The sequence below is a fragment of the Lissotriton vulgaris genome, chromosome 2_1 (assembly GCF_964263255.1).
Source record: "Lissotriton vulgaris chromosome 2_1, aLisVul1.2, whole genome shotgun sequence".
In the NCBI taxonomy this organism is placed as follows: Eukaryota; Metazoa; Chordata; class Amphibia; order Caudata; family Salamandridae; genus Lissotriton; species Lissotriton vulgaris.
In genome coordinates this window covers 1,222,064,106-1,222,136,194 of record NC_141687.1, presented here as the reverse complement: position 1 = coordinate 1,222,136,194, position 72,089 = coordinate 1,222,064,106, and positions in this window count along the sequence as shown.

Genomic DNA, 72,089 nt, shown 5'->3' with positions numbered 1-72,089 from the left:
GTTAGAATCAGTATACTGGTGGCCGGAAATGAGTGAAGGCATTCATGAGTTTGCAAAAAACTGTGAAGACTGCAACAGAGATTGCAGTGGTGAACCATGCTACCGGCTACCAATCAGAAAAAGCGTAACGCTGCCTACACCCCATCCTGCGTCCTATTAATCAGTTAAGACTAAACACACTTAAAAAATGAGGCCTCCAGCGCTCGGCTGACGCTAGAACGGTTATAAAAGATTTGCGAGTCTTTATCGGCACATACGCAATTACCACGTTCCATTCTGACCAGGGTCCTGCTTTTAGCTCTCGAGCTTATAAGGAGGCCATGGCCAGCATGGGAATTGGGTTGCGGTATTCTTGTCCGTCGCACCCCGAAGGGAATAGTGTGGTAGAAAGAAAAAACCGGGACATAAAGCGATCTATAACAGCGAAGGTATTAGGTTCAGGCGCTGGGTGGGTCAAACATCTAATAAGTGTCCAGACCAGTCTTAATAACTTGCCAAGAAATTCTCTAAAAGGTTTCAGCCCATACGAACTATTGTTCGGAATTAGAATGAACATTCAGGACCTCGATAGTCAGATGTCAGTGGTACAAGAAAAAACAACAGACTTTGACATCAAAGATCGTTTGGCTGTTTTACAGGAACTGAATGAAACAAGAAAATCCTTAAGCAACATAAAGTTAAAGCAACAACCATCTACCACTGACGAGGCACCACAAGCAACAGCCCCAGCAAGGCCTGTCTGGATTCCAAAGATTGGGGATCTAGTCAGAGAAAAAATCGCAGTGAAGAAGGAATTTGGGCCTTCTTACAGAAAAGCAGTACCTGTCTTGGCAGTCACCGGAACAAGATCAGTTGTACTACCGCCCCTTGCTGGTAAAAAGGAGAACAGAGTCGTGTCCATCGACCTGGTAAAACCACAAGCATGTGGCCTATAATCAACAGTAGGCCCAGTGGACTCCCAAGAAACAACAGAATACCCAAACAATCCAAGAGGTTCAAACTGAAAGACTCATCACATTCGATCAGCCTGCAGTGCACAGAGAAGGACTATGCAATAATGCCATGGAACTCGTGCCTCTTGAGACACAGATTGAAACAGTTCGTCAAGAAACTCCAGTCTACAATAATGTGGCATCAGAAAATGCTACAGAGAGACAGATCGAAAGAACAATCCCAACAATTGACAGAACTGCCTCTGGTTATTTCATCAACTTCGACAACTTCGCTGAAGATCAAAATGACCCCGAAGTGATGCCAGAAATAAAAAAGTATTCTAAAGAAAATACAACAGGACTCCTTCAACAAATCAAAGAATTATATCTGGATTCACCGTTGATTGAGCATTGGATTATTTCAGGGGTATTCATACTCCTACTATGCCTAATTTTAGTTTTAATTTTAGGAAAGTTTATTACAATTGAATGGACACAGCAAGTCAGAACATCAACCTAGTCCTGAAACCACACAGATCATCCCACGTGAAGAAAAGAGAACTGTCAACAGTAAATGTCACAGCAATTCCAATACCTGGTGGGGTAGTATGGGAGAAAACTGACTATGAGATCTATGGTCCGGTCGAAATCCTGAAGTATCCTCATCAACTGAAGGTTTCCTTAAGTGACTTTGTAAAACCTAGTACATTCTCTGATGATTGGGACTTTAACAGTATTAATGACATGATGTCTGATTTAGTAATGTCAGCTAGATTCACAGATCATGATTATTTACAAGGTTCATCTAGTTATGAGCAATTATTCTGCTACACACATTATGGAGATCATTACTTGCATAAATCTGCACAGCTTAGAAATGTTTTTATGTATAATCAATGGGAACATTGTGCTACACCACCTAAAAGCAGTTCTAAAACATTTTTTGAGAAATTCAAATACTTTTCAGGGTTTAACACCAGTGATGCAGAAACGTTTTATTACAAACTGTTAGATAAAACAGGAATGAAAACAATGCTAACAAATTCTAAATTGATATATTCAGAAGCATTTTATGACAAAATGATGACATTTGGTTTTGATTATTGGAAAAATAACATTGAAACGAAAACCATTTGGGGTACAAAAGATTGGCAGGTACAAGGTCTTGAAGCACTTTTCAGAACCTGCATGATACCAGAACAAATGATGTTTTTAAATGACACAATACACCAAACATCTTGTCTTGGCCTAGCTAAGATCAAAGACCTTAACAAACAGTCTATTCCAAAGCCAATACATGAAAATGCAACAACAGATTTTGAGTTAGACGTGTCACAAATTTTACATTTTAACAGAACACATCCTGATTGGAAAAGTGGTTAATCTGGCCTACTGACACAAACAGCTGTCAAGATAGATTCCTGAACAAAACACAGGGGTTAAAAATGACCAGACAAGACCCTAGATACTCCCAGAGACAACATCCAGGGATAGTAACAACATACAGTGTAGGGAAGCTCTGCCTTGAATGGCTAGGAACATCCACACTGGCTGAAATTAAGCAACACTTGTCTTTACTAAAAGATGGTGCTGATTTGCGCGATTTCATTCTTGGACCACGCAAACAGCGTCAAAAGCGTTTCATAGCGACCAGTATCTATGCTGCGTACAACGAGGCTTGGAAAGTCACACAAATTGAAACAGCTGAAAAAATACGAGAAATTGATCGTATTAATTTGGAAAAATCACTTTCTGTAGTGGACAATGGGTTAATGACTCTGTCTTCCAGAATATATTTGTTGGACAATATTGTATCCTCTGCCTTTGATGTAATAGACAGAGACTTGCTAATGTTACAACATGGCCAGTCACAATTACGTTCTATTACACAATTAGGCTGGACGCTGCAAAATCTTCGTTCAGGCTATGTGCCTTGGCGTTTAATCAACACAACGTCATTATTTTCCATTTTTAACCTTACTGATAAACAAATCAGTTTGGCACAGAAAGGAGCAGACTATACAATCCTGAGCATCGAAAAACTTGAGAGATTACCATTGACAATGTCAGAGAGTCCTGTCATTGAATGGATAATACACGGAATTATCACAATTCCGATAACAACTTTCCGATTTAAAAAGAGCCTTGAATACATACCTACTGGCCAGTATGAACGATTGGGTAAAGGATATGTAAAATCAGAATGGAAATTACCATACACACATTCATGCTATAGTGACATCGACAAAAATGTATTTCTTAGTGGTGAAAATTGTAAACATTCACTAAGAATTTACACAGAGCTTGTGATGGAAATTCTAACAACCTTTCATGCCACCAGCTAGTCACACCTGCAACTCAGATAGAGCTCTTCTTTATGCAACTTGCAAACGGGAGTTACATTCTTAGAACGGATCACAGATGTTGTGGCCTAGTGCCAGGGAAAAGTTATCTAGTAAGTGTAACATCCATGGTCAAATGTTGTATGCAGGCATTGTTTCCGAGCGGGCTTGCAGACACAGAGACTGCCATCTGGCCTCGTCTGAATCTCTATTCTATACGAATTGATACTTTAAGCAAAATGAAGTCTGTGCTTTTACAGACAACAGTGCCCATAAATTCATCAAAAGAGACGTACGATCTCCTAGTTGCAAGGACAGCTACGGAAGTTCATGAACTTTTATCAACAAATTGCCCTGTGCATTTCGTAGAAATGCTTAGCCAACTCCTTAACATGTCTAGTGCCACAGGCATCCCAGGCATATTTAAGACGATTTTTACGGGACTGCTAACACCTTTTCAAGCAATTTTGGGAATCGTTCCTAATTTTGTCCACTCTGTTTTTGGCGGCATACCCTTATTTTTGGGACTTGTAGCAGGGATTTTATTTTTGACCGTCCTGCTTCGTTATGGCAAGCCAAAGCTCAGACATGCTCCCATGGAAATGGAAGAGACAATCCTAGCACTGGCTACCGGGACAGGATAACTAACGTCCTTGGATTGGCCAGGCTGAGAGATCTAAACATGACCTGGTTCCTTTCATTCAGACCTATATGGCAGAACTCTATCTTACCGGTACTTCGATGTATGCTATACGGAGATGAGTGTGTGTTGGACATCTGTCTTTCACTTCCATCAGCAGTACCAATGGACCTCGATACTTTGCTCAGTCCGATAACGGCTCAAGCATTGTGTTGTCCCCAGCGGCTACCAATCCTGATGACGGCATTCGTTGAGACTCCTGTGCTACGTCTAGGTGGTAACAGTGGAGCGAGTGACAAAAGCAACATCACCCAGGTACGACCTTCTGTGAGCATTGCTGATCCCGACTATGATGACAGCAATCATTCTCACACCTGCCACGTTACAGCACTATCGAATTTGATTGAACTGTCACCTGATTTTGTAGACCAATTCTTTGAGAGCCTGTCTGATATGATGTTCTCACCCGAACAGAAACAATAACTTGGAGAAGCTTTCGGACACACAGCGTTCCCATGAACTCTGAATTCGGCCTTCAGTTTTGAACAACAAAAACTGCTAAAAGCGTTGGAACTCTATTTCCCCGTTCGAGCATTAATTCTTTTGAATTGAACACTTTTTAATATTAACCTTTTTCTGGCACGAAAAATTCTTTGCTTAAAGTAAAAACTATTCTTAGAGAACAGAAGCTTCAACTTCTATTTCTAAACACATCTAGAGACATAACAACTTACACCAGCCTCTAGCACGCATTTATTGCAATGCATTTATATGTGATGATTTATCTCGCCCTTCTTCTGTTTCAGAGATATTTCATGTGTAATTCTTTTTGCATAATCGTTCATTGATTTCATATGCTATAATTTTTGAATGATTTCTATGCTTCAAAAACGTACAGTACCTATAATTTTCACGTATTACAATATACGCCTATTTCAAATGCATTTATGTATTTTGGGGTGGGCAATGTTACACATGCATCTTATTGCTCTAGTTTTAGTAATTTGATGGACATGAACCCGTGGAGTGGGTGTTGCGTGCTTATCTAGGATCCTGATCGATACTGTGACCTTATGCCCCTATTCGGCTATAAATCCATTTATTCCCTATATTGGCATAACCGTTCAAGTACAATATTCAGAAAGTCATCTCTGGCCTCACACGAACAGAGCCACATTCCAGAATAGCTTTCTCTGCCACTTCCTTTGCAACCAATTAGTGCAATGACAGAGCAGAAGTCACTATCTGAGATTCCTAGATTAACACTCCGAGTTCTTCAACAAGATAAAAACTCAGCAAACCTGGAAATCCCCGCTTGCTGTGTTTTGATTAGTAATGGAACTCTAATGAGCAACTGATAGCGATCACTTCCTAGTGACATCTTTAATTGACGTCTTATGTCCAGCTAACTTACGTCAAACATGGCACCTTTCAGGTATAAATACTACCAACGTTGCCTTAAGCAATAGCCTATTGCCCGTCGCTTGATGAAGCTGCTGTATGCAAGCCGGTGATACCATTATCGCTGCTAAAGCGCGAACGATGGTGTGGTGAACTTAGGAGCTGAACAGCCGTCCCTCTGCGAAGAGCCCAGCAGATGCCAGCTGCCCGCGGACGCTGTCCCCCCTCCTCCTCCTCGACGCGCTGAAGAGAGACGCTGCCTTTCTCCTGCAGAGAAATCCAGCTCCAGCGTTTCTGGTCTATCCTCGCGGGTGACTGGGATACCGAGTTTCCCTGAAGGAGATACCAGACCTCCATCATTCTATTCAGAGGTATGGTGTTGACTAAACCCTTAGTGAGAATTCTTGAAGAAAACCTTGGCAAAACCAACTTAAACTAAAGCTACTTACTTACTCCCCTCCCACGTATTAGGCTTAGGTCAGGTACAATGGGGTAGGCGTAGTTAGAAGCACCAGTTGAGTATTTTAGCCTAATGTATATATGAATGTATATATGTTTTATTACTTTTAAACCATTGTATGGCTAAGAAACCATATCAATGCTTTTACAGTATTATCTCTCAATACTTATCTTACTGTACATACTTTTTATAATAACAAGTCTTGCAATTGTGGCAATACATTTCTCTTGTACAAGAAGAAAGACTGTTCAATAAATGTTAACCCTTTATTGACAAACGCCCGTATCTCTATTCTCTACATATTGTGAAAGTAAACTGCACCAACCTGACTGAGTAAAATAACTGTATATTGTTTCACACGACCCTAGAGATTGACTCTTGATCTGAGGAGCAAAGTTGTCATGTTGCACGGTTGTTGGAAAACTGAATCCCTTCTTGTCTGTGCCAGGTAAGCTGATCACTTCCTATTCAGTCAAGAAAGTTTCCAGTGATCTCTGAGCTAGTTGGTAACAAACCCAATTAAGTTTAGCATAGTCAGTAGAGGCCTGGAAGATCCGCACTTCTACGTCGATACTACTGTTTATGTTATTCCAATGCGCAGGGTCTAGTGGGAAACTAGGAACTACACTACAGAAAGAGCAGGCATGGAAATGACGGTACTAAACTGGTTCTCCTCCTTTCTACACAATTGCTTGCAAAGAGTAAATATTAAAAACTTTGAATCTGACCCTCTACCGGTCCCACAAGGGTCAGTACTCTCTCCCCAACACTTCAATATCTACATGGAACCCCTCACCACACTACTCAGGAATTCCAACATACCCTTCCACATCTAAGCTGATGACATGCAGCTTTATCTGGAAACCACCTCCATGGACAACATGCTCAAACTTAATGACAAGCTCAAAGAGGTTCAACAATGGCTCTCACAGAACCACCTGAAGCTTAATCAAGAGAAAACTGAAGTTCTTCTCATCTCCAACAGAGACGAAACCCCCCAAATCAAAGACTGGCTCAAAGCCGTCGATGCCCTCAATGGCACCCTCAAGCCGAAGGACTCGGTAAAGTCCCTAGGTATCGCCCTAGACCCCAAACTAGACATGAAAAAACACATCGCTAGTTCCGCCAAAAAGCGCGTTCCTCAATCTGAAACTTCTGTACAAAATAAAACTCTTCCTTCCTCCGAAAGACCTTCAACAGGCCACTCAAGCACTGGTGCTCTCCAGAATTGACTATGGAATTGCAGCCCTGACTGGATTAGCTAAATCGCACCTAGGCCCCTTGAAAACCACCCTCAATGCCGCAGCTAGAATGGTCACAGGAACCAAGAAATTTGATCACATTTCTCCCGCTCTCAAGGAACTGATATGGTTTCCAGTTGAACAACGAGCCAACTTCCGAACAGCATGTCTTACGCACAAAGCCCTTCACACAGGCAAACCAGAATACCTGGCCGCAAAACTCTAAAGGGCCGGTCAGTCCAGGAATCTCAGAAGCTCCAACACGTTCCTTCTCATTCCATTGAAATCTCGGAAACGCAAAACTACAAGTAAATCCTTTGCGGAAAATGCACCCAAGATCTGGAACTCCACCCCCCACATTAGAATGACCTCTTATTTCCCGAAATTCAAGGCTTCACTCAAAGCCCTCTTCCTTGAGTGCACCTGAACTTATCGGGAAGAACATAGTACCCCCTGTGGACCTAATGATCTGTATGGTAATGTTATTTGCAATGCTCATAAGTTGACCAGATGTGGATTCTGCCTTCACCGTTAAGGCACATTGTTGTACCTGATGTGAAGCGCTCTGATACCCTTGGGTCAAGCTAGCGCTTTAACCCTTTCGATGCTTATGACGAGCTCAGCTCGTCATGATGCACAGTTGAGCTGTGCTGATGACGAGCTGAGCTCGTCATGAATAAAGTAATAAAGCATTTTCCAGCACACAGCGGGAAAACGCCTAGCAGCCAAGGTGATAAAAAACGTATAATAAATAAATAAATAAATATTTAATCTGAGCCAATGGAACGTGAAAGTATCAGAGGCCTATGCACACAAGCACCATTGTGGGTGCCGAGATGCAGAACAACCGAGCAGTAGAAAGAGAACCAACTGCTTCAGAGAAGACGCTGCAATAGGAAGAGTAAGAAAATTAGGTCAACATGCAGTATTTTGGGATATACTGCAGACGCTATCATAATGTTGTTGACTCTTGTGATGTTAATAGAAAAATATAAAGAAGAGGCCATGGAACAGCATCTGCAAATTGAACACACATATTTGTGTAAAAATACAAAAGTAATACAAAAGTTTAAAAAGAAGTTTAATACAATATTTAAAAAAATGTACAAAAACAGTAGCTAAAAACTAAAACAATAAAAAGATGCAAACACATTTACAAATACAGTAGTTGAACACAGCAAAACAAAGAGAGAAATAAATACACAAAAACAAATCGTATCCACTCTCTTCTACACAAAGGGGTTGGACATCTGTGCTGAGTTGGGTGCAGGGCTGGCCACCCCCCACTGTTCATGGCCAAAGACCGTGCACTATAGGTGTTTCCTGTCCAAAGCCCCAGGCATGATCTCCTGAAAGTGTTGCACTGCAGGGTTTTAAATACATGTAGGGTGTTTGGTACAAGACCTGGCTGCATGCTAGGTCCTGTGGCCAACCCCCTACTATGCATATTCAAAAGTGGAAGAGTTGGATTAATATTATTAAAAGACAACAGAAATGTACTAAAAAAAACAAATGTTAAAGTGATTTTATAGGTAGGTATTGTATTACAATCTGACTATACGCTAAATAAACTTTAGAAATTCACTGAAAATCCAAAGATTAAAGTGACATTATATTTAGGTATGGTAATAAGATTTTAGCTTACATTTTAACCTAGAAATGACTGAAAGATCCAAAGGCTAAAGTCCCTTATTGACAGGATAACTTTTTGGGTGTCAATCACAAACAAATAAATACAGTTTACTACAGTTAAAAGAGTGAATGAGGAAATATTGCCTTAAATCAGACTCAGAAAAGAATGATACATTAACGGGTCTTATTTACAAGCTCCATGTGCCGCTAGTGTGTCACTTTTTGTGATGCACTGGCAGCGCATCTTGCTGCATCATATTTACAAGGACAAGTAAAGCCACCCTGCATGACTTTGCATGTCGTTGTAAATAAGGCCCCTTTACACGCAACACTTACGTGTAAGGGGCGTTCAATGGTTGTTGCTGTGGGTGTTCCCATGCAACACTCATGGCTTCTGCCGCATTTCCAGACTTACGAGAAATTGTAAACCTGGAAAAGCATCAGAATGCTACGCCTCCCCAGGAGAGCCGTATGAAGGTGCAATGAGGACAAATATTTTAATTTCTCCTCCTTTTTTTCTCTTGCTATGCGTGGTGCATGCAGCACACATAAAAAAGAGGAAATCACCTATTGTTTTTGTGCAACAAAGTTTCCCTTCCTGCACAAAAACGATCATCCCCGCAACGCAGGCACTCTTGCACTATGGTGCAAGGGTGCCTGCATCGGCGCATGGCAGCCCATTGTCCGCCAGAGCAGGGGAGATAAAACAGATCCATCATATAGTTATAGATATGATGCATTCCTTTGCTTCCAAAGTAACGCAGCGTGGCGCAGCCAAAAGGTTTGCGTCACTGTGCTACGTTACTTTGTTGTAAAGAAGCATGGGCGTAGGAACTGTGGGGGACGCGGGGGACGTATCCCCCCCAGATTTTCTGGTGGGGGGGACACGGGGGACAGGGGTGAGGGGATGAGGGGACGAAATAACTTGTCCTCTCTCTCCTATTAGTTGCTGGGCCATTGACACGTAAAAATCACTAGTGCTTTGACGTGCCAATGGCCCTGTACTTAACCTGTGTGACTTTACCTTTTGTGTGCTGCAAAGCTCCATTTCACACCTCGTTCTCGCTACCCCGACTGCCTGCAGTCTGCACTTCAGGACAAAGGGAGAGAAGTCGTTTGTTTATTGCTGTCTGCATCCTGCCCTTCCCCAGCACCGACTTGGCCTTATTCACACTACCTACGCAATTCAGTCACTCAAAGGCTACTGTTCTGCTTAAATGTTTATTTTAAGCAGTTGAAACTCACCTGACCCTGGAACATTAAAACAAATTAGCATTAGTCGTAGTCTAAGCACGCATCTGGGTTACGTTGTGACAAAGGATATTACCACTAATCAAATGGGGCATTACAAAGTATGCAGACACCAAGAAGGTAAGTTTTGAGAAGAAGCCTTTTGCTTATTACTATGATTAATATGAAAATGGAAGAAACGGAGTGCAAAGGAATAATGTTAAATTATTTATTTGTATGCACATCTATGGGATAGGTTGTTGAGTTGGAAAAATAGTTCACTTTGAGTATCCTGATAGCAAGCAATGTGATTTTGTCCAACGGAAAAAAAGCAGAAAGTCGAAGTCATCTCTTGTTTGAAAGTCGTCTTTAAGTTAACATTAATAAAATACCAATTCCACAAATGTAATAATTCATAGCAATAATTTCATGACTTCAAGGGTCCGACTGAAATATAAGGATACAAATCTATTTTTTGTACATACCTGCTGAGTTAAAGCATATCAGAGTGCATTGATGTGGCAAAATAAACTTTCCATATTGGTATTTCAAACTTCCTCAAGAAAACGAGTCCCATTAATGACCTTCCAGAGCCCACAATAAGCTACGCACCACATCTATATGAACAGGCCAAGCCAGCATTCACTTAGTGCAAGTATTTTCAGGTGCTACCCTAGTCGTCACTGCCATGATTACATAAAACTCTCTTAGCATACATTACCTATACATGTGAGGCATCACAACCTACCCAGATAGTTTTAATATCAATTTGCCAGGAACTAAAAACATGATCAAAATGTGAAAAATGTAAATTCCACATTCATAATTGTAGACAATCGAATGATTCCAGCCTTTTGAGTAGTTGATAGAGCATCAGAATTATCCTACAACTAATCAATGAGCCGCTTTTAGGAGGCGTTCCTGCGCCGGAACACCCCCCTCCTGAGCCAGAACGCCTCCTTCTGACGCAGGGCTTTACAACGTGACGCATCTCCCAGATGCATCACGTTGTAAATATCTCGCACCATGGCGCATCTTTTCCGCCGCCGCTGCGTCACAAAAGTGAAGCAAAAGCGGCGTAAAAGAGGCGCAAGGTGCTCGTAAATCTGCCCCTGAGTGTTTATATCACAGTTTTATAATATGTGGTATTTACCCTGATATTTGTTGCATGCTTTAGTGAAGGGACTGCAATAAAACACTGGGAATGTTTGCATGCATTATTGGAGGGACTGCAATATAAAGTTGGATTTTATACCTGGATAAACTTTTATACTTTTTAATATGTGGCATCTCCACTAGACTTTTTTTCATAGATAATAATAACAGCCTTTTCTGGCTGTATATGAATTCTAAAAGTAGGTTTTATAACTAAAATTAGGATTCATATTTAGTCGCTATATGTGGTTAAAACAACTAAAAGTAACAATATAGGTTTCAAAATTGGGCTTTTTACTCAATAGCAGGCCTTTAAGTAATTCCATATAGCAGTTATATGTGTGCTTATAATACCAATAAGTAACACCTAAAACCAGTCCAAAATGTTTAACACAGTTTTGGAAACATGAGCCCATTTGATTGGTCTATTTTTCTTTCGGCGCCCATAAGGAGTAAGGAAGTTCTCGATAGGCTGTCAGCAGGCCTTGCAAGGTAAACGCAGGTGTATTTAATTCGCCGGTGCAAGCCGAGACGCCACCCAGAGGTGCGGTAGCAGCATATTTCTTTGAGGAAAGGGAGGTAAGAGGCTAAGTTAGAGCGGGTGACTCTGTTTAAGGGTAATGAGACATAGATAACGAGTACGCTTGAGTACCATACGAGCGTTTAGCCAGGAGGTGCTCAGTATTACGGCAAGAAGCTTGTTGGTTCTGGCAAATACGAGGCAGTTTGCATAACTATACGCAAACATTGGTAACAATTACTTTTGGAGCTAGTTAGTCTCAGTATTTTTATTTGGGGGTTAATGACATATGCAGGTAAATGAGTTGTTTAGTACCACGACGGGAAGCCTGTTGGTTCTGGAAAGTATGATGCATCTTGCACAATTATACGAATATACTCACAACAATTGCTGTTGGAGTGAGTATGCCCAGCAAACTCTACTCTCAGACAGGCCATCTAACTCCAGGGGTCATTTATCATCTCTTCAAACAGCCAGTCCAATCCATTTACCTCTGACAAATCAAGGCAGGGCACTAGAGGGCTGAATTGTGGCTTGCAGACAAGAAGATCTTATAACTTCTTGTCTGTACATTTTAGAATAAATTCAACAATACCACATTGTTGCATTTATCATTAAAATTCTTCTGAGTCCTTTAATCCTAGTTGTATGGCTTTCCTTTCTCCAGTTATTAATTAATAACCTCTTGCAATGTTAATCTATGGGCCGGGGATCTGCAATGGAAAAATTAACTGGCCAATTTCTCCAATACCAGGGCCTGTATAAGGATCCGCCTTATACCTACAGGACCCCCACCCCTAGAATACATAGGAAAGACTTTAGGGGTTCTGATTATATCAAAATATTTCAGATCCTCACTTCACAGTGCTCCGAGCACAAAAGCCGTTTTTGGGAAGCACTATACTACAATGTAGGCAGTGAAATGTGCAATTTCACTAAACCCAGGGCATATAACACTCATTTTACAAGGGCCTTCCTTGTAGATACCTGATCTCTAACCCCTAGGACACATAGGGGAACCCCTGGGGATACCTAATATGCCCCAACATTGTAGTTCATCAATTTGTAAGTGCCCTAAACCCAAAAGTCAAGAATGGGCACAATTTGCTTTTTAAAAGCACTCCTCCAACACGGGTCTGCTTTTAAACTAACCTCAGGCTACAGCAGTGCACAATTGCAAGAGCAGGAAGGGGTGCTAGCCTCTAAATCACTATGCCCTAATATATACTAGGGACTTAAAGGTAGTTTCAATACCCATGCCCTATTATGTAATAGGAGAGGTCATGTCAATCATGGAGGTACCCTAACCCATAGTGCACCCTAGTGTATGTAGATGTTTTTACTGTATTTGTAAGTGTCTCTTTCAACATAGCACTAGCCCTGGGCCTGGTTAGTCAGAGGCCAGGGTCAGTCAGAGTCAGGTACCACCAGTACCAGTCAGCAGAAAGTTGGGGAATGCCCTGGGCACAGATGGCTTTGCAACACTAGAGAAGCACAAATCCATAATTTAAAACATAACACCATGGTTGGGGGTTCTCTTTAATAATCAGAATGGATTTCCATCCTAATGAACCCATTTTCAAACTTTAGGATAATGAAAGACTGGATAAAAATCATAACGTTCTAATCTATACCTTGCAGTTTTCATGCAGCTCTTTGATGAAGGGTAATAGCTCACTGTTCAGTGTTAGGATTTTAACTTATAAACTGCAAATAGCAAAAGAATCTCTCCGACAAAAGCAGTAACTCACTGACCTATTTACAATATATGTATTTTGTGATCTGCGTGGTACACGATCTTTGTAGCGGGCATATTACCCCACTGTGGCTACCTTACCATGAGTCAAAACTTCCAGTACTCAGACCTCTGATCTCTCTCAATAAAGATCATTAATTACCGAAGTTATCTTCACATTTTTATTGTTGCCTGAAAATTTCTCGAGACCAGGAATGCAGCAGCAGGTACTTTTCAAGCCATAATGCACTTGCAACCATGACGCCCTCACCCGAAGTCAGCATCCTTTTTTGCTTGGTGCATGAAGATGCAAGATTCATATACATTTTTTTAAACATTTGGTCTGATTACTATGTGAATGTAAACAACAATAAAGCATACATGCAAACTGTGACTACATGCCTGCTTTTCTCAATATTTCACTTCAAAACGATGCGAATGTATTTGTTTAACGGGTGGTGATTTGTATAGGGTCAATGGAAAATCCACAAGGTTGTCCCTGTCCCCCCCAGAATTTTAGTGTCTCCTACGCCCCTGTAAAGAAGGCCCTTAGAGCTTTAGGTATTGACCTTGATTGGTTCATGCCATAAAATTTAGTGTTTCACTGCATTTGAAGGAGCAAGCACAGCAGTGTAGTCAACTTGCTAATTTTAATAAAAACTCTACATAAGATTGTGCTGGGTCTATTTGAGAAAGAAGCCACAATGCCATAGTTCAATCATGTGTAGACTATAAAAATGGGGTACGTTTTTTCATATCAAATGTTTTTCATTATATCGACATTAAGATGTGCACACGCAAATGTATTAACTGTGTACTGTTCAAATTTAAATTAACCATTGCTAATGTAGGCCCACATTTTAAGATGACTAATGTCTGATTGCCATCTTATTTCATATCACATGCATTTCTTTAGTTCTAGGAGAAGATGAACTCATTAATAGCAAATGTGGTGTGTCTTTGTTTTCTTTCTCATGTTAAATGTTAAATGTCTTTCTTTACGTGATATCTGCAGAATGTTTTAAGAGCTGTTGCATTGCACCTGCAGAGTACAGGCTAGTCCAATGTATTGCGTTTGTTGCAGATAACTGTAAGATAGGGAAGCTTTATTGTGTAGAAGCCTGAGAAACTAATGAGCCTTGGGGCCCCATTAGGATGATGGGCGGATTGCCCCCGCCAGGCCAGCGATAGTCACCGCCGGCCCGGCAGGGGCAATCCACCCGCCATCCCTGTGGAAAAGACCACCCGCCATATTATTATGGCTGGGGGTCCGCGGCGGACAGAAAGACCGTCCACCGCTTTTCCGCCCGGTCGACATGTCGACCGGGTGGAAAAGGGTTCAATATGGTGGCGGTGTCTTTCAGACACCGCCAGCCATATTAGATTGTGCCATTGTGAATGCCTTTCGGAAAGGCATGCGGAGACTGCTTGGGGGCCCGTTGCGGGCCCCCCTGGACTCCGGGGGGGCGGGGGGTGTGCACATGGGGGTACTGCCTTACAAAGTATAACATGGCAGGCACCGGGCGGTGCCTGTCACATTGTGCTTTGAAAAGCACAACATGTATTTTTAGCATTTCGGCCGCCGGTGCTTTCAGCACCGCCCGCCGCAATTTTTAAAATACGGGATGCGCCCGCCAGTGTGGCGGGCGCATGCTAATTGCCCCCACAGGACCCCCGCCCTTATGGTGGGCAGTCCCTTGTACCGTGAGGATGGCGGGCGAACAAAGTCCGCCCGCCATCCTAATAATGCCCTTAGACTGTACCAGTATGCTTTAACCTGATTGGAGTATTTCATCATAGTAATGATGTGCAGGTGTAGCAAATATTAAAATTATGTGATTTAAGTTAGTGCATAATAAAATACAGCTCAAGCATATTGTAGATATGCTTTTGTCGAATTTGAGACAACTTAGAGCAAAGTAGGGGCTCTCCTCATGGGACTGCTGTTTTGCTTAACCTTTTCCTTTTCAGACGAATCACTGACAAATTATCGAAGGTCAAAAAATCGACCTAAAAAATATCGGAGCAACAATATCGATGTCAAAAATATCGACATCCTATCTACAACACGGTAAGTACAAAAATATCGAAAATATAATATTGATGTTAAAAATATCGTAATTAAAAATATTTTCTTTTTGTTAAAAAAATATGTAAAATAAACTAAATAATACTTATAAATAAAATAAACATAGTTACAAATATTTAATAATAATTAAGATTAATAAGTAATACATACATAATAAAAAAATATTTAAACATATACATATATTATATAATAAATATATACTTAATAATTAGTTTTAATAATTATTTTAATAACCTATAAATTATAAAAAAATATTATAAATTACAAATACATCTATACACATAAAACAATAACATAAATACAAAATAAATAATTATGTGCAATAAATTTACAAATTAAATTTACTTTGAATATTTTTACAATTAATTATATACTACATTAGCTAAAATAATACAAAACAAATTAAATAGTGGAGGGAATAAAACTACTATGCGGGATAGTGTCCCGAACGGCAGCGATCGAGCGAGTGCTTCAAGCGCCCAGAGATCTTCTGGCCAATTCGCGCATTGACGGCAACGTCCGTTTGCACACAAATTCAATTACTGTAACTAGCGAGTGCGCTAGTCTACATCGGGCTCAGAACCCTAAGTGATTTTGCTAAGCAGCGTCATTGTCCGTTTTTGATACAGAGATACGACAACTACCAAAGTGTCTATGACAGTGTGCCCGGCTGGGTTCACTGTAAGTAAATTTATTTTACTTCTACACGCATGGGTTTCCATCCATTAGCCCTTTCTAAGACGTCCCACACTCTTTTGTCCTGATGAGACCCTTACTCTAAGGGTCGAAACGCCGTCGACGTACTGGAGGCGAATGAGACTCACACAGTGCTTATGATTGTGTAGCAACTGTTCTATGATTGATTTAAATAATTTCTTGGCGTCATGTCTCTTTTCTTGTAAATAGTCACAATTGTAACCTGTATAGTTCACCTAAATGTACACACGTTGTTTCTTTGGTTACTTCACAAATCACTGGGGACACATTGCACCTTATATATTGTAGTATATGTTGTAGTCGAAAGCATTGTTAATTTTTTTCAATCAAAGAATTACATAAAAGAATGGTTTGATACGGACTTAATTGTGTCTCTTCTCTTTGCCACCCTGTTTTCAATAGTGGGATAGGCATTAAGTGTCCAATTTATTGTAGACTTAACTAGTGATATGCCACAGGAACCATTGTTTTTCTGGATAAACACTTTACCCTGGTTCCGTTGTAAGTAGGGTCTCCCTTGTTCTCCTTTTTCGCATAGTATCAATTAAGGCATCGAAAGCTCCTGGTCCCGACAATGTTCCGGGGGATCTTTTTAAACATGATCCAGATTTATGGGCACTGTACATGAATCTACTGTGCAAAGCAATAAGTAGTGGCCTGTCCATTCCTGCTTCATGGAAGAGGGCAGTGATTGTCCCTATATATAAAAAGAGTTGTAGGGACAATCCTGCCAATTATAGGCCGATTAGCCTGATAGATATTACCCAAAAAATATACTCAAAGCAGATCTTAGAAAGGTTAAACGACTGGTTAACAGATAACGACATACTGTCCCCTTACCAGGCTGGGTTCAGAAAAAAAACTAGCACCATAGATCAGGTGTTCAGGCTGCTAACCATCGCCTGGAAATATTCTAAAATAAGACCGGGTAGTTTGTACGTGGCCTTTATTGATTTTTTTAGGCCGCTTTTGACCTAGTTCCAAAAGATCTGCTGTGGGTAAATCTGTTAAAACAAGGTGTCCCCAAAAACATCCTGGTGCAATTGATAAGACTCCACGAAAATAACTTTGCAAAAGTTCGTAGGGTATTAGGTGGGGAACTAACTGAGGAGATCCCGGTGAGGAGAGGTGTGCGCCAGGGGTGCGTCCTGGCGCCAACCCTGTTCCACCTTTACATTAATGATATGGTAGACTCCTTATTGAATTCAAATCATGATTCCCCCAAGCTAGGTGGTTCCCAAATGTGCCCTCACTTTTGCGGATGATACTATTTTGCTTTCACAAACTCCAAGAGGGCTGCAGAACCTACTTAACAAGCTGGATGAGTATTGTATAGAAAGGGGTCTAGAAATAAATCCTTCAAAAACTAAATACATGTGTATCAGGCCCCATAAAAGTTTTAAAAATAATATCACAATAAACGGTGCAGCAATAGAGAGAGTCGATTATCTAGGAGTGACCATAGATTCTAAGCTTTCATGGCGTCCCCACATTAGAAAATCAGGGACGATTTTAACGCAAAACTCAGTGCCCATCCTGAAAAAACTCCATGCCACTTATACTAAATCTATTACTCCGGCATTGGAGGTATATAAATCAAAGGCTCAAACTGACGCCCTTTATGGTTCTGAGTTGTGGGGCGGGGATCAAATCTCCTTAATTACTACGGGAGAAAATAGGGTCTTAAGAGCATTGATCCCCTTGCCCCAAAAATACCCCGGTGATTCCATATGTATATGATCTGGGGTTAAAACGTATTGAGGACAGAGCAGTTTTGATGACCCTATTTTATTGGATCAGGTCATGGGCTACTGATGAACTTTTTATTTACAGGCAGGCACTAAAAGAGCTAATTGCATTAGACATACATGTAACCTTCTCTTGGTTGGTCAACATACGTAGATGGCTAATAGATCTGGGGCTCAGCGAGTTCTGGCTCCACCCAGAAAAATGGACTCTTAATTCAAGAAATGAACTTAAGAGGATTTATTGGAGCCAAGCTGTATTAAAAGTAGCACAGAATAGCAGTGCTGGCCCACTCACAAATGATTACCCGATGGTTAAACCTGTGCCTTGTTATGAGGTTTTTCTTGATCAAATAGAACCTCAACTTGCAAAAATACTGTATTTAAAATTCAGGTACGAAACTCTTCGTGTCAGATCCTTTACAGCCAAGTGGGGAATGCCTTGCCATGGGGAGGAAGATAACAAGTATACAATGTGTCAGCTGTCTACAAAGGAAAGTATAGCGCATGTTCTTCTATTTTGTCCTACCTACATGAAAGCTAGACAGAAATGGATTGCACCGCAGGGAAGGAAAATGGATGTGAGAAGATACGTGGATATGCTACGTATTTTAAAAACAGATAATACCCTGCTTGTTGTTTTTGGAGTTTCGAGATTTTTATTGTCTGCTAATTATATCATAATGAAGAAGGGTCTGAAATTTTAATAAGGATTTTTTAATAATAGATTTGAGAATATTAAGCATGTACCTTTTTCCAGCCGATACATTTTTATTGTATATAGTATTTATATTTTTCTATGAAATGTATTCCCAGTAACCCCGGGAAAATCATTTTGGAAAAAAGGCACTGTACTTTATATACTGATTTGAATTTTTTGTTTTAATGGCGATTGCACTTTAGTCCGGATTCTGCGTATTTGCACAAATGTTATGTCCCATGAAGTAGCCATCTACACTTGTGAATATTATTATAATGGATTTCATGAATGTGTTCTTTTTCTTACTGATTTGATTGCACCTCACATTCTTATTGTTTATTTGCACAAATGTATTAATGTACAAATTGGTAATCCATAATTGTGAACTTACTTTATGGTTTGGAAGTGTTTGGATATTGTATGATCTATTTTTCTTTTATGATTCCTCGAATCGAATAAAGATATGTTGATGATGATTTACTAATTAGAAATATCAATAAATAATATGTAATAATATTTAATTGCCAATAATGATTAATTACCAATAAATTAATGTTCATAATGAAAAAATTATAATGTAAAATAGTTACCAATTAATGATTAATGTGCAATAAATTAATTATCAACACCAAACAATACATTTAAATATTACTTAATTAGATTTCAATTACTTCCAACACTATTCCACTATAAATGCACAACACACTCCAATAATAAAATAATACAATACCATAATTATCAATTAATCAATTAATAACGGTTAATTACCAATAATAAAAAAATTCATTACCAATTAAAAATTAATTAACAATAATATAATGATCAATACCAATAAATAAAAACACACATTAATTAATTACAATTACATTATTTCCCACCTAATTCCCCTATAAACCCACGAACCCGCTACAGAACGTAAACGTAAACGCAAACATTAATTAAAAATAATTTATAATTCCTAAAAATGTATAATTAATTTAGTATAATTAAATTATTTCCCACCCTATTCTCCTATAAACCCACAACCCGCTCCGGTACTAAAACACAAAATTTACTTAAAAAAACATTATTAATATAAAAATAGTAGACATATAATTTAAATCCAGTAGATCACTTAACAAAAAACAAATAACACATACATATTAAACACATAATAAAATACCTAACAATAATATAAATATTGATATTAGTAACATTGAGATTAGTAACATCGATATCTTTGATATCAATATTACTGACCTCGATATTACTTACATCGATATAAAAATATTTGATATTACTTACCTTAGGGTCGATATTCTGTCCATCGATATTTTTGACCTCAATATTCTGTCCCTTCGATATTACCAACTAGATATTTCTGTAGGTCGATATTTAGGATTCGATATTTAGACTGTGCACCTTTTCGGACAACTTTACACTAACAGGCCCTCTCATTTATATGACTTTGATTTAAACTTCATAATTACATGTACTGATTATCAATTGACACTAAATCGATGATTTTGAATTTGTAAACCTATTAGCCTTTATAAACCTTTATGGATTGAAAGCTTAACCACTCTCTGTCTTCCTTGTAGAGCCTTATGTACTTCACGTTATTTAACTGTTTTGATTTGATGACTGACCTCAGTTGTAGATCCCGATTTGTTGGATAGGGATTAGTGGGCGCCAAGAGTCCATGAAGAAAAACACTTCAACAATGGCAATGCTCAATATCTGCACGTGAATAGTTCTATTGTGTTTTGATCTCAGACAGTTCAGGACCCTGCTCCTAGTGGAAGAGATATCAAGATATAGTTGAACCTGCCACAGATTGAGGAGATACATAGGCCTGCGAATGCAGCACTTTTAAAGTGACATTTGAGGAGTTGTTTTTGGTTCGTTTTATCAAGCACCCATCCTAAAAAACGTGGCTAAGTATATTCCTGCTAGATTCCTATGCTCGATTCAGAAAAGGGGGTGGTGATGAACAGAGTGTCTGAATTAAGCAGACCACTCTTACCCAGTCCAAAGATCAGTGCTTGATCCATCACCGTTATTTATCTCACTGCACCATCCCAGCTCAGAACCTGGCTATATGCAAATCAGTCTGTCCCTGGCCCAGTGCATCATGGGAACAGGGCAGACTAAACTACCAAGCCAATTCTTCACCAGATAGGAGACAAGCTACCGGGGACCGGTTTCTGGCATTTCAGCCGTCTTCGGCCCGGCTTGCTTGAATCCTGATGGTGCAGTGAGAAAGGGACTCATGTCTGAGTATACCCTGCCACACCTCTAGTGGCCAAAAATAATTCAGAAAAGAGGGTGGTGATTAACAGAGTGTCTGAATTAAGCAGACCACTCTTACCCAGTCCAAAGATCAGGGCTTGATCCATCACCGTTATTTATCTCACTGTACCATCCCAGCTCAGAACCTGGCTATATGCAAATCAGTCTGTCCCTGGCCCAGTGCATCATGGGAACAGGGCAGACTAAACTACCAAGCCAATTCTTCACCAGAAAGGAGACAAGCTACCGTGGACCGGTTTCTGGCATTTCAGCCATCTTCGGCCCGGCTTGCTTGAATCCTGATGGTGCAGTGAGAAAGGGACTCATGTCTGAGTATACCCTGCCACACCTATAGTGGCCAAAAACGATTCAGAAAAGGGGGTGGTGATGAACAGAGTGTCTGAATTAAGCAGACCACTCTTACCCAGTCCAAAGATCAGGGCTTGATCCATCACCGTTATTTATCTCACTGCACCATCCCAGCTCAGAACCTGGCTATATGCAAATCAGTCTGTCCCTGGCCCAGTGCATCATGGGAACAGGGCAGACTAAACTACCAAGCCAATTCTTCACCAGAAAGGAGACAAGCTACCGGGGACCGGTTTCTGGCATTTCAGCCGTCTTCGGCCCGGGTTGCTCGAATCCTGATGGTGCAGTGAGAAAGGGACTCATGTCTGAGTATACCCTGCCACACCTATAGTGGCCAAAAACGATTCGGAAAAGGGGTTGGTGATGAACAGAGTGTCTGAATTAAGTAGACCACTCTTACCCAGTCCAAAGATCAGGGCTTGATCCATCACCGTTATTTATCTCACTGCACCATCCCAGCTCAGAACCTGGCTATATGCAAATCAGTCTTTCCCTGGCCCAGTGCATCATGGGAACAGGGCAGACTAAACTACCAAGCCAATTCTTCACCAGAAAGGAGACAAGCTACCGGGGACCGGTTTCTGGCATTTCAGCCGTCTTCGGCCCGGCCTGCTTGAATCCTGATGGTGCAGTGAGAAAGGGACTCATGTCTGAGTATACCCTGCCACACCCATAGTGGCCAAAAACGATTCAGAAAATGGGGTGGTGATGAACAGAGTGTCTGAATTAAGCAGATCACTCTTACCCAGTCCAAAGATCAGGGCTTGATCAATCACCGTTATTTATCTCACTGCACCATCCCAGCTCAGAACCTGGCTATATGCAAATCAGTCTGTCCCTGGCCCAGTGCATCATGGGAACAGGGCAGACTAAACTACCAAGCCAATTCTTCACCAGAAAGGAGACAAGCTACCGGGGACCGGTTTCTGGCATTTCAGCCGTCTTCGGCCCGGCTTGCTTGAATCCTGATGGTGCAGTGAGAAAGGGACTCATGTCTGAGTATACCCTGCCACACCTATAGTGGCCAAAAACGATTCAGAAAAGGGGGTGGTGATGAACAGAGTGTCTGAATTAAGCAGACCACTCTTACCCAGTCCAAAGATCAGGGCTTGATCCATCACCGTTATTTATCTCACTGCACCATCCCAGCTCAGAACCTGGCTATATGCAAATCAGTCTGTCCCTGGCCCAGTGCATCATGGGAACAGGGCAGACTAAACTACCAAGCCAATTCTTCATCAGAAAGGAGACAAGCTACCGGGGACCGGTTTCTGGCATTTCAGCCGTCTTCGGCCCGGCTTGCTCGAATCCTGATGGTGCAGTGAGAAAGGGACTCATGTCTGAGTATACCCTGCCACACCTATAGTGGCCAAAAACGATCCAGAAAAGGGGTTGGTGATGAACAGAGTGTCTGAATTAAGCAGACCACTCTTACCCAGTCCAAAGATCAGGGCTTGATCCATCACCGTTATTTATCTCACTGCACCATCCCAGCTCAGAACCTGGCTATATGCAAATCAGTCTTTCCCTGGCCCAGTGCATCATGGGAACAGGGCAGACTAAACTACCAAGCCAATACTTCACCAGAAAGGAGACTAGCTACCGGGGACCGGTTTCTGGCATTTCAGCCGTCTTCGGCCCGGCTTGCTTGAATCCTGATGGTGCAGTGAGAAAGGGACTCATGTCTGAGTATACCCTGCCACACCTCTAGTGGCCAAAAATGATTCAGAAAAGAGGGTGGTGATTAACAGAGTGTCTGAATTAAGCAGACCACTCTTACCCAGTCCAAAGATCAGGGCTTGATCCATCACCGTAATTTATCTCACTGTACCATCCCAGCTCAGAACCTGGCTATATGCAAATCAGTCTGTCCCTGGCCCAGTGCATCATGGGAACAGGGCAGACTAAACTACCAAGCCAATTCTTCACCAGAAAGGAGACAAGCTACCGTGGACCGGTTTCTGGCATTTCAGCCGTCTTCGGCCCGGCTTGCTTGAATCCTGATGGTGCAGTGAGAAAGGGACTCATGTCTGAGTATACCCTGCCACACCTATAGTGGCCAAAAACGATTCAGAAAAGGGGGTGGTGATGAACAGAGTGTCTGAATTAAGCAGACCACTCTTACCCAGTCCAAAGATCAGGGCTTGATCCATCACCGTTATTTATCTCACTGCACCATCCCAGCTCAGAACCTGGCTATATGCAAATCAGTCTGTCCCTGGCCCAGTGCATCATGGGAACAGGGCAGACTAAACTACCAAGCCAATTCTTCACCAGAAAGGAGACAAGCTACCGGGGACCGGTTTCTGGCATTTCAGCCGTCTTCGGCCCGGCTTGTTCGAATCCTGATGGTGCAGTGAGAAAGGGACTCATGTCTGAGTATACCCTGCCACACCTATAGTGGCCAAAAACGATTCAGAAAAGGGGTTGGTGATGAACAGAGTGTCTGAATTAAGCAGACCACTCTTACCCAGTCCAAAGATCAGGGCTTGATCCATCACCGTTATTTATCTCACTGCACCATCCCAGCTCAGAACCTGGCTATATGCAAATCAGTCTGTCCCTGGCCCAGTGCATCATGGGAACAGGGCAGACTAAACTACCAAGCCAATTCTTCACCAGAAAGGAGACAAGCTACCGGGGACCGGTTTCTGGCATTTCAGCCGTCTTCAGCCAGGCCTGCTTGAATCCTGATGGTGCAGTGAGAAGGGGACTCATGTCTGAGTATACCCTGCCACACCTATAGTGGCCAAAAACGATTCAGAAAAGGGGGTGGTGATGAACAGAGTGTCTGAATTAAGCAGACCACTCTTACCCAGTCCAAAGATCAGGGCTTGATCCATCACCGTTATTTATCTCACTGCACCATCCCAGCTCAGAACCTGGCTATATGCAAATCAGTCTGTCCCTGGCCCAGTGCATCATGGGAACAGGGCAGACTAAACTACCTATGCTCGACTAATGTTGCTTCACTGAAAGTGCCTTGATTCTCTAAGACTAGCAGAGGTATTTCTATTTTGATAAACAGGCTTTTTCATACCATCTGTCCATCTGTAAGAAATTACACCAACTTATCTTTATTTAGAAGACCCTTAAAATGTTACTTTTTAGTCATTCAACTTCATAGTTCTGTAATGAGGTTGGTATTTTTCCTTCTTTTCTCTAGTGTTGACAAATGCTAAGGGTAAGGTTGTGTATTTAGAAAAAGAAGTTAACATACCCTACCACCATGCTATTCGCTGACTTTTACACCATGCAGGCTCCACCATTGGCGACCATCATACAATTTCTTTTTGCTTTAGTAGCATAACTCACTGGTATTCAGTCTATTGATCATCAGAAGTGAGGTAGCAGTAAACAGATGAAACAAATAAGCCAGGGGAAAGAGGAGGCACGATACACAGTTCTGTGCTTGGGGAGGAATAGAACTTGCTAGAAAGCAAACATGAGGATGGCATGGCTTTTTCTGTGTTTATATCCGTTATCGGAGCAGGTCTGAGATTTTGGTGGTTCTAGTAGGCGTTGTGGTTTGCCTGTTGGCAGTAGGTCTTGTGTTGGACCGGACTAGAGGATGGCGAGCAAACAAATTAACAAGGAGAGCTGATCTGGATGCAAGCCAGGAAGCTGATTTAGCTAGCTCCAAGAGCCAGTGAACGATGCTGGAATATATATGGCATTCAAATCGTGCAACAAACGTTATGTTATGTAAATTACGATAACGTTTCTTTCACATGCAGAAACCTTTCAACTTAGTACATCTGATTATGTCACTGCAGTGAGAGGTATTTATTAAAAGTGTTCGTTTTTAAACATGAATTTAGAAACCTTCCTGCCCTCCCACCCTGACGACAGTGTCATTAATAAACTAAGAGCCCAATCAGCTGCCATGTGTTCCCTATATGTGGCCTAGATTCTTCTTGTTGTAAGAGCAACATAATACCATATTAAATCAAACACAATGTGTTTTGTACAGCACACTAAGAGCTGGCAAGTGTTCAGATTGCTTATGGTTTGCATTTTCATGGTGTCAATGTACTTATGAGTGACATTCAGTGTCCTACTGTGAGACACAATGGGCCTGATTAACAAATGTAAATGTACAGGTTTGGGTATGTTTATTACTTTATTTGTATTCACAAGCTCAGAGTTAGTATTAAGTTTATGACTGCGGAGATTCCGCAGGCAAGGCAAAGAACTCCGCTCTTAAAAATATAGGACAGGCCTTTCTTTTTATGTGCTGAATTCTCCGCCCCAACTGTGGAGACTACGCAGTTGAAAACTTACTATTAAATAAAAGTTTGTGAATACGAAAGAAATAGTAAACTTACACAAACTTGTAAGCTTACCTTTGTGAATCAAGCCCTTAGAGTGTCAATATTTTGCGAGCAAAACTAAGCAATTAAGAACATGGAAACAGATAATCTGATTAAGATTATCTGAAATGACACCCATTTGAGCAACAAGAAGCTCTAAAATGATCTTGAAACTGCTGTAAAGCACCTGAAATGGCAGTCCACTTGCCTACTGTTAGACCTGTCATTTTTAGGGTGGTCTTCCCCCAAACATTTTGCCTTCTCCCATTTTTTGATGATCTAGTTATTTTTTTGGCCATAGGACTAGTGCTGAAGTGTGTGTGATCTCTCCTTTAAACATGGTGAAATTGGCTTACACTCAATTGGCACATTTAACTTACTTGTAAGGCCCTAGTAACGTTATTCTACATAAACTCAAGGCCTATAAATTAAATGCTACTAGTGGGCCTGCAATATGAAAACAACAATGGTTCAGGGAATAATTAAAACAAGGGAAAACAATTATAACCCATAACAACCCAATAGATGAAATGACAATTTTTCAAAAGAACAAATAAAACAGTACCCACAATCATTTATCAAAGGAAAGTTTGTTACTAAATGAAGACAAAATACACAAAAAATCTTAACCAAAAATTAACTGGTGCTCATAAGGTTACACAAGCATATACAATTAAGAGAATACAAACTTTTAGCTGTAAACAAAAGAACAATGGAAAAGAGAAAACAATACTGAAAGTAGGCTTGTAAAATGACAAAACCAAACACAACATATGCTTCCTAGTGATTTTGCCAAAGGAAGGCGTAGACGGCGTTTCAACGTTATTGCTTAACAGGTCATCATCAGGACAAAAACGTAGAGAGCAACCATCAATTTTAAATCGAGACATCTCCTCTCAGGAAACAAATTACTGAAGGTCTCACAAATAAACTTCGGTCCAGCAGCAGTTGACAAGAGACAAGTATGAAAAAGTGTGGCATGAGGAAGCTCACACAAAGAATATATTAAAGCATCCTACCACCAAAAAAATCCTTTTTGATCCTAAAAGTAATGCCTGCTCCTCTCCCTTTAAGGGAAATGGGCTGCTTTACAGCAACAAAAATTGCTTTATTTAAAAGCAATCATGGACATGGTGGTCTTCTGACCCCAGCAAGCCACCATCCCTGTGATTTTTGCGATTCCTATGGGGTCGCAAGTTGCAACCTACCTCATTGATATTCATGAGGTAGGTCATTCGTAATCCCTTAGGAATTGCAGAAAGGGTTCAACACACTTTCATGCATGCCGTTTTACGATTTCCTAATTGCGAATCACAATGATTCGCAATTAGGGAATCGCAAAACGGGTTATTCATTCATCTGGCCCATAGTTGGTAAAAAAATACAAAACAACAGTGGACATTTTTAATGTTTTTTTGTCAGAATATAGTACAGGAAACCTACAATTTCACAGTGTTCTCAGCTCTAGGAGCTCAATGAAGATTCTGTAGGCTCCAACAAGGGTGTAAGAACAGTCCAGTTCTCTTTGTAGCACAAGTGAAGTCAATATTACAAGAAATGAACTCAGAAGCATTGTCTCACGTTGATGACATATACATCACTGACAATGATTTAAGCGCACTTTTGGCCAGAGTGGATTGTATTGATTTGGGATTCGCTGAATACGACTATTAATTTAATTTTCCAAAACCTTCAACTGCCTTTCTCAGCTTCCTGTACTTAGAATATGAATTAACAATTGAAGGAAAAAGTTTGCCACCACATTTCTTAAAGAAGTGTGCTATATTACAACCATCAAATACCTTTAAAAAGCTTCAATCGCTTTGGGGATTTTTCTTTACTTTGGTAGAATATACATACTAGACTATGCGCAATAGGGTAAACCGTTGTACGATTTAATACGTCCAGATTTTTCAAATAAACATTGAGCAGGCTACTATTCTCCGGAGTTTACAAGCAGACATACTCTTGTTAACTCTACTAATTTAGTAATCCAAATAATTGCGAGTTCTAGTAGTTACACATGTTTTATTTACTGAAGAAGAAACAGGGCAGATTGCTTATAAATCGCATTTATGGTCCAAATCGGAAATGCATTTTGCGTCGACAGAAATTTTGTTGACTGCAGTTCAAACATCTGTCTTGAAGGAACATCCATTGGCACAAGGGAAACATATAATTGTTGGATCCAGTGGGCCACTTCCTTAACTGTACTCCTTTTCAGTATTCACAGTGGTAACGTACTACTAGTAACTTTACTACTAGTACTTTTACTAGCAGTAACTTAATTAGTAGTATATTTACTAGCAGTTAGTCTACTAGTAGTAAAGTTAGTTGTAGTAACTTTACTTTGTGAATACGAAAAAGTAGCAAAATTGGAATTATGTAGTAAATTTAGACCTAAGTCTAATTTTGCTACTTTTTGGTATTCACAAAGGTTAGTTGCTACTAGTTACTTACTTTAAAGAGGCGAAGGAGGCAGGAATTAACACCATCAGAGCACTTATTTACAAAGTATTAACTGCACCCAGGGAAAGGGCATTTCTCTCAAAAAGGCTACTAGAATATAATCTACCCTCAACGACACTAGCATCTAAGTCTCGAACTGCTCATAAGAAAGTGCATGAAGGGAGAATGGCTGGTCCATTTGGCTCATGGCCACTCTAGGACTTGATTGTTTCCCCGATAGGAGCAGTGCCCCTGAAGGAAAAAACGGCAATTCAAATTCATTCCACACCTGTCCTGGCAGAAGGTCAATCTATAAATGATTTCATTAGGGAGGACTTGGCATCAGTGTCTTATTCCTCGGTGGATGAGTCTATGGCCATTGTTGAACAAGCAGGACCAGGATCTTAAATGGCCAAAAGTGACATAAAATCAGCATTTCACTTAATACCTGTGCACTCAGATGATTTTCAATTACTAGTCATTCAATTTGATGGGTACTAGTACGTTGACATGCCCTCCCAGAATGGGATGCTCTATGTTTGTGCTCAATTTGAGCATTTCAGCTCTTTCCGAAGTGGCTTTTCATGCAATGTACAGGTCATGCGAAGGTTAGACACTATCTTAATGACTTTTTCATAGTCACAGACTCCTGTTCCGCTGAATGCCAGCAGTTGCTGATAAGCTTTCAGGAGCTCATGGAGAAGTGGTTAACAGGCAATCAGCAAGAGTCATTCAGGTTCGCAAGTTTCTGAGGATGTTTGTGAATAAATGTTTGTAGCAGGATATTTTGTTTAAAGGCAGAACTGTACCAGGCGCGGAAAATGACATTGCAGATGCTTTGTCTTGATCATAGGTGGGGAGGTTTTATGGACTGGCGAAGGAGGTGGACAGGGATAATACTTGCATGCCACCGAAGTTATGAACAGTGGGAGAGGATGTTTCAGCTGGTAGTAGGGTTCCTGGCTGCTTCCACCCGTAAGCCATATTACCAGGCTTGGGGTGAGTTTCTGAGCTCAGGAGCTTGAGGAATGGGAGAGGGTGTTGTGCAGTTCTTATTATGGTTGACAGAAAAAGATTTATCTAGAGTCACGGTTGCAGGAAAACTTGTGACCATTGTTTTTATGGGGAAACTGTTATGGGGGTATGCACTATCGGCAGGGGAGTTGGGTAAGAGAATGTTAGAAAGTTGGGTTTGGGAACAAGGTAGGGTGGGACAGAGGAAGAGGCACCTTACTTGGTAGATTTTTTTGTAGAGTGATTAATAGTTTTCCCAGAGGTTTGTTCTTCACAAGGCGAAACTGTTCTGTTTTCTACATTGATGATCTGGATGTTTTTTAAGGATTTTTGGATTCAAAACTGTTGGCGGAGTCAGGGTGACAAGGGCCTGATATGGGAGAATGTTAACTTTAGGCACAATGGTTTGGAGATCCGCTTGCTTTGGTCGAAAACTGACTAGAGGTCGAAAGTACAGTGGTACTCTTGCAGGTACAAGAGGATGCTGTCTGCCCAGTAGCATGGGGCTGAAAACTCTGAACGCAGGTGGGGGGACATACTGGGGTGTTTTTCACGCATGAACAAGGGGATTGGGTAACTTCTTTTCAGTTATTAGCAGTCCTGAGAAAGTGGTAGCGAGGCTGGGTATGGTGGCTATAGATTTTGGTACTCATTCTTTTCGTATTGGGACAGCGACAGAGGCAGGAAGCAGAGGGTGGTTTCGGGAGCAAACAATGGATCTGGGTAGATGGCCACCCGATTTTTTCCAGAGGTATGTTACGACCAATGAAGGGGAAAGGTTTGATTGTTAGTTTGTCTGCTTTCAAAGAACGTCCTTTAACTGCTACAATTACTAGTTTTCTCACCACAGCTATGGGGCCAATCAACAGTGAAATTGAGTATGTGGAAGAAAGGCTAAGGGCCACGAAGATGGCCTTGCTAGCCAGCCATTCTAGTGGGAGAGCTAAAGTTTCACAATTACCTTGCCTGGCTGTAAATATTATTAGCCTCCCAGAAGGCCTAGATCCTTGTGTGTTTAGGGGCGATTTGGAGGTTTTTCCCAATGATGATTCAGGTGTCCAGATTGATTGATACTTCATGTTCACCGCCCACAAAAAAGGCAAACTGCTCCATTAAACCTTCTCTGTGTTGGAAGTTGCAGCCAGTTGTTAAATCTATTTCTACACTGGGGAGTGATCCGACACCATCTGCTGCAGAAGTAAAGAAAGAGGTCAAGTGAGAGGTTCTAACCTCAGCTGTGTTTGCTGATATACTTGGGAAAACCTTAAAATCTTACTTTGATCCCCTATTGGCACCTCTAAACAGTATTGACCCATCATTGAAGGACCTTGTCGGGTCAAATTTAAGTAGTGGCTACACAATAGCTACAAAGCAGGACAACAGCCCAGCCATCAATTCTTCTATTTTAGATTGAGCTACAAGGGACTTGGGGAGGGATCCAAGTAAAGGACTTTCCCGGAACAAACATGGGTTTAATACCTTAGGGAACAATAAGATCACTTGTTCTGAGCATATCAAGAGAGTCCTAGCCCTAAAAGAGTACTTCAGCTCCCACCAAAATCGACCCCCCTGGTAATACTTTTGAAGAATATTCCACCTATATACCATCAGAGGGGTGAGGATACTCAGCAAATAAAACATAAAGTGGTACACTGGTTAGTGAGGGCATCAAACTGGAACAACTGTGAGGGCTTATTTAAGACCATAAACAACGTACAGGGAGCATAGTGAGTTGGCTTGCAACCAAAGATAGCTATGAAGATTGTGTTGTTGTTAATTTTAAAAATATGTACATGGTGGGCTCTCTATTGGAAAGGCTCTCTGTGCATAGACTATCAAAAGATAACATTATGGCAGTACCTTTGTGTTATTTCTATAAACCAGGCCTTCACACCACCTCATTGCTCACTCCTGCTGCACGCAGTCTCCCTCACTCTCATACCATTCTGACCTCTAATTGCTTTTCCCCCCAAACAAACTGACCGCCTGCGAATGCAGAGATCATCATCTACTGTGGTAAAACTGCATAAGGAGATGGCAACAGCCACTAGGGTAAGTGTGTTCATAACATTGGCGCATACTGATGTGGGAAATGAGAACTCATTGGAACTCGGGAAGAAATGGGGGCCCATAATGTTACGGTAAACATAATCTCTGACTTTGACACTGACACTAATTGTGGCATAATGGGGTTGTGAGCTCTCCTGCTTAGATTCCTAACAATGAGCAAAATGTACTTGGGTGTCTATTTTGGAACGTGGCAGGTCTTTTACGTAAGGTGAAAAATTTAGACAGGCTCGACTTCATCAAGAGCTGTAACATTGTTTGCCTCCAAAAAACTTGGACGTGTAATACAGTGCATATCAATGGGTTTGTATCAATTCATACCCTGCCTGGCAAATCCTTGAGGGGCATCATTCTAAGGTTGTTTGCTCACCTTAATAGCAACAACTTTAGGTGACAAGGTTTGCAGCACATATCTGGACTCCTCACATTTCGAAGTTATTAACATTATATATGACCCAACATCACATTGTCCACTGTCAACTTTTTCATAACAGTTTTCTTTTATCTGACATTGACAAAGGAGCACAACTTGAATACTCCCTTAGCAAACCTCTAGCAGATCTTAACACAGACTATATTGTACTGTAGGCAGGGAATTTTAATTGCAGATTTTGCCCGCTATCTAAAACGTCAGCCTGTGTAGTTTCATGGGAGAGGATATTGAAGTGGAACGCCATTTCACCCACAACACCTTTGGAGGCATCTTTAATTCCATTCTATCTAAATTTTCCCTTTATCTGACAATGGAGCTTATTATGCAACTGGTGCAGGACTAGGTTACGTTTACAGGTAGAACCCAAGGTAGTCTTGTAGATTTGATTGCCCTATTGGAACACTAAAAACCAAAAGAAGTAGGATTCTCTATTTTAAAAGTATGTCTCAGTGATCATTTTTCTTTAACTTTATCTTTTAAAACACAGATTGATAAATGCTGTCCAAATGCAAACTTGCACACAATAATCTATCATAAAAACAAGGGACTCATGCGTAAATGGGCTTCTGTAAACCCCAAAACTATATTAGAGAAGTTAATGGAAAAAAGTAAACGTACACATTTTAGCATGTTTAGAGAGTGAAATAAATCCCATCAGTATGCTGGAAGCTTATGAGGACTTAGCTCAAATAATAAATAAACTATTACAGGATGATAAAAAGCCAAAAGTCCACATAGGTGGTTTAATAGAGACTGTTCGCAGACGGACACAGAAACCTAGGGATAAAGAGCTGGTGAGCCTATGTAGGAATGAACATAAGCAGGCACTAGTCAACTATTAGACAGGAGGCTTGGGATAAACTATATGAAGCCACCGTCAACATGAACTCTAGCCTCTTTTGGAAGACTGTCAACACCATAATACCTGTGTTGATGTCACTATCTCTCCAAATAGATGGGTAGATCATTTCTCTGGGTTATATGGGAGCCATAGGGAGCACATTTCTCTCTCTTACCCTCAGAGCTAAATGTCAACTGTACAGGCAAGAGTGCTCCAAAGTTGGCACCTCAGACTTATCACGAAGATGAAAAATCCTTAAATCAGTCTATTAGGAACACATTCTCTGCTCAGGATGGGGTCCCCACCGCTCTCTTCCTGGCAAACCCAGACCTGTCACTCCCAGTGCTTACTAATATTTTAAGCTGTGTCACAATGATGGGCCTGTTCAAATCTTGGTCCAGTGTGACCATAGTACCTATTTTTAAAAAGAGTGACAGGTAAAACCCTAAATGTCATCACCCAATCTCACTACTTGATTTTACATGTAAACTAATGGGAAGGGTTACTGCATAACTTCACAATGAAACAAGCTTTGCAAATTTTCACAAAGGTCTGAAGACATGGCTGTTCAACCAATAATACTGCTAGTTTTTTTCCGTTCTTCAGGCGGGCGCTGGGAAACCCTTTTTGGGTAGCTGTGCGCCTTATAAAACTAATTTAACATAACATAACATAACAAGGGCTCTACTTGACCGTCTTGAAGCCTGGGTAACTGACAGGGGGAAATTCTCAGAAATTCAATACGGTTTTAGGAGAGGCTTGGGCACTGTTGAGCAGTGTCTTAATCTCCACCTGATCATAAGCAAGTACACTCTGGTAAAGAACAGACCCCTTTACTTAGGATTCATGGATTTAACATCTGCATTTGACTGGGTGGAGAGAGGGAAACTATGGCAAAACATGTTGGACATGGGTATTGATATTACTCTGGTCCATTTTCTAGCACTGATGCACCAAGATTTTAATGGGAGAGTTAGATATGGGGCAGAGGTAGAACTTACCGCACCTATCAAAATGAGAAGGGGAGTAAGACAAGGATGAGTCCTGGCCCCTTTTAGTTTTGTTTATATATTAATGATTTGGAGATATATCTTAATCAGGAGGGTGCTGATGTCCCGAGGGTGGATTCTAGAAGCCTACCTGCCCTGCTCTATTCAGATGATTGTGTCTTGTTATCCAGAACTGGCATTGGACTGCAAATCATTTTGAACAGATTTAATGATTTTTGGAGTGACTTGGGTTTAAAAACAAATACAGCTAAGTCACATGTCATGGTGGCTGGAAAAACTTGCTTGTTTCTAAAACACTGTTCTGTTGATAACAATAAGCTGATTTATGTACCTAATTTCTCCTATCTGGTGTTCAATTTGACCAAAGAGGCTTTTCGAACCACCTCACACAGGTCAGAAAAAGGTGTTTTCACCAAACCCTTGAGACCCTATTCAGGTTTGTAAAGAAATTGAGCTCCAAACCTATTGACATACTCATTAACATCTATGTTGCGTGATGCTGCTCTGTCATCATGTTTGGGGCAGGAGTATGGGGTATGTGCAATGCCTCAGCCCTGTAGACAATAGAAAACATTTTTTCTTAGAAGGCACCATGTAGTTCCTTCTAGTTTACTGATTATATTATGCCATATGGAATTGGGTTAGGTGCCCCATTTATGCTCTGGCGTTCCTTCTGGTCAAAAGAGGAACCTGCACGTAACCAAGCAATAATACAGGATTGTTTAGGCCTTGATCACATGCACAAAATACCCTGGCTAAGCAATGTTCGAAAGCAGCTTAAACTAATGGGGAGAGCAGACTGCTTTTTAAATCTGCAACTTATTGCAGCCATCTCAAAAACTCAGTTAAAAAAGGACTCTCTATCTTACGGGATCAAATTGACCGTATGGAGTGGTTCAAGAAGAAAGTGGTAGAATATTTAACTATTGTCACCACTGAAGTAGTATAGCCTTAACTTTTGTTTCCTTATAGTCACTATAAAAGTTTTTAGCTTGTCAGATTTGGATTCAGCATTGCACATTTTTTGGTTTCTTACCCGAGCAAAGTATATTCCGACTCACTTCTTATCCTTGTCCATGTGATTGCAAATCAGCTCAGAATATGTTGCACTTTTTTTATTTTGCCAGATATATTCCAAACCATGGAAAGATTGTATTAGCCCTTTATTGAGGGTACTGAATATTAGGAAATGTAGGCCGGCTCTTTACAACTTCCAGATCCTTCAAACTGAATATATAGGTGAAATGATATATAAATTTATCGCTACTGATGTGAGAACAGGGTGTCATGTCCTTTAGGTTAATCCCATCATGTACATACCAATTGTGTCCCATCCATACGACATAACGGTTTTTAGAAGGTGACCTTTTACCTAGTAGCTTACTTCTGTCTCTCCGATATCAGGCTAATGGTACCATATTTTAATCCCTGTACCTGAAGTATACAAACATGTCCCCAGGCACAGCAGATTTATTCTGTATAAGCATCACCACTTTTTTCATTCATGGCCAACAGCCAGCTGTGCACAATCATGTTTGTTTAGAAAAGGATTAGTAGGGAATTGACAAATGTTTTCAAAACATATTGATCCTAGAAAAACCCAGGATTTATCACTTTAGTAGTAAAGACTCTCAGTCCCGCTCACTAGACAGAGGAGAATGCCTGCCAAGCGGAGATGAGGCTCTGCCATCTGCTCCTTTGACAAGCAGAGATCTGACATCCCTTGCGGGGTGCCATCTTCGATGCAGAGACAGGGTCCTTCATTATGAACCATCAGGTGAGGGGTTAGCACTTCACTGGGGAATTCTTGGCTCCATTTGGTTTCATTAGATTCCATTAGGACATATCATAGCATTTACACGCTTCACCCACACCTCTAGGCTATGCATGGTTAGGTAGGCTATGCTTAGTAGCAGTACGCAAACGCTATTGTTTTATGTAATATGCTTTTATTCATTTTATTAGCACTGTGGTAGAAATGTATCTACTTTTTATGATATTGGAACCAGCGATTACATTTGTCTGCTCCTGTCGTCGCATCTAAGATGTTTCATATTAGACTGGTGCTTGGCCAATAAATAATTATTTAAACCATTTTGATAGTCATTTTATGTATTCTGAGAAAAGTAAGCACGAGTGACTGAGCGAAAGATACCGTATTGTTTCCACAATACCTGAGAAATCAGGGTTGTCATGCATACACAACAAAGGAATATTGTAGGTAAATAATTACACGGTATGGCAATTTGAACATGGAATACTGGAGGGAAATGATGATCATATTGCATGGCATCTTTTGTAGAAGCCCTTTTTAAACCTAAATAGATGCTAGTTATAACTGGCAAAATGAAACTCTGGGTGGAGGGCATTTTAATTGTTTTTATTTTCCTACGGATTTTTGGCATTTATATATTTTGTACTGATTGGCCAAGGCTGTTATTACCCACAATTTATATGAATTTACTTTTTGTATATTTTAACTGAGACCTTTGTATATGTGAGGATGTTATTAAGATTGGATTTTGGTTTACATAATGGAATGTACTATCATTTATAATATTTTTAATGCGATTTGCTTTTATGGTTGTATAAACCGCATATAGGATTTTGACTGACTGACTGGTTGTTAGTTTGTACAATGTTGTGTCCACCATTTTCTCTTTTAAGGTTTGGTTCCAGGTCTGTTGGTTTTTCTGCCTGGATTGTTGGTCATTCCTTTATAATGTGGGCAGATCGGGCTGCAGGGAAGAGTGCCTGGGGAAGGAATCTCGCTTTCCACAACAGCTCTTTGTCAGTTGAGTGGTACGGTAAAGGATGCATGAGTTGGAGGGAGCTTTTACCCAAACGTGGCACTATTATGAACAATTAAAGAAGATTTGAGAGACATTAAATTCCAATGGTCAGGATGCTTTGTATCCTGGACGGAGTTTATCCACAGGAGGTGTTGGAGAGATGAAGCCAAGCCATTGGCCATAGACAAAGCCAGGAGGCATGTCAATAGAAAAATTAGGCATTTTGTAGGAATGAGTGTCTAGGCAGAGTGGAGCATGTTGACTTGCGATATGAGGAAGTTGAGTTGTTCAGGGACAATGGAGTATTCTTTCTAAGTACGAGATGGAATTGTACCTGCTGAAGTTGGGGGGGGTTTTGGTTAGGACTTTGAGGAGACCGGTATGAATTGTTTTGGATGGGGGCAGAAAAAGTAAATTTGGTGCCTTTTTCTGGTGGCGGTTGGCTCACAATTTTGCAGTTTATTTAGGTTTATCAGGCAGAAATGGAGGGTGTGAACAAGCCCACACTGGAAGTCCTGGAGTTAAAGGTTACGCCATAGGAGTATCAACTTGAGCACAACCTCTGCTGCCACTCCAGTAAAAAGAATCATCAACGATTCCTTAATTACTGTAATATTTCTAGAAGAACTCAAAAAGTCATACACATGCCCCTTTACTGATGAAAACTGTTATAAAAGGAAGACAGGCGGCACACCAGCGTCGTGTAGGTCAGGGTCTTTTATTAAGCAAAGACGTAGAAAACCCAACCATCAAGATCAGGACCAAACGGGCAACTAACCGCCGTTGGACCGAACACTGGACATGTCACAAAGTCAGGAAGCACGAGCTCAGCGCGCGACATAGGCTGAGACACAGAGCGAGCAGGGTGAATATAACACATCTCTTTTTCTTAAACAGAGAATGAAAAGAATGCAACAAAACAAATTGGACAAAAGCTTATAGCAACCTTTTGCAAGGAAACAGGTGAGACACAAAGAAAAACAATGCAGCATTGAATACACTTCTTTCTCTTGAGAATGCAGGGCCAGGTAAAACAGGCCATTCAACCCCACACCCTCCCTTAAACAAACAAAATTACACGTAGTCTTTTAAATAGGCAGGAGCAACCCTACGGCGAAGAGGTCTGCAAACCCCATCAGCAACAATATTCTTAGTGATTGGCACTGAAGAAGCAGGCTTAACCTTTTTCTGGTAAAGTGCCACCCGGCGGAGGTTCCACGTTTGTCCATTCTGCAACTTAATGTAGTTGCCAACTACCGACTTCACTTGGTAGGGCCCTCTAAATTTGTTGAACATCCTCTGATTACCGCCAGGTTTCACTTTTACCAGGTCCCCTTCAGCTATCTTTGTAGAGACACATTTTCCCGGGATGTTGCATCCCACCTTGTTTACTCTCTCATGTAGCCAGGTAGGAATTAGTTTCGTACCCGCCGCCCTCCCCCTCATGAGCTCAAAGGGTGTCACGGACATGTTGCTATGAACCGTTGTGCGGTATGCCCACAACATTTCTTTAATTTCCTTCTGTACTGAGCGGCCTGATGCTAAGGCAAGTTGCATAGTGCCCTTAACAAGTCTATTTATCCTCTCACAAAGTCCATTCCCTTGTGGGTTGTAGAGCGAAGTACGCAAATGCTTCAAGCCCAGAAATCCAAAATAATCCTCCATAATGGCAGAGGTAAGCTGCGTGCCATTATCAGTTAAAACCATGGAGGGAATCCCCTCACGTCTAAATATCTCATCAAGTACCTTGACAGTGGACTCGCCAGTGATACTCTTCATGAAGGCAACCTCCACCCACCTGGAAGTTGAATCCACCAATACCAAAGCGAATTTCTCAGAATCTAATAGGTCATGAAAAGGACCTATGAAGTCAATGCAGACCTTCTGCCACACACCATCGTCAGAAACAATCTTTCCCATGCCATCCTTACTTGCACAAACCTGTAACCTCTTTTCAGACTCCTTGCATAACTGGCATTGTTCAACCCAACTATTCACCTGTGCATCTACCCCCGGCCACCAGAAGTCAGCTTTGATGCGTTTACCAGTAAGGGTTTGGCCTAGATGGCCCTCATGCGCCAAGGCAATGATACGGGGTCTAAGAGATACCGGAGGTATATATTTTTCGCCCCGCACAAGAATAAACTCGCCCTGTAAGGAAATCTCATCCTGTAACTGAACATAAGGCCTAAGAGCAGGTGAGACCGTACTTTGCCTTGACACCCCTTCCTTGCACATCTTAATTAAACCATCCATGACAAGATCTTTCCTCATTTCCTCCATCCATTCCCTCCTAGATATAGAACTGGGTAAATCACTTTCTAAGTCATCTAAAAACGCGACCACATTCTCGGTCACCAACTCTTTAGGCAGCTCTTTAGTGTCGGGTAATCTAGATAAACAGTCCGCAACACTGTTGCACCAACCAGGTAAGTATTCTACATTACACGTGAACTCTTGGACACTAACAGCAAGTCTCGCTAACCTCCCTGAGCAATTTCTAATTCCCCCAGGGGCTAAAACCTTCAACAGAGGCTTGTGGTCCGTTCTGAGTGTGAATGTGATTCCCCATAAATACACTCTGAAATACCGGGTTGCCCATGCAGCCGCCAATGCTTCACGCTCTATGACCGAGTAATTCCTTTCTGTCTCAGTCAGAGAACGCGAAGCAAATGCAACAGTGTTTTGTTTACCACCCCCTTTTTGTGTTAGGACCGCTCCAATCCCAACAGAGCTGGCGTCAACAGTGAGGATGGTGTGATATGACTGCACAAAACTTGAGAGAATGTTAGCATCTAAGATGTTTTGTTTGATCAATAAAAAGGCATTCCTCTGATCTGCACCCCAAGTGAAACCTTTCCCTTTTCGCATGATGATTCGCAAGGGTTCTACCTTTTCTGCAAAGTTTTTTACAAACTTCGCATAGTACTCAACCATGCCCATAAAAGACCTTAGTTTGACTTTGTCATCAGGTTCAGACACATTACAAATTGCGCTTACAAGGTCTTTTTTGGGTTGTATACCAAGGCCAGACACGTGGTACCCCAGGTAATCTACATCCTCAACAGCAAATACACATTTTTCCCTTCGCAATGTCAAACCAGCCCTTGAAAGAGCAGTGAGAACTTTATCTAGAATAACATTATGGTCATCAATGTTCAAACCATGAATCAGGATGTCTTCCTGGAAAAATACTACCCTTTCAATGTCTTTGAGGACGTCTGTGATGATTCTTTGGAACGCACTTGCTGCCGAGCAGAGGCCAAAGGGAAGTCTTTTGAATTGGTATGTACCCTCCGTAGTGATGAATGATGTAAATTGCTTTGAGTCCGGATGAAGCTTTACCTGGTGGTATGCGCTGCGGAGGTCCAACTTTGAAAAGATCTTTCCTCCACCCAAACTCAGGACAATTTCGTTTATGTTTGGAAGTGGAAAGTTATCCATTATCACGGCTTTATTAAGACTCTGCATGTCCACACAGAAGCGCAAGGATTTGTCCGGTTTCTGTGTGATCACTACTGGACTCAACCACTGTGTGGCCTCCACAGGTTCAATTATGTCATCCTCCAATAACTGCTTGTTAATCTTTCTGACCTCATCCCTTGCGGATAGGGGTATCTTCCTTGCGGTGTGTTTCACAGGTGCTACACTCTTCTTGGTTTTAACCCTTTCGATGCTGATGACGAGCTCAGCTCGTCATGATGCACAGTTGAGCTGTGCTGATGACGAGCTGAGCTCGTCATGAATATAGCAAAAGAGGAATTTCCAGCACAGGGGGGGAAAACGCCTAGCAGCCAAGGTGTTAATAACATGTTGGTAACCAACGGCCTCCCCCAATTTCTCATTGAAGATGTTTTCATGTTTTTTAAGAATGGCTTCTAGGTTCTCATGAACTATATTGCACACATTTTCTCCCTCCACACACATTACAGGTGGATCAGCTCTCGGGTTCACCCTTATATTTAGCTCATATTGGTGTAACCATCCCAATATTGCAGGGCCATGTGGGGATACATAAACCTTTCCCTGAGTAGTTCTCCCCTTAAACTTAATATTGGCCTCAAAGAATCCAAGGACACCAATGCTCACCCCTTGATAACCTCTTAGAGTGATGTCAGATTTTACTAAAACAGACTTGGTGCAAGATGAATTATACAATTTCTTTGGGATGATTGTATAAAGCGACCCTGTATCCACCATTAAATTGACAACAATCCCATTCAACTCAAAATCTGCTTTAGGCCGAGATAGGACAACACCCTCTGTTAACTCCTGGCTGCCAGCAGACATAATCATCATTACCTCCGCTTCATCATCAGTAGCTTCACTCTCAACCATAGCAACCTTTTTTGAGCTATTTGTTCTACACATGCGTGCATAATGCCCTTTCTTCCCACATTTTAAGCAATCCCTAGACAAAGCCGTACAATTCTTGGAATCAGCTAAGTGAAAAGGGCTTCCACATCTGTTGCAAGACCGTGTGGTCTGTTTAAACTTGCTTGTTGTCCCACTTCTATTAAAAGAGGTTGTGGATTTCCCCCCCCTTATTTGTTTGTCTCCCTTGTATTAAACCTATGCTTTCTGAAGCATCTGCCTGCAAACTTGCAACTTCCTGACTACTTGTGTGTCCCAGTTGTATTCTTTTAAGCTCCTTCATGCACCTATCGCTTTCTTCAGCAACTTCAGCAATAGTAAATGCCTCAGTGAGGGTGGGGTTTTTGGCTGCCCACAAATTTTCTTGTGTTTGTTTGCTAAAACATTGCACAATTAATTGATCCCGAATCATCTCATCCTGTATGTTACCAAACTGACATTTCACAGAGAGTTCTCTTAGCCTAGAGACAAATTCATCTATTGTTTCATTTTCCCTTTGAGGGGCAGTGTAAAATTTGTGCCTGCGCATTACTACATTCTCCTGCTTAGCAAACCTAGTATACAGTCTAAATAGAGCATCTTTGTAAACATCATCAATGTCTAAAGGCGGGTTCGGCAAATATTTAAATACTCTTTGTCCCTCTTTTCCTAAAGCACCCAGTAGCAAAGCCTTCTTCCTGATGGCAGAAAACTTTGCACCATCCAAGGCTATGATGTAATTCTCAAATGCCTCACACCAATCATCCCATTCCATGGATGGTTCACCCAGGGCACTTAGAAAAGGGATAGGGGCTTGGATGGCATTACTCACATTCATAGTGAATACCCAAGAGTAACACTTACAGCAATGTGAAAAGCTTACTTAACACAAATCTCATAAAAACATGAATCAGAGAGAAAACAAATCGGCAAGGTTCGTAATATCCCAATTTAAAGTGTGTGTGTCACTGTCGTTTACGTTGTGAATGCGTGACACACTGCGACAAGGTTAACTTTAAAGTGAGTGTGTCACTGTAAATTGGGCTTTTCTCCAAAATCGGCCGTTTTTAACGACGAACGTGTTTATTTAAAGTGCAGTTCCCTTGTGATTGCGTGACACACGGTGACGAAGTTGCTTAAAAGTGAGTGTGTCACTGTAGCCAGAATTACGCTCGTATCTGTTTTAAATGCACTTTCTTTGCTTGAGTGCGTTTCCCTTTTAAGTCGCTCCCCCCCAGTGGTGGGGCTCACTGGTACTGCCTTTCTGTTTTCAGCGATAATTTCCCCTTTAAGAGCAATGGCACCAAGGGGGCGCTGTTGCATGCGTTGACGGGCTGAAGATCAACAGTTAATGCTCCGTCACGCCTCATACGAAGACAGTTCCAGTTCCCTTCACGGTGAGCGATTACTCAACATACCTTCTCTTGAGGCTTACGTTTCTGGTTTTAATTTCAATCCGCTTTCTCTGGTCTGCGGGTATTTCCTTTGGTCGGGTTTTCTTTTTTGCGTCGTCTTTTCCGTTAAACTCTGTCTTTTCTTTCTCTCATTACCCTCCGCCTTCAACTGTCGCCAAAATGTTATAAAAGGAAGACAGGCGGCACACCAGCGTCGTGTAAGTCAGGGTCTTTTATTAAGCAAAGAAGTAGAAAACCCAACCATCAAGATCGGGACCAAACGGGCAACTAACCGCCGTTGGACCGAACACTGGACATGTCACAGAGTCAGGAAGCACGAGCTCAGCGCGCGACATAGGCTGAGACACAGAGCGTGCAGGGTGAATATAACAAAAACAAACTTGGACCCGCTGAACGCTAACAAATACAGACTCATTACAAATGGACCTTTCCTGGGAAAACTGATATTAAGAGCAGCGTTCGCCCAGATGTCACAATTCATTGAAGAGAATGCGATACTTTCAGACTTCTAAACAGGATTCCGTCCAGGAAGAGGTACAGAATCTGCCCTCCTTGCCATCTGGGATGACCTGAAGAACACAGTTGACTGCAACAGGGTTTCTGCGCTACTCCTCTTGGACCTCTTGGCTGCCTTTGACATGGTTGACCAAACAAAGACTCTATGAGGCCGGCACAGAGGGAACTGCTCTAGACTGTATCACGCCCTACTTTTGAAACAGAACCAATGACATCCATACCCCACCTTTCTCGGCCAAGAAATACTCTACAAAAGCAGGGGTCAATCAAGGATCTATCATCTCGCCCATGTTTTTCAACATTTACATGAAGTCATCACCCGTACTGATCAATTAATTTCACCTCACGTGCTATAACTATGCAGATGACACGCACACACTCCTTCAACTTGAATGCCCCAAAGACATTGGAGCCTCTCCGATTTTCAGTTTTCTCAGAGCTGTGGATCAGTGGATGACTTGGAGCCATCTCAAATTGAAAGCTACCAAAACTGAAATACTCATGTGTGGCAATTGGAAACATGATGACCCACTTGCCACCTGGATTGATGAACTGGGTTCACCACCTAAAGTATCAAAGGAAGAATGAAATCTCTGAATGACCATGGACTCCAAGCTGTCGATGAATGCCCAAGTTGACAAACTAGCTAGATCAAGCTTTGTCACTGTAAAAACTCTGCAACTAATCTTCCCCTATTTGGGATTTCCACACAAGGTCCAACCTACCATCTCCCTTGTTATGTCCAAACTCGATATCGCAATAGCCTCTACCGTGGATCACCTTTAACGACCATGAAAAGACTACAACGGATTCAGAACTCGGCTGCGAGACTACTCTTGCATATCAAACCGCGAGACCACATCTCACCTGCTTTGAAAGCCCTGCATTGGTTACTAGTCACCAAAAGATTCACGTTCAAGCTGCTTTGCATCACCCACAAAGCAATACATGGAATGGGACCACTCTTCATCAGGAATTAACTCACCAAACACATTCAACAAAGGAACCTCCGCTCTAGAGTGGCTCGCCTTAAAATCACAAGCTACAAGAAAAAAACAATGGGTGGCACATCCTTCTCTGTTCAAGCAGCCAAACTATGGAACTCTTTACCCCACAAAATAAGATCCATAGACAACCACTTTATCTTCAGAAAACTACTCAAGAATTGGATCTTTCCCACATAAGCACCATACGCACGCAGAAATATACAGCATTTCCCTCTGTACATACGTATTTATTTGTACAGTAGAAATGCCCCTATCTTTGTGTATTGCTTTGTATACACATGTAGAATAATTATGTTGTTAAAAAATAAATAAACAGATAAAATCCATTTTAGGATACCCGGTCCCGGCTACGCTGGCAGAAGCTCTTCTTGGCCTTAGGGACCCCAGCTAGAACACCAAACTAGAGCCGATAAACGAATTATGTGGTTATGCTTGGGGGCTGCTAAGCTAGCAATTGCAAATGCATGGAAGCAGAGGGAGGCACCCGCGATGTCACTGTGGCACTCCCGCCTATGGCAATTGCTCAGCTTGGAGCGTATGTCCGACATAGCTCGAGAGGACTTCAAGAACTTTGAGTATCGCTGGGGACCACTGGTCTCGTTCCTCTCTAAGGGCCTACCTTCTGCGGTGTGCCCCTCTACTCTCAGGGCCATGCATTTGTTCCAGATTTAAAGGCCTCATAAGGCTGACACGCTACTGTATGGCACTTTCACCACTGTGGAGGGTGGGAGAGGGAGTTCGGGGGGGTGGGGAGGGAGAGTTGGGGGGTATGTGGTTTCGTCTTTACTGTTTGAGTTAGGGTAAAATGTCCACCTTCAGATATCCTGGTGCTCTGGGGACTCGACACTAGTGGAACGCTCTCGCTGGTATTGATGGAGCTTAGAAGGTGGGAGAGCATATTGTGTCTAAGGACTTTTGCGTTGTGCCATTGCTCTTGGGGTTTCTCCCTTCTAGACCCAACTGAGACTCGACCCTGGCCACTCGAGCACTGAACGTTATAGACTTAAAGAGCACACACCAGCGGTGACTTGAGTCATTGTGAAGTATTGACCCCTTAACTTGGCCGTGTTATACATGCTGTGCTCATTGTCTTGTGGGCCCCTGCGTGGGCGTGTTGGCGGATTGTGCCCTGCTTCTTTAACTGTGGACAACAATAAAATCTGTTTGATAGAAAAAAAAAAATGTTTAAGTACAACAACACTTGAAAACCAGAGTTTATCGAATGCATCTTTGATCTACAAATACTTCCTTCCTTTATGCATCTATGTACGTTCATGTACTTGGATCTATATATTTATTACTTTTATCCTAAAAAAGCATATTCAATGCACTACCCTATTTCTCATCCTATACCTCTATCAATATATTTAATCTCCATATCTCTCCCCCCTTGGTGCATCTATATACTTTTCATGTTCTTATGGATCTGTATATTTATCACTTTCTTCAAATTCAGTATATCCAATGCACTACCCTATACTCTCTCAATATAACTCCTACCCCAACTTTCTGACTCATCTCAAACTTCTTTCTACTACTCTTTCCAATGCACTACCCTATTTCTCACCCTATAGCTCTATCAATATATCCTCTACATCCACTCTCTCATTTATCCAAAACCCCATACCACTACTATGATCCCAAAATAACCCTTTTGAGACTCCCCCCTCCTTGCATCATCTGACACCTTTTTTACTACACCAATCCCCCAATCAGCGGCGTAGCTAGGGGGGGGGGTTGTGGGGGGGAGGGGTTTTTCGGTCCGCCCCAGGCGGCACTATTTTAGGGGTGGCCGGGCAGCGCCTCATCAGTATCGGAATCAAAACAACACTAAATCATCATTGGCAGCCAGCCGTAGTGATTGGACACGAAGTGCATTGCGCATCATAACTAAGCCTTGATTGGACAGTGTGTGTAAATGCTACTGCATTGCACGCGCCACCTGAGCTTATTTTAAAAGTGTACCTTCATGTTTGGGTCCCGGGCCATCAATCTGGTAGCGCGCGAAAGCGCTACCAATAACGGTCCTGCAAACATTTATCATGCAGAGCCCGCCCATGGCAGACTTGTAATATGTCCTGTTGTTTAGTGCCCTGCGCGCACCAACGCACGTGGTGACGTGCATAAATACATTCAGTGATTGACAGCTTAACAGGCCACCACAAGCTGTTGACCCGAACCGACTCCCAGTCTCAGCCCATAAGTCAGTGACTTGCTTCACGTGTCACTCTGACTGAGTGAGTCAGTTGGACCTCGGGCGCCTGACAGGGGCAGGTCGTGTGAGAGTAATACTTTTATTTTCGATTCTCCTTGTGGTGCGTGCGGGTCGTTGGGAGATTCAAGCAACAGCAGGTACGTTTTTTTCCCTAGTTTATACACTGTTTTTTGAGGTGGCGCTTCAGAAAAGATAACATGTGCGTCACTCTGGGGGTGAGTTTAGGGAAAGGAGGACAGCACACCGAATAGAAGTGCTTTCTGCGATGTGTAGAGTGAGAGAGTGTGTTGCAGGCTCTGGCCTTGTCCTTGGACATGGGGACAAACCTTCACAGTAACAGGGAAAGTGTTTTAAATGGGACTGCACATGTAAATATTCTTCTCTTCGGTAATAGAACATTATTTTGCAGTTTTGAAGCAGAGTAGTATGTTGTATATTGAGCAGTTTTGTATTGTATATGTGTATGTATGTCGTATATAGGGCCTCCTCCTGTATCCTACACCAGTCCACTTCCCTCCTCCATCTCTGCACTGTAGGCGCCTTGGCCTTGGACCAGTGCACTGCTATGTCTCTCTTGGCCACCGCCACAGCTGTCCTCAAAAGGCGCTTATCCACCCTAGAGCCATCCAAGCCATCAAACACCCCAACAACATACGTATTGGATCATGGGGAACCTCCCATCCCAGGGCCTGCGTAAGCTCACGCTCCACCCCCTCCAAAATGGCGCCAGCGCTGGACAGCATCATACCATGTGATAAAAATTGGCAGGGGCGAAGGCATATCGTGTGCATGCTGGAGAGGGTTTCAACCTGGCCTGAAATAGACGTGCCGGGGTGAGGTATGCCGCATGAAGGTAGTACAGTTGAACCAGGAGTAACTTGGAGGACGTGGTCAGGGCTATGGGTGCCATGAGGGCGTCCCTCCAGTCTGACTCTTCTAGGGGGCCCAGCCAACCCTCCCAATGAGCCCTAAGCTTATCTAGGGAAGCTGGACCATTCTTTACCAGGGACCGGTATATGCGGGACACTCCCCCGTCGTAGGTTCCCCATCTTCGCCTGGGCCTCCAGCGGGCTGAACTCTGGAAGGGAGACAGGAGGTGAAACATGCATGTAAAGGGCGTGTCTGAGTTGCAGGTATCTATAGAGTTGGGAGGGAGGAAGGGCGTGGCGCTGCTGCAGGTCTGCAAAGGAGCGGATGTGGTCCCCCACCCAAACGTCTCCGAGCACTGAAACCACAATGAGGTCCCATCATCAGAACCCCCGCAAGGAAGAAACCTTCTGCATCAAGGACCCATGCCAAAGTGGCGTCTGTTGAGTGAGTTTCTGGTCCCACCTAAGCATGGGCGAATTTTGCGGATCTCGCGTTCGCGAATTTTGCGGATTTGCGGATTCGCAATCCGCAAAATCCGCGAATTCCCGCGAATTTGCGGATTTTTTTTTTTTGTGTTCGCCCGTGTTTCTGCCAGTTCGCGAGGGTTTTTACAATTTCGCAATTTGCGAACTTACCTGTCGGGTCGCAAGTTTTGCGAACTTGTTGTTTCTACGTGTCCAGCCTGTTTGGGACACTCTTCTTCATCACTGCCACTCTCTGTCACCACTGCCACTCTCTGACTACTCATGCCACCCTCTGGCCCACCCATGCCACCCTCTGTTTCATCACCACACCCTCTGGTTGTCCAGTGTACATTATTTTCGGCAAAGCAAAGCACACCTTCCCTGCCTCAAGTGACCTGAATTAATTTGGGGCTGATTAATGTGTCACAGAATATTTTTTTAGCTGGCACCTGCTTCCTTAGTGCGCCCTGATTAGTGATCTTTTGCACTTGCTAAGTGCTTTCATTGTTGCAAAATTAGTTACAACACCTGCCCTGCCCCAACTGACAATAATGAATTAGGGGCTGATTAATGGATTTTAACTTCCAGCCTGGCTCCTGCTTGTCTCCCTTAGCTGTAATTCAGGACCTTTGTGGCATATGTGTAACTATTCTGAGGTTCAGAGCAGGGTCACATAATAGTTTCAACTGGCAACTGAACTCTGGAGGGGCCCCTCAGGAAGCACTACAGGAAATGGCTACTAATGATGAGCCTGAACTTTTGAACCTGGTAAGTAGTTACTTTCAGTTTTGCTAAGAGCGTATTTCTGCAATTTTGCACTTATTTGCGGGGCGCGAACTCACGCGAACAGTGCGAGCAGTGCGAGCAAAATCCGCTGCTCGCGGATTTGCGGATTTTGCGGGAGATTCGCGAATCTCGCGGATTGCGAATTTCCCGAAAATCCGCAAAATCCGCGAGCGGAACGGATTTTCCGCCCATGCTTAGTCCCACCCCATGTGACGTAGAGCCAGAAACACCATCCTGGTGACCGGGGGCATAGCCTGTGGCACTGGGCTACCATATAAAAGCGCCGGGACCTGCGTGAAGTCCAACATACTGAGTTCCACGTGATAGGCAGGGTCGGACCAGCCGCCCGCATACCAGTCGTGGATGACGATGAGTTTTGTGGCCAGTTAGTAGAGGTGGAGATTGGTCACCCCATACCCCCATCAAAGGGGGGATACAACAGTGTGCCAGGGATAAGCATGGTCTCCCGCCTCCTCAGAAAAACCGGGTGAGGATGCCGTCAAGCTCAAAAAACCAACTACCCGGGAGATGGATAGTAATGTTCTGCAATATGTAAAGAAAACGGGGGAGGACCATCATTTTGAAGAGTGCGCTTCTGCCCAGGGGGTTTAGGGGGAGGGTCTGCCATCTCTTGAGATCCGCCTTCACCCTGACGACCAAAGGTGTAACATTCAAGGCCCACTCAAGCTCCGGTAGAAGAGCTACCCAGACGCCAAGGTATTTGACCGAATGTCTCCTAAGGGGGATAGCCGACTGCTAGTCGTAGCACTCCCTGGAGGAATGCAGTGGGACCAAAGTGGACCTTGCCGCATTGAGGTGAAGCCCAGAGACCCGCTCGAAGTTGGAAAGAACCTCCAGGCACCTGGGGCCAGAGCTATCCGGGTCCGCCAGATATAGCAGAACGTCGTCTGCATATAGAGCTATCTTATCCACCTGCCTCCAGTCCCAGGCCCAACCCCGGATAAGTGGATCCTGCCGGATGAGCCCCGCCAGGGGCTCCATCGCTAACGCGAACAAGAGTGGTGAAAGTGGACACCCCTGACGCGTGCCCCTCCGGATCGGGGAGGCCTCAGAAAGCTCTCCAATAATGAGTACACAGGCTCTGGGATTAGTGTAAAGAACTTTGATCAGATGGCCGAATGAGGGACCGAAGCCCATCCTGTCCAGCACATCCTGCAGATAATCCCAGTTCACTGTATCGAAGGCCTTCTCGAAGTCTATAAAAAGCAATGCTAGGTATGGGGTTAGCCAATCACGGTGGGCCAGAGCCAGGTGGAGACGACGGATGCAGTGGCGAGTACCCCTAGCAGGCATGAACCCGCACTGGTCAGTGGACCAGGTCTTGAGGGGTCGGAGTCTCTGAGCCAAGACAGTGGCGAAGAGCTTGATCTCCGTGTTGATCAGTGAGATCGGGCGGTAGTCCGCACAGCTCAGGGAGGGTGGCTGCGTCTTCGGAATAACCACTTTCGTGGCCACATCCGACTCAGGTGGGAATGTGCCTGTCTCCGTCACATGATGGAAGAGGTCCAGCAAGTGGGGGCCAAGATATCCCAAAAGGCCACATAGTACTCCTGAGGGTACCCATCGGGACCAGGTGTTTTACCGGCGTGTAAGAGCGAGATGGCATCCTGGATTTTCTCCAGGGTGAAGGGGCGGTCCAGAGCTTCTGCAGTCTTCTGAGGGAGACAAGGCAATCGGGTACCAGCCCCGCCCAGCAAAGCAGCCAGAGGAGAGCCCGGGGAACAACAGTATAGAGGTTTGCGTAGAAGGTAGCAAAAGTTTGCGCGATGGCCGCGGACATCACTTGGAGGGCCCATGTCCGAACGGACCTCAGGAATAATACGGTTGACTTTGGGATAGGACACAAGGTTGTGGAGAAGCTTACCGTTCTTATCCCCCCACCCATAAACGCGAGCAACCGACGAGCGCCAGAGCATCTTAGCTGATTCCAATGAGATCCTGCGGATCTCTTCGCGAACTGCTGCCAGTTGCCGGGAGGAATCCCCTTGATCGCCAGAGAATTGAGCAGCTTCTAGCTGCGCCATCCGGGATTCCAGCTGCGCAAGCTGGGTCGTCTGCTCTGATCGCTTCGCGTGGACCAACCCTCTGGCCACTCCTCGGACAACGGCCTTGCCAGCCTCCCACAGCGTCCCCGGCGAGGGAACCGAGCACGCATTGGTGGAAAAATAGTGACGCAGCTCCTGACCAAGTGACTCCACTAACTCCGAGTCCTGCAAGAACCAGGCGTACAGTCACCAAATCGCCCTTGGACCCGTCGGAGGAAATCCTAGCCGGAGGGAGCAGGGAGAGTGGTCCGAGATCCCCCTGGGCAGTATTGCGGCTTCAGAAACCAGCTGGCAGTCTGTGGCCGGCATCAGGAGAATGTCAATTCGGGAGTGAGTATGGTGGGCTGCCGACGTGTGGGAGTACTGTTCCCCGCGGGGGTTCCAAACCCGCCACATGTCGCAGGGACCCAGGGCCGAGGACCATCCCGAGAGGATCCTAGCAGAGGTGACACGGGCCTCGGATGGGGTCCCCGTCGTATCACGCAGGGCCAGCAGAACGGCGTTGAAATCTCCCCCAACCACTGTAATTCCCTGCGGGAGGGAGGAGACCACTTGTGTAAGACGGCGAAGTGTCGGAGGCAGAATTGCCTGGGGAATGTAAAGGCTTAGGAGGCTCAAGGGGCGTCCTTCTATGGTACCCGAGACCACCACATAACACACTGTACATCTGTCTCAGCTCTAGCCAGGGTAAAGGGAAGACCTTTCCTAAGTAAAATAGCCACCCCCCGGGATCCCCGTGTGAAGCCAGAGTGCCAGACCCTGTCGAATCCGTAACGAGCTAGGAAGTTGCATTGTGTCCTAGGAGGTGCGTCTCTTGGAGGAAGAGAATGTCCGGTGGATGGGGGTGAGCAGCGCGGAGGACAGCAATACGTTTGATGCGGTCCAAGAGGCCATTAACATTCCACGAAAGGATGTGAATAGGTCAAGTGAGAGTGTGCGTCATCGGAGGAAATGGAATGTGGAGGGACAGATAGCTACATGGGACCACGCCCAGCCAGAGAAGGGTACCCACCTAAACGCAGGTTCAGAAAAGGGGCCATGGAAATTGGTGATCTGCTCGTCAACTATGAAAACCAGGGGAGGAGGAAGAACGGCTGCCAATGGCCGCCCCCGATGGCGGCCCGTAGCCGGCCAAAAATAACAAACTGGTGGAAGATGTGATCTGCCTGTCAGCTGTGGACCTGTCTGCAAGACATAGCTACCAAGGAGAACTGCAACCAGCGGCCCGTAGGCGGCTAAACAAAACAAACTGTTGAGGAACAGCGGTCCCCTGTCCCTCCCGTCCCTCCCAACTCCCCCCACCCTACACTTCTGAAGTGGAAGCATCTGTCGCGCCAAAACCCCGACAACTAACTACCCCACCAAGAGGTGATTCGCTACTCTAAAACGATTAGCAATTAGCAACAGTCAACCAGGAGCATGGCTGAGGTGGACCCCCCTCCATGTATAGGGATGCATGCCCACAGTAGCAAAACATGGTGTGGATAACAAGAAGTCACAGGATGGTACAGATTAAGGATGGCTCAGAAAAGGTAATCCCTGGCCAGATCATTCAGAGGAGCCAGGGAGAGGCCCCGTCGCGGGCCGGGGACGGCCCGACACATCAGGCCCCAAAGGACGAAGTGGAGGTAGGCAGACCACAAAACGGGTCACACCCCCTTCCCCCCACCAGAACCACGGATCACGGGGCTCCCAGACAGGTCAGAGTCTGACATGGCCCTCGGCTGAGTGACGTCCGAACGTGGGACGCTACCCAGGTCGATAAGTGAAGACACCAGGGCGGGGGAAGAGGCCCTCTGGCTCAAGGTCTGAATCGGGGAGTGTCGGGACCATGCCTCCTGCGACTGAGAGTTCCCCCCCGGCGGTTACCTCATCTTCTAGATCCAGTTCGGCGCAGCTGCGCCTTGGGCGTCTCCTGGTCGGGTTGGATCGCTGTTTTCCCGACAGGGGAGGGGGCCGTACAAGGTAGGAGGGGCCGCTCCTCCATAAGCCAGGTCCATGCCACCTGCGGGGTGTCAAAGAAGAAGGTCTTGTCCTGGAAAAACACCTTAAGGCGAGCCGGGAAAAGGAGTCCATAGCGGAGGCCCATGGCCCTGAGTTTATGTTTGACCTCGTCGTAAGACCGGCGTTGAGTTTGCACCTCTCTAGAGTAATCCGGGAAAACCATAATTTTGTTTTGGAAGTGCAGTGGACCCAGTGCCCTGGCGGCCTCCAGGATACCGTCCCTGTCTCTGAAGTTAAAGATACGGAGGATAATGGGGCGAGCGGGAGCTCCAGGAGGGGGTTTGGGAGCAAGGGAGCGGTGAGCTCGTTCCACCGCAAACCAGGGGGAAAGTTTCTCTTTAGGTATCCAAGACCAGACCCACGCCTCGATGAAGGTGCCAGTACATCCCTTCTCCACTCCTTCCGGAAAGCCCAGGAGGCACAGGTTATTTCTCCGGGCCCTGTTTTCTGTGTCCTCGGCTCTTCGATGCAGCTCCCCGGTCTTTGTCTGCAGGCGGACCACTTGGGATTTGAGAGGGCCCACGTCGTCCTTCACCGTGGAAAGACAAGACTCCGCCTCTGTAATGCGGGCCGTGGCGTTACGAAGGTCTTGTTGAATCAGTGCCACATCGACCCTCACCTCCCCAATCTTGGTTTCCACCGAGGCCTGTGAGGCACTGATCACCTGCAGGATAGTGGAGAGGTCAACATCGGCCGCCCCAGGCATGGCCGTGGACCAGACCACTGGATCGCGATCAGGCTTGGTATATTGGTCCATTCTTGTTTGGGTGGAGGAGGTGGTGGCCTGAGTAGCGCGGTTTCTGCCCATGGTCTCGAAGAGGCAGGTGAAGGTACGTGATGGGAGGAGAGGGGGGGCGCACCGGCGCCTCCGTCGCAGCCCCCGCCACTCGGTGAGGTGGCCGATCCTCCTCCCACTTCCCTACGGTGAAGGGGGGTAGCCGCTCTCCAAGGCAACACCCCTCCTCGTGGCAATGGTGGCCCTCAGGGCGGTCTCAGTGGGCTCATAGCCCCAGGGCCTCCCACAAGACCCACCGCTAGGTCCTGGGCCTCCAAGGGAGAGGAAGGGGGGGACAGGCACACCCGTTCGCCACCCGACACAGCAGCCGATCTGCTCCACCCCCAATCATAACCTCACGGCCCGCAGTTGCTGGATGAGGATAGACCTTCCAGATCGCGAGGTCAAGGTGGACCAGGAAGCCTGCCAGACCCCCAGAGTCGAGCACTCCGTCTCCCCGGCCCCGAGGCAGGCAAGGAAGATGGCCCACGTCATCACAGGCCCAGCCGCCAGCAGACGAATGCCTCAGTCACAATATAAAGGAAAGTCCTGGGCTAGCCGCCCCCCCTCGTCGCGGGGTCTCCCGGCACCCGTCTCCCCCGCACCCCCAAGGCAGCGAGGGATGCGAAGAGTCACTGCAGGCTAAAGGGGGGAGAGGAGCGCTCCAGCAGGGCATACACTGAAGCTCAATGGGGGCCCACGTAGGCCCCTGAACAAAGCCAGATCAGCCCGCCAGCACCGCAACACACAGTCCCGCCAGCGGTTGCGGCCTCAGTCCCACCAGCCCGCTTCACCGCGGCCCGACACGGCTGGCTAAAGGCTCAGGGGAACGGAGGCCCACTCGCCAAGACCCCCGTCTCCTCACCTCTGCCAGCTGCAGCTCCGGATGTCTCCGGTTCCAGGCCCCTCTGCAGTCGCTCCATCGGCCGCGCCATCCGGGGTTCGGCGACCACTCCTGTGCCCGAAGGCAGCATGGCTCGGGCCCGTCTTCCCGGGCCATCCCAGGCCCCAACACGACTCGGCAATCAGGAAACGCCACACCCGGCACCGCCCAGCCACAATCTCCGCCGGGTGTCTCTGCCGCTGGGGGAGCCGCGGGTGCCACTCCGCTCCCAAATCACCGCCACCGCACTCCAGAGCCGGCCCACGCTCCTCCGAAGGATCCGGGGCAGAAGGGCAGGCCGCACGTTCAGGCCACTGCCGAGAAGGCCTCAGGGAGGCAGAGCGGGTGATACCAGTCTGGGCTCCCGCCGCGAGATCAGGCCTAGGGAGCTGCCATTTTGGGGGATGAAGGCCACCCAGTGCAGAGGGCTGGCGAGGATGGCACAGGCATCGGGCAGGTCACCAGTAGGAGCGAGGCGATGCAGGTATGGTGCGGGATGCGTGCCCGAAACTCTGGGGCATCAATGGCTAGAGAAAGTTGACCGATGCGAGGCGGATGACGGAGGGGGTCCAGAGCACTCTTAGAGTGCGACCGCCATCTTGATGCCTCAAGCCACGCCCCTCAACTTTAGGGTTTTTTATGGCCATTATTGAGAAAGGTGTACATATTTTCGTTCACACTTTGAGCATTATTGAAATATTGATCCATGCTTTTGCCTTGAAATTTAAGGAGCTGATTATAGTGCCCATTAGTGATCCATTGCAAAGTCAGTTTTAGGAGCTGCTCTGCTTACAGCCATGAGTGGCTGATAGGTTTAAAGGAGTTGCACAGCCTGAGATTTCACTGATCAATGGTGATATGAGAACCCGACAGCGCGTATGATGAAGAACTATTAGCGGCAATACTACGTGTCTCTCGGATCTCTTTCAAGTGCTCGCCGTCCTTTTTCCCCAGCACCCCGCCCCCACAAGGGGCGGCAATCTGAGGGATATCCCCGGGTGCCACAAGCTCTAGCTATGCCTCTGCCCCAAAACAAGAATTCTAAACTCTTCCCTCTGACTCTTCCCCTCCACATCCCTTTTTACTCATCCCAAGTCTCCTCCTACTGCTATGACCTCCCAAAAAAAAATCTAAATCCTTTACTCTTCTATCCCTCCACTATCCTTTTCAATCAAAATAACAAACTAACATGTCCACTTCTCAAATTTCATATTTCACTACACTAATTCTCCACTAATCCTTTAAGGGTTCCAGAGTAGAGTGCTACTCGCCAAAAAAGCGATTCAACACCCCATCAGGGGTAACAAGCACTATATAAATGCAAACCTTTTTCCCTCTTCTATCCTTCCCCTACCCTTCTCAATCCAAATAACTGACTAACATATCCACCACACAAATGTCTTTCATATTTCACTATACTAATTCACCACTAATCCTTTATGGGTTCCAGAGTTGCATGCTACTCACCAAAAAAGATCTTCAACACCCCATCAGGGGTAACATGAGCTATATAAATGCAAACCTCTTTCCCTCTTCTATCCCGCCGCTACCCTTCTCTATCCAAATACCTGAATAACATATCCACCACTCAAATTACTTTCATGTTTCACCATACTAATTTTCAACATCAATCCTTTATGGGTTCCGGAGTAGGGTGCTACTCGCCAAAAAAGCGCTTCAACACCCCATTTGGGGTAACAATCGTTATATAAATGCAAACCTTTTTCCCTCTTCTATCCCTCCGCTATCCTTCTCACTCCAAATAACTGACATAAATCCACCACTCAAATTACTTTCGTGTTTCCCATCCACATCTCTTTTTACTCATCCCAAGCCTCCTCCTACTGCTATGACCTCCAAAAGAAAAAAGTAAATCCCCCAGATGCATCAAGAACCCACTTTGCTATTCCTTAATAGCGAAAAATAACGATTCGCTATTAAGGAATAGCAAAATGCAATGCATGTAGAAATCACACAAAAATAGCGATTTCTTAAAATTCCTTAATTGTGACTCGCAAAGTTGGCAACGTGATTGCCCGGTCAACTTCCTCTCAATTTCCCCATGTTCCTGGTCAGATCATTCACTAATCACCTTTTCCCTTTCCCCTGTTCCACCACCCAAACCTACCTCTGCGAAAAATGTTTGGGTCCGCTCATGGAACCGAGTTGACATCGCAGCCCTATCGTCTCTCCTTTCTTCCTCCAGCCCTGAGCTGACTGCGTTGCCCACCTCAGGCCAGGCAGAAGCAATTACTAACTGGCTGCGGGTTGGGTGCGACGCTCTCGCCCCGCTTAAGCGCATCGCAACTAAACGCCCCAAAGACGCTAACCGTTGGTTCTCAGAGGATCTAAAAAACAAAAAACTCACTCTCCGCCAAGCCGAACGAAAATGGAGACGGAATTACTGCCCTACTGCCAAAAATCATTATACTGAACTTCTTACCCAGTACAAGGCAGCTATACTTGACGCGAAGAAAAACTATTTCTCCTCTAAAATCCAGCTTGCGGAAAACCGGCCTAGAGAAATCTTTTCTATCATCCAGGATCTTGCCTTTTCCGACAGAACATCGCTCAAACCATTACCCTCTCAAACATTATGTGACTCGCTCAACCTCTTTTTCTTGGACAAAATTAACAAAATCAAAAGTAAAATTCCCTCCCCATCCCAGACCTTCACTGACCCTTGCTGCCCTCCAGTCACCGCATATTTGGACTCACTTCCTCCTCTTTCGACCGACTCATTTCTCTCTATTCTCCCATTGGTCAAGTCCGGCTCCCCGCTGGACCCCTGCCCTGCTTATATCTTAAAGCAGATTTACACTCACTGTCCCTCGCCACCCTTAGTGCTCTTAAACAGCTCGCTGGCTCAAGGCATTGTTACCCCCGCACTCAAATCGGCTGTGATTGTCCCGATCCTAAAAAAACCTGGTGCGGACCCTTCCGATCCAGTCAACTTCCGTCCAATTTCCCTCTTGCCTTACCTGGCGAAGGTATTGGAACGGCATGTGGTTAAAACTTTGAGCGAGTTCGTGGAAACTCACGGCGTGTTAGCCCCTAGACAGGCCGGCTTCCGCCCAGCCCACTCAACTGAGTCCGTTATAACATCGGTTCTGGACAACCTCCGACAAGGAATGGATACCAACCAACATCAGGCCCTGATCCTCTTAGATCTCTCCGCCGCATTCGACACGGTGGATCACACCATCTTACTTTCACGTGTCGAAGCGGCGGGAATCAGAGGAACAGCGCTACTATGGTTATCCTCCTTTCTGAACGGTCGGACTCAAGCGGTTCGTCTGGGAGAGTTCTCTGCGGATTTTCAACCAATTCAGTGTGGTGTTCCCCAGGGCTCCTCTCTGTCCCCCCTCCTGTTTAACCTCTACATTGCACCTCTTATTTTTGCTTTACAGCGTCTGGAGGTCTCTGTGTTCAATTACGCAAACGACCTCCAGCTCATTTTTTCCCTTTCCTCCACCCCTGAGTCTAAGTCCAACGTCCAGTCCATTATGACCTTTATCCAGGACTGGATGAACTTCAACCACTTGAAGCTCAACCCCGATAAAACGGAGTTGGTGCTAACGGGTGGTTGCTCCAGTCCCTGGACATCTTCCTTTTGGCCCCCTTCACTTGGCCCCCCTCCCACCCCTGTTCCCTCTGTCAAAACCCTTGGATTCAAAATCAATAATCAACTCTCCTTACACTCTCAAGTTTCTGCTGTGGTTTCCTCAGCCTTCCTTTCACTTAGGACTATCCGCAGAGTCTCTCGTTTTTTCGCCCCAGAAGCGCTCAAACTAATTCTGTTAGCCATGGTAACATCTCGTCTAGATTATGGTAATATCCTTTACCACGGCATGCCCAACTACCTCTTGAGACGCCTTCAGCTTGTCCAAAACCAGGCTGCTCGGCTGGTTTTCAACCTTTCTAAGTCACATCACGCAACCCCTCTCCTCTTTACCCTGCACTGGCTCCCCGTCCGACAACGAGTCTTATTCAAGCTTGGCTGTACCATCTTTAAAGCCCGGACAGGATCGGCCCCCTCTTTCATCAACTCAACCATTCAATCCTACACGCCTGCACGAGACCTTCGATCCGCCTCTCACCATCTTCTCCTGGTACCCCGTTTCAAACGGAAGAAGTGGGGTGGTTCTAAATTTTCTACTACGGGTCCAGTTTTCTGGAACTCTCTCCCATTGCACCTCAGAACCTGCACCCAATACCCCCTCTTCCGTAGAGACTTGAAGACTTTCCTCTTCACCCAAGCCTTCCCATCTTAAATACTCATCTCACCCCCTCTCCGACCTGCCTAGTAGCAATTGTCAGTGAGCGCCAAGAAACCGCCAGGTGTACGAGCGCTATACAAATCCCTTCAAATTCAAATTCAAATTCAAATTCAAGGAATACCTCCCCATTCATTCCTATGGGCCTAGAGGCCCACTGGAATGAATGGGAAGACATTCTCAATTTGTGAATCGCAATTAGCGAATCGCAAATTGAGAATGCGATTTCAAGGGTGCAGGGGTGTCCAAAGGACACCCTGTTGCACCTCTGAAATTGATCTGTGCACATATGTTCCGCACACACATGCCCAACATGAAGTGCATTTTTTCAAAGTTTTTGCAAATTACCATGAAGTTCAACTTCATGGTAATTTGCAAGCCCTATTAGCGAAATCGCTATTTTTTTAACTTTAATGCATTGCATTTAAGGAATCTCAATTTGAGATTCCTTAAATGCAAGTAATCGCAATTTTGTGATTTCTTAGTTTGCGATTTTGGCATTTGGGATGATGCATCCCAAATGCAAAAATACCGGTCGCAAAGGGGCAGATTCTGAGAAGCTGCCCCTTTGCGAGCGGATTTTACCTTGATGCATCTATGCCTAAATCTTTTACTCTTCTATCCCTTCACTATCCTTTCAATTGAAATAACAAACTAACATGTCCACTCCTCTCTCGCGAGACTTTTCGACCGCGAGTACGTCATAGCGGCCCGCCATCTTGCACTGCGAGAGTTGCTGAATGCGAATACGTCATAAGGGCCCGCGATCACGCACCGCGCTCGAAAACTATTGCGAACACGTAGATGCACTGCGTAGCTGATACCCGCCAGGGGATTTGATCAGCTCGCTTTCCCGAACTTGCAAAAATTGCAATTCTGCACAAGAAATGTACCGCAGGCAGCATAAACCTTCTGAAAATTATGATTTGGATCAGAATAAGTCCTCAGATTGACATTTGGCTGCACTTTTTTGTGCAAGGAGTCCATTTTTGGGGGGTGGGAGAGGAAGGAAGTGCCCCTGAGTCTGCAACTTCCTGTTCCTGTCCAGCAGGCTCCTCCCAGTGCTTTGTCCATGTCCTGGTTACTTTTCATTTTATCTGGAGCTGGAAGGATTACTTTTTGTGGCTGCTGCTGGATATTTGGATTTGAGGACTTTTTGTTTGGATCACTTTTGGATTACTTTTGGATTTGAGTAAGTTGGTGTTGTTTGTTTGGGGCATTGCACTTGCTGCAAATACAATTTTTAAACTTTTTCACAACTTTAAAAAAATATATATTCTGGGTAGGCACAGTATCCAGTAGGCCCAGGGATATTCATGGGTGCATGATAGAACTGTTTCTGTGAGTTTTGCAGAACTTAAATATAATTTATGTCATGGAATTGATTAGCTCACTGTTAAATGTGGATTTGTTATTTTATTTTGGGGTGCATGTAAAGCCCAGTAGGCCCAGGGGTAGTCAGTGGTGCATGGACCAAGTCTTTCTGTGGGGTGTCTTGAATTTATAAATCATTTATGGCATGGATGGCATTGGATTGTGGTGATTTTTGTGTGTTTTTCCGCTTTTTTGGGGTGTTGTTGGGGCCTGACCATGTGGGTGGGGGGCATTTTGAGGCCTGGTCCAGGCAGGGCCTGGCCTTGTGGGTGGGAGTCAAGGGGCCATTTTGAAGCCAGGCAGTGTGCTTTGTGCCATAGGCGTGCTGTACCCAGTATGCCTTGCTTTCATCCATTATGCCCAGGTGTAGTCAGTGGTGCATGGACCAAGTCTTTCTGTGGGGTGTCTTAAATTTATGCATCATTTATGGCATGTATGGCATTGGATTGTGGTGATTTTTGTGTGTGTTCTCTTTTTTGGGGTGCTGTTGGGGCCTGGCCATGTGGGTGGGGCCACTTTTAAGGCCTGGTCCAGGCAGGGACTGGCCATGTGGGTGGGGGTCAAGGGGCCATTTTGAAGCCAGGCTGTGTGCTTTGTCCCATAGGCCTGCTGTACCCAGTATGCCTTGCTTTCATCCATTATGCCCAGGTTAAGTCAGTGGTGCATGGACCAAGTCTTTCTGTGGGGTGTCTTGAATTTATACATCATTTATGGCATGGATGGCATTGGACTGTGGTGATTTTTGTGTGTTTTTCACTTTTTTGGGGTGTTGCTGGGACCTGGCCATGTGGGTGGGGGCCATTTTGAGGCCTGGTCCAGGCAGGGCCTGGCCATGTGGGTGGGGGTCAAGGGGCCATTTTGAAGCCAGGCAGTGTGCTTTGTACCATAGACCTGCACCCAGTATGCCTTGCTTTCATGCATTATGCCCAGGGGTACTCAGTGGTGCATGAAACAGCTCTCTCTGTGTGGTCTCTCTTCTGTTAATGTAAACATCCATTTTTTATTAGAAATACATTTGCAATTTTCATTTTTGGTCTTTCCATTTTTGGGTGTGTTGTAATAATAATAAATGCCTAGTTGCAAACTATTAATTGAAGCACGACATATGCAACATTTATTTAACTGATGTTCCTCTGGCTTCGTTTGCTTTTAGGTGCACAAAGAGAACCACGAATCAGCCTCATCGTTCATCATCAGTGCCAGAAAGAAGTCCTGCGGCAGTGTGTGCAGCACGTCACGTGACGTCACGTGTGGCCACAGACAACTCTGCAACTCGTGCAACTGCGGCCTGCTGTTCTGACATCTGAAGAAGATGGGCCCAAAAAAAAGGTGGCCGTAGCTCCTCTACCAAGAAAGTTGCCAGTGCCACTGCCAGTAAGAAGGAGCAGAAGAAGCAAGTGGCGCCACTTACCAGGGAAACTGGTGTGCCGACCGGCACTTTTTTTTGGAACATAAAAACTACGCCTGCAGCAGCGGGGTCCCCCGGGGAGCAAGCTGAGAGCAGCACCTCCGCTTCATTGGGCTTAGCGCCACCACGCCAAGTTAGGTCCAAGGCCATGAGTGCTGCAGAGGCAGCCACTTTAATTGCTCAATCACCATCAACCAGTGATGTTGGCATTGACTCATCGCAAGAAAGTAGCATCCAATCAACGCAGGGTGTTCCTCATCTGACGAGTATTCAACAACCACAGCCGCAATGACAACCACAGGTGCAACTAGTACAAGCACAAGTACATGCGCAAGGAGAGGCGCAAGTAGAGGCGCAAGGAGTGGCGCATGGAAAGGCGCATGGAGAGGCGCAAGTAGAGGCGCATGGAGAGGCACAACTGCCCACAATGATTGTTCCTCCAGAAGTAGGGGCATATCAGGAAATTGAGATTCAAGCGGAGGTATCATCCGAGGAAGCCACTCCTCCTGATGATCCATTGTCTTCCAGATCCCCAGCAAGAAAAAGGTCAAGGAGGGCTACTACAAGTTCTTCTTCAAGCCCCCTTCCTTCTGATGATCTTGATGTTGATTGGAACCCACCAATGCAGTCTGAGAGTGAGGCACGCCATGAGCCGACAAAGGTAACTAAGCCTAAAAGGAAGGCTCCCGCAAGACTTTCACTTATGGGTGATGACGACGAACAAGAAGTGGTGTATTCTGCTGCTGATGAACAATCTGATGATGACCCAGTCATCACAGTCGTCACTCCAGCCCCAGCGGGCATGCAGCAGACAGACATTTTTACCCTATCCCGAATTGCTGCTGAGCGGGATGTGGGCGGCGTGGCACTGGTACCACCACCAACACAGGTGACTACTACACCAACACGACCTACTACAGCTGCCATATTTTCTCGTCCAAAGGGCCGGCAGGGACCTCCATCCAGCTCGAACTCCATTAACTCAAGTAGTGGTGCTGTAACTGTAAGGGCACACCAGAGCCAAAATCGCCCACGCCCATCCTCCACTTCGTCTGGCATTGAAAGTAGCACCTCCACCACCACCACCAGAAATCTCAACTCCCCAGTTTAGGACTTCTTTAGTGTTAGCCAAAAGGTGGAAAACCTAGTAATTTGTTCGATTTGTAAAGCAGTAGTTAGTCGGGGTAAGCTTGGTACCAACTATGGTACCGGAGGCCAGAGAGGTCATCTCAAAAAACACCACACATCCAGTGGGAGGCACACCTAAGTTACATTAGGAGGAAAGACAAAAGTACAAATCCAAATGTATCCAATGATATTGCATCTGATTCTGATGACAATGAGCAGATCGTGCAGGGGGGAGTTAAAGAATCAGAAGCGAGCGACATTTCTTCTGGTACACACAGTACCCCTGGCAGCATCACTGCAGTGGTAGCGCCCACACCCTCTACCCCAGCAACATCTATGAGGCACACTAAGAGTCTGGGAGAGACACCAATGCGAAAAAGTAGTACATCAATGAGCCTAACTGGGTTGAAGAAGTCTGCATCATCATCATCACGTAAAACAGTCCAGACCACCATTAAATGCATGTTTTGGTCGGAGGCGCCATTTGAACGCAACCACCCAACGGCACGCCTTTATAATGCAATCCTGGCTAAAATGTTAGCGCTGGACCTTCTCCCTTTTTCTTTCGTGGAAGGGGTAGGTTTTCGAGAATTTGTGGCAACAGTCTGCCCTAAATGGAAGGTTCCTAGCCGGTCCTATTTTGCCAGAGTTGCGGTTCCAGCACTACATCAAGATGTGTTGGAGGTGATTGGGGCAGCTTTGCAGAAGAGTGCTGTTCACACTATCCACCTGACAACAGACATGTGGACCAGTTGCCAAGCCCTTGATTACATGTGCATCACTGCACACTGGGTCTCTTTTGCAGGGGTTAGAGACAAGTTATATGCAGGTGTTGACAGTGACATAGTTTTTCAAGCTAGTCGGAAACATGCAACAGTAGCCATGTTTGCCATGGAGAAATCTCATACTGCAGAAAACATTTTGAAGGAGTTTAAAAGTAAGGTCTTTCAATGGCTGCATCCAAGAAAGCACTTGATTGGTTATGTTTCCACGGATAATGGAAGTAATATAGTTAAGGCCATGCATGATGGTGGCTACTTCAGAGGGCCTTTGTGAGAAGTTGGCCTGATATGTGATGTTTCCAATTCTGGAACCACCTTGTATCAGTCCAAACAATCCCTTATGGTGTCTGGTTGTAAGTCAACCTTATTAGACAAGCTATCCTAGTGGTAGCATGGACTAAGCAGCCTTAAAGGCTAAACTCAAGAGGTCGTGTTAAGCGAGATGTTTTACCAATCACAATACTTCAATACCAAATGAAAAGGACACCACACAAGTATATATTATAAAAATATATGTATTTATTACTAAAATAATCCCCCACTCTTTATGAGCAAAGGGGCACAAGCGTTAAAGCAAAAGCACAGTTAAACACATAAAAGTTGCACAATTATGGATGAGGGCATGTGGCTACTCAAACCATATATGAAGAAAGTGGTATAAGAGATACCAAATGAACAGTGGTTAGGCCTAGGGCCTAGGGAATCGCTGGGAGCAGTCAGGACTAGCAATGCTGAAGTCGGGAAAAGCCAGCGGGATTCGGGTGCAGCGCTTAAAGCACACTCATGAACCAATGCAAAGTCAATGGTGCGTAAAAGTTATAAAGTTACTGTTTAAGGAGACTTCCGCTTAACCTAGAAGGACAAAATTTAAGACACATACACTAGAGGGGTGTACCAGTGTGGGAACACCAGCATTGTTGAGTTACCTCACCCACAGGAAGCGGGTGCCTAGGGTCGAAGTTGTGTTGGGTTTCGTCACGCAGGTTGTTGGTGCTTGAAGCTGAAGATGCTGCAGGCGATGTGAAGGAGAAGTGTCCGGTGTGATCCAAGGGTGGATCAGAGTCGTAAAGTACCTGAAAGCAGAGGGGACAGAGTCTGGGTCACTCAGCAGTGACCAGGGTGGAACCAGGACGGAAGCAGGCAATGTTGGGCGCAATCAGGTGGTTGTCGAGGAGCTTCTCTCAGCTGCCACGTGGGTTCTAGGGCATCTGTGACGTCCAGGAGTGGGTCACGAGCTGTCCCACAAAGGCTCTCACCATCGGCGCTGTCGGCTTCAAGATCGGAGCAAACAACACTTGGCAAGAGCAATCCATGCAGGACTGGAAGATTGCTTCTCACTCGGACCAGGAGGGTCAGAGCGGGTGCTCCTTTTCAGAAGAGCGGGTACAAGTCTGGAGCAGAATCACAAGTTGGATTTCAAGTTTCGTCGGCACAGGGGCCACAAGCCAGCGGTCCAGTGACCGGGCCAATGCGTTGAGCCAAAAGAAGCAGAAGGGCCCCACGCAACACTCGTTGAGTGTAGAGGGGTGAGCTTCGGTGCAAAAGTGGCTCAGGGCTGGGGCTTTTGAGACCCCGGTGTACAGCTTCGAGGGTCACTCGTGGGCTGCACGGTCAGCATCTTGTGGTCTTTTCAAGATGGCAGGCCCCACGCTTCTGGTCGCCTCCACGGGTCTCAGCTCTGCAGGGAATGTGTGTCGAGCTGGTAGAAGGCAGGCAAGCTTAATATTGTTGATCTCTGTTGCTCGAGTTCCAGGGGGAACTGCAACAAAGCAGACATCAAGGTGCTGAATGGTGCCTGTTTGCACAGGGTGGTCACTCCTTGACCACAAGGGAGATTCTTCAGTCTTCTACGTCGAGTAGGATGCCGAAGGGTCCAGAGTTTTGTTTCAAATGTTTCATCAGGATAATCTGAGTGCGTTGGCACTGCTCCCATTCTTATACCAATCTAGGGGGCTGGATTACCTGCTAGGTCCCCTCCTATGGGTGGGACCCAGGAAGGGGGTGGGTACACCCCTTTCCCTTTGTCCAGGCCGCGCTGGGACTGGGGCTGGTGTGCCCCAGAACCGGTTTGGCCGGATTATGCAAAGGGAAGCCTTGTGCTCCCCAGGCAGTGTCTGGTTTCTTTCAAACCTCCCTGCTACAATCCACTATCTCCTGTCTGGGGTGGTGTAACACCTCCCTGCGACAGGAAAGCCTTTGTCCAGGCCTCCTCGGCTGAGTTTCGGTCAGCAGCAGGAGGTCAGACTTGTGTCTGTGGCAGAAGCATCCATTTTGTGGATCTGAGGCTCTTTTAAAAATCAACCGCGTTTCAGTAAAGTAACATGTCTTCTCCCTCTAGAAGGGTGGAATGCTATCCCTGTCAACAGGACTGTCAAGGGGATAGTATTCCAAATCGTATGACACCTTACACGACATGTTTTGATAAAGCCAACCCAAAGTTGCTATATAACGGCAAGGATTATAATGCACTTAATAGTATATGGTATGGCATTATCCCGGAACAGCTTAGGGAGTTGTTCCCGACAGCTGCAGACAGGCTCAGCTCATGCTAGAGCACCATCTCACATTAAACTACGCACTCTGCCTCCAGGATTGATAAGGTCTTCCATAGGAGTGACTCACAGGTTTATATGTGTCCGGATATAGGTTTAGATATAGGTTTACTATATCTAAGCAAGGGGTGATTACACCTACTTGCCCCAGCTGAGTGATCAGCCAGTTGTGTCAATTTAAGAGCCAGCCAGGGGTGGCAAAAGCTATGCTGCAGCCCCTGGTAGGCCTTGGTGGCACCTATGCCCTGAGCACCTATAGTGCATGGTACAGGGGCTGACAAGGAGTCCAGTTCCAATTGGGTTATGTACCTATAGTACATGTATGTGAATTTAGAGAGAGAACAGCAGGCTGGGGGTCTGATTAGCAGGCCCACAGCCTCAGTAAGTCGAAAACCAGTGAAGCAAAAAGCAAAAATTGGGGTGACCATAGGATAGCAGACCCTACTCTCCTACAGCCGTGTTTGGCGCACAGTATTAACATCGTGGTGCAAGATTTCTTGAAAAAAGAAAACAAAGTCAGCAAGTTACTGACCACCTGCCGAAAAATCTGCACATATTTCAGCCATTCTTTTAACGCCAGTAAGCAGCTGAGGATCATGCAACGTGCCCGTAGAGTGCCAGTCAAAGGACTCATCTAGGAGGTGGCAACACGTTGGAACTCAACCTTCTACATGCTTGAGCGTCTGTTTGAGCACTGCTTGGTAATCAATGAGTATGTCTCTGCAAATGGTTCTTCTATGAAAGACATGAGGCTAGAGTTGGAGGAATGGAACCTAGTTCAAAGCCTGACAGACATGCTTCGTCCTTTTGAGGTCTTCACGCGTGAAGTCAGCAGGGAGGACTGTACTTTGGGCAAAGCTATCCCATTGTTGCGCATGCTAGAGCACCAACTGAAGGCGGTGTCTTCAACGTTCAAAGATGAAAGTGACAAGCAAGACTCATATCAGTTAGCAGAGAACTTATTAACCCACCTACTTGACAATGAAAGGCTTAAAAAAATACATACAGAACAACATTACATTCGTGCCACTATTCTGGATCCACGGCATTGTCCAGCAATGCATTCATTCCTTTGAATGAAGAAGATGTTTCAAAGTACAAACATTGGCTAGCACAGTCAGCCACTCGGTTCGAAAAAGAGCGGCAGGAAACTGAATGAACCAGCAGAAGTACTACTGAATCAGCAGGTCATCCGGCGTCAAGGTCCACTTCTGTGGCCGAAGGCAGTCACTTTCCCTCACAGCCGTTATCGACACCAGCAACCGTATCATCATCCTCACCTGCAAAAGGCCCAGCCATAATATTGTCGGAAGTGGATTGGATAACTCATCAGGGGTTTGCTCGTTCCAGTGTTGATGCAAATGCCTCAGATGGTACGTAAAGTTTTGCACCCCAGGATAACCTTGAGTGGATTGTGCAGGCCTATCTGGATGACCCAACAGAGGTCTACATTGATAAGAACTCATTGATGTATTGGTATGGGAAAAGGGGTCAATGGCCACTGATCACCAAGCTGGCTCTAAATTATTTATCTTGCCCACTCACAAGCGTGTCTTCTGAACGTGTTTTCTGTGCTGCTGGTGCCATTGTAACTTCAAAAAGGACCCGCCTCTCGCCCAAAAATGTAGAGAGGTTAACAATGATCAAGATGAATCAGCACTTCATACCACCAGATTACAAAATACGTGAATGCACGCAGGAAGAAGAGGACACCGACTTAGGCGATGGAAGTTCTTCTCTGTTAGCTGACCTACTCCCGTCTCAATTCACAGAGTTTGAGGACGAGCTCTACTTCCCTGACACCGAGGCCTGAAAATGACTTCCTTTTTTTTTCGTCCTTAATCACTTTTATTCCTGTGTGTCTTTATTTGTTTTGCAACTTTTACCACAACAAAACTCTAATCACCTAATCACAACAAATCCATCAGCTGCACTGTCTTCATCTTATTTCCTTATTGATTTGAAGGTGCCGCTGTCTGCATTCCTGAGGTTCACAAGTTCACAACTCAGTCATGCTCCTCTATTCTCCTCCTCCAGTCTCCCCCTATCCATTTTCCTCAAGGCAGATGGCTGGATTACGCAGAATCAAGAAACTTTGGCTTCGTAGACGAGTCCCCTCAAGTGGGACTGGAATTACTGACTACATGCTGATTGCTGACAGTTACTTCTGAAATTGACAGGAGAGGCTGCCCTGTGGGCCTTCACTTTAAGAACAAGATGCGGACAAAAAGTGGAACAGGAAATGAATAATGAGAAGATGGCATGCAGTGGACAGCAATGGCTGTCTGGCTCTGATGAAAGCAATTGCTGTTTGTTTTTTGTGCATGAAATGAATCATATGTATTCTGTTATTATTTAATCTTTTACACACTAAATGTAACTCAAGTCTACTCTGTTTTTTTACCTTGTTTAATTCAAATTGTACTTCAACTGCAGGGGCCACTATGTTGCATTTTCCAATATGCAAAATGTCCTTGGACTCACTGTTTGCCAATATACCATGATGATGATGAGTGTTGATGATCAAAGTTAAATAATATATCTTTTTTCTTTACAGTCACTCACTGGAATGGATGGTAAATCATTGTCGGTTTACAGAAGAACTATGGCCAATTCGTGAGTTGCAAACAGGTAAACCAGTCAACAACCACTACTACAGCAGAACTACATGTCTGTCTAGTCGTGGTATGGAGTGGTCGAGCAAGTGTAGTGTTGTTATGCCAGAGTCTAGATAGCAGTTCATGTAAAATTGCGGCTATGTGGCTTGCTGCATACAATTAGATATGCTTTGTCTGTCTGTGTCAAAGAGGTATGCTACATCAGGTTGCTTCACTCAGTGGAGCCTGCCTTGACCGTCTGCATGGCCCTGGCCTGCTGTGTGCTAATTAGTTACTATCCTTGAAAAGGAGACTCAGAGTACACACTTTAGAAATGATGCTTGTATGTAATACTCTCGCCTCTGTAACTGAAAGTGTTATTTTTGCACTACACAGCGTACCTTATATTTTTTTCTCTGTGGTGTTTTAGTATCACTTCCTGTTTTTCCATTAACAATTACAGGCCAGGTTTTACCCTGTGCAATGGGAAAAACGATTAACTCAGGCTTACCATTAGCGATCCGTAATTCCGCATCCGCCAGGCAGACAGTGGACAGTGTGTCTGGTCACCAAGATTGATGGAATGGAGGAGTACAGCGAATAAAAGGAATGGCTGATGCATGCAACTTCCCAAATTGAACAGGACAACTACAACATACAGTAACAGTATCCTCTTCACTTCTCCTTATCTTTTAAATAATGGTATTGTTGTGAACTTCTATGAGTGTGACTCTGTGCATTTGTTTGATCTCTGCTTCAAATTTATCCCTCCAGCCATTGTATATGTTTTTCTTTGCTATTTTTAAAACTAATTTAATGTACTAGGTTTTTATTCTTTCTGAGGGCAGATAGGCAAGTGAAATTGCGTAATTACTGCAGCCCTGTACTGTCACATTGTTTCTTCATAGTTAGTAAGTTATAGAAAGTACTACTTAGTTTTCAGTAACCTAACCATTTATTTAGCAAACAACTTCATGCATGCAGTAGTGCATGCACTTCCTTTATGTCCCCTAAAAGATTTATGGATATCTTTGTATCCAAAGATGTGTTTATCTTTATTTGTTGTTTGTGCATGCTGTGTTTTTTTTCCTCTCTCCATAAAACTTTCCAAAAAACCCCCATTCCCATCCGATTTTCAAACCCTAACCCTCTTCCCCCGGGCTGTGTGGTTTTCATTGAGGGGTAAAGAAAACAAGTGAAACCACTTGACCTGAGCGCACTGTTTCTGATCCACCCTTAAATGGTACGAATTTCTCTTTTTTATATATGCAAACTTAAACAATAATCAGTCTGTATAATTAACAACACAAACCCAAATCACAGTAATAAACCATCAACTGGTGATTTTTACTTATGCGATATGAACAACATAATTAAACAATTACAAATCATTTATGACACTTGGATTCCATAACATGTTTAGGTTCCATGACATATTTGAAATGTTGCCCTATGCATTTCGGGCCATGAGGTCCTTCATCCGGGGCTCAATCTGAAAGATAAACATAAACTCTCTTTAACATCCGCATTTATATGAACGTTTCAATGTCCAAAAAAGCAAACCAATATATATCTCAAAGAAACTTCATGTGCATATTACGCAAATAGAACATTCTGTGTGATGATTCAATGAATTACATTGTCTGTTGTATGTTAAGTCAGTGTGAACAAAAATAAATCCAACTTATCAACTGATAGAAAAATAAACTAATAACAATCAGAAATGCTCTAAGAAAACAACATCACTGATAAACGAGAACTAAAACACTGCGTCGACTCACTTTTTTTCCGGTCCGTAGAATAATGTAACGAGCCAACAACCGTTTATGATATTACACTCATGCCAATTCTGTGAAACAATATACAATCTTCAATTAGACCACATGGTTATAAAGCTCATAGACCGTGAACCTCCAGCGATTAATACTAAGCTAAAAGACTAAATCTGAAAACTAGAGTCCGTAAATAATCAAGAAGAACCTCTGGGGTACTTCTTCACAATCGCCGTCACTAGAAGATAACAAAGGTAATAGTGACCGGCTATATCATAATTCATACTGCGTGATGGAAAAAGTAAAACTACTACGGAACATACCTAAAGTAGTGTAAGTTGAAGCTCTCGTCACAGTGAAGAAAACTGCCACCACACAGAAACGAAGGAGACGCTTGAGCAGGGCGGCGCATACACGTTATAAGTGCTCACTCGACTGCTGTAATATCAAAACAGACCGCTATAAACATCTAAAACCACTAGAAATCCAAGACTTGCAACGATCAGAATGACCTGTGGATTCCACATACCTGTAGGCTTTGAAAATTGAACAGATGATAAGCGCTTGTTTCACCGTACCTCGTGGTAAGGCTAAGATTAAAGACGCAATGCATGCGTGATAAAGCCAAGAAAATAGAAACAAATGACAGACCATACTGTACACGGAAAGTGCACCAGACGGACTGATAACAAAAACGCTGCCCGCCATCTTAAAAGTCTGTTCTATTAATCATTAAAACGAAAAGTGGCTCGAGATTATGCTGGAACACTCAATATTATCAAATCATCCTAGAACATGCTCTATCAATCAAAAAAAAATGAAAAAAAAGAATGAAGTGCTTATGTGACATGTCAGCAGATATGTACGATGTAAACACAGAAATATCATTGACAGTATTAATGTACATAAGAACATGTTGCAACTTCATGCAATATTAATGAACCTCAACCACAGATCTTGCAAGTCTGTATCATAAAGTCCAGGTTCTATAGGTAACATCCTAAATCTACTCTATCATTGATCCCTTTGGGATCTTGTGTATCTAAACGCCTTATCCAGAAAACTTCCCTTTGGAGAAGAGTTTTAGTTATGTCTTTTCCTGGTGCAGACCCCACCACTTCGAGGACTTGAAATTTTAACTGAGCAATGGTGTGTCTGTTTGTGGTCCAATGTACTGCTAAACTACTATTAGGATTGTTATTCCGAATAGTGCTTTTATGCTCCGAAATGCGAGTCTTTATCTTGCGTTCAGTCTTACCTATGTATAATAGGCCACAAGGACATTTTATCGCGTAAAATAAATTGTTTGCATTGCAGTCAGCATTATGTTTCTTGATAATAGTCTCTCCTGTGTGGGGATGTTTAGCAATGTGGCTGACTATGACATTATTGCAATGCATACAGTTTTTACACTTCCTAGTGCCTCTGTAACTCTCCTGTTTGTCTGTTTTACTGAATTTCAAGATCTCATTGATGTTACGAGATCTCTTATAAGCGAATATAGGTTTAGTCACAAATAAATCCTTGAAATCACTTTCATTGGCCAATATCTCCCAGTGCAAGTTGATACATTTCTTTATCTGGTTAGAACTGGTAGAAAACCTTGATACAAACCGATTTGGCCGGATTATGCAAGGGGAAGCCTTGTGCTCCCCAAGCAGTGTCTGGTTTCTTTCAAACCTCCCTGCTACAATCCACTATCTCCTGTCTGGGGTGGTGTGACATCTCCCTGTGACAGGAAAGCCTTTGTCCAGGCCTCCTGTGCTGAGTTTCGGTCGGCAGCAGGAGGTCAGACTTGTGTCTGTGGCAGAAGCATCCATTTTGTGGATCTGAGGCTCTTTTAAAATCAACCGCGATTTAGCAAAGTAACATGTCGTCTCCCTCTTGAGGGGTGGAATGCTACCCCCATCGCCAGGACTGGCAAGGGGGTAGTATTCCAAATCATATGACACCTTACACGACATATTTTGATAAAGCCAAACCAAAGTTAACATATAACCACGAGGATTATAATGCACTTAATAGTATATGGTATGGCATTATCCCGGAACAGCTTAGGGAATTGGTCCCGACAGCTGCAGACAGGCTCAGCTCATGCTAGAGCACCATCTCACATAAAACCAAGCACTCTGCCTCCAGGATTGTTAAGGCCTGCCATAGGAGTGGCTTATAGGTTTATATGTGTCCAGATAGGTTTAGATATAGGCATACTATATCTAAGCAAGGGGTGATTACACCACCTTGCCCCAGCTGAGGGATCAGCCAGTTGTGTCAATTTTGGATAGCCAGCCAGGGGTGGCAAAAGATATGCTGCAGCCCCTGGTAGGCTTTGGATGCACCTATGCCCTGGGCACCTATAGTGCTCTGTACAGGGGCTGATAAGGTGACCCAAGCCAATTAAGTTATGCACCTAGGGTACATGGAATCCATTTTACAGAGAGAGCAGATAGCCTGGGGCCCTGATTAGCAGGGAACCAGGCCAACTAAGTCGAAAACCAGCTAAACACAAGGCAAAAAATCTGGGGTAACCATAGTCAGGTAGCCACCTTCCTACACAACCCTGCCCCCCCCCCCACCCCAACGAAAGGAGATAAGGCTATCCTTGTCCAGGTAAGCCTATATTGCCTGAGTGGCCATATAAGGAAGTACCTGCACTAGCATGGGTACCCCCTGTCTCATGGTCCACTAAGCAGTCCCTCACCCTTGGGGTATTAGAGGGTCTCCACCATAGGGAATCACTACCTTGGG